A 60,948-nucleotide genomic window follows, 5' to 3' on the forward strand; every position below is an offset into this window, starting at 1 on the left:
TGCAACACATACAAAATGCAACTAATAGGCTCGACTACTAGCATGTCATGCGAATTAACTTGATAGCATGCAACTTTAAACACATTTTCAAAGAAGTATTTAAACGACAATGTTTGTTAGCATGATGAACCGAACTTCATGCATGCAAGACTAATGGATGCCTTATACATGGAAAATGTTAAAATAAACATGATGTACTACACTATCCACCATAAGCATTTAAATAAAAGGGAGAAAGACGTGGGGTTGGAAGACATACACATTATTACAAGTTTGCCCTCGAGCAGGAGGGTTCGAATGAACTAACTAGCCAGCTAATTATTACGAAATTAACTAATCTATTACAAACTAAATGAAATAAATTAACTACACTAGCTTATTATTACAAATTGGAATTAAACTAATTAATTACAACATAAATTTGAACTAATTAATTAATTACAATACGAAATCAACTAGCTAAGTAATTAATTATCTAAGACCTATATAGACTAATTAAACTTGAGCGGGGGTTAAGGAACCATGTGTGCCAACTCAAACATCCTTCCGGAAACACTTTTGTTCTGCTGCCAGGACTGTTCTGTCCGCATGAAAAGCTTTTTTTTACCTCTGCTTTTGCTCTTCCTTACAAGAAAACAACACTTCCTACTGACACAAAAGTGGTTAGCCGGCCACTAATGTAAATGTAGCCCTACTACAACAGAAAATGAATAGAGCAGAAATAGGGTGTTTCCAGAGGATATTCATCCTCTCTGGCTCTCCTTATCATGAAATGGCTCAAAGAATGGGTATAATCGATTCACAAATCATCAACAATTTCAAAGTTGTTGTATGATGATCTATGGCTCGATTGGACAAAAGCTCAATGAGGGAAAATAAAGGACTAACAAAACCTCTTCCCTATCATGAGATTGATCAAGGGAAATGGTTGACATTGACTCTCAAACTATTATCATCACTAACAAGTATGAAATGGCCTAAGACTCAATAGGTTCAATTTACATCTGATTGAACCCAAAACTTGATTTTAATACCTTGTTCCATTTTAGTCCAAATTTTATTACCTCTTTTAAATTACCTTTCCATTCATTAGTCATTTAGTCCAATAATGAGCATTAAGTCCACTAATGGAAAGAAGTATCAAACAAATGGTTGTTTTCGGCATGAGAGAGATGCCATGTCATTAGTGATGAACCCCAAAGGTATTAAACCATTAAGCACAATAATCTTAATCTTAAGCTTAAACAATCAATCGGTTAAAACAACTCTCAAAACAAATAAAAAATCAAGAAATGGAGGAGGTTGCAGAGATGATTAGAGGTGATCATAAGTATGGAATGTACGAAATAAATACTATCAACTCAAATAGGTTGGTGGCTAAAGCCTAAACTACCAAACCTATGGGGACCATTACACTACATGCATACTATACAAAGCATAAATGAAGTAATCACATTAAAACAGTCCTAAATGAAGCTAAAACAGTGCTGGAATTGAAGTGAAAATAGTTAAAAGAGTAAACTAAAATAATGGAGAATCTAAGCTAGTAAACAAGCATAAGGAGGGGTGGCTAACCCCTCCATTTTTGGGACCTCAAAACAATATTTTTAGCCTCTGAAAAACTCTAAAATTTAGTGGTAAAAAGCTCAAAAAAGTTGAGAAAAGAATGGAAAACACAAGGGCACAAGCTTATAGAACAAGGTTCAAAGAAGGATGGTTAACCCCCCCACCTTTGGTAGCTTTAAACCACAAGTTTCAACCCATAAAACCAGTGTAAAAATAATTCAAAAACAACAAGAAAATATAGGAAAGAAGTAGTGAAGAGATGCTCAAAATTATACCTCTTGAAGTAAGGCAACTCTTTTGTTCACAAACCAACAAGTTCTTACTCTTAAGGGCTGAAATTTGGACTCAATAATCTCAACAAGGAGAGCTCCAATATTGGTTTAGGAAGTGTTTGGGTAAGGTGTGTGTGCTTCAAGATAGAGATAAAGAGAGAATTTCAAGTTTTAGGGCTTTTGGAAATTTTTGTAACCTAAAATCAAGAGGGTTGGCCTTATATTTATAGAGAAACAGCCTCTCAGGTCGGAAATATCTATATGCATACAGCTGGTACCATGCATGAACTTGCGGGAGACAGCTGGCAGAAAATATCTGTTTTTGACACAAGTGGCCGCCAGGCCACTAAAAGTGGGCGGCCAGACAAAAAATCTGTTTTTAAGCCTGAATTCAAACGGGCATATCTCCCTCATCCGAACTCGGTTTTAGGTCATTCTTGAGTCTAAAGTGAAGCCCCGGAAGTCTACTTTCCAATGGAGGTGTCCACACATCTAAATTCCAAATCTGCAAAGAAACATGCCTACTTTAGTGAAGGCTGCTCATTTTTAACTCAATGGTTTGATGCCCAACTTTTCCCCCAAATAGTTTTCTTTCCTCCCCTCTTATTTCCTTCAAATCCAAACCTATAAATATGATGTTTTAAAGATTTTTCAAAGAGTTCACCTCAATTCCATTTATTTCCACATTGTCCTTACTCGGTTTGCCGAAAAGGTACAATATTTTAAACGAAATGTGAGCCTTGGAACATCATAAAAACATTTGGAAAAATATTTTGGAAAAGTGGATTTTAAGGTCTAAAATAGTTTTGGTAAAAAATGGGGTGTAAGGTTGGGATTTAGAAGCTTTTCTTGCTGAAGAAATTGAATATTTGTACAGCGTAACTTTCATTATCGAGTGATCAACTTGAGGCGCCTAAGTCTTATGGCAGTCAAAAATGGGGTGTCTACAAGGAATCTATGGACATTCTCATGGCTGAGAATCAAGTCTAGGCCCAAGTAGCAGAGGAAGGGCCATCTTTTCTGAAACAAGAATTTTTTTCTAAGCGAATCCGGATGAGTTTTTGGGTGATCCCAATGAGCTACTGAAGGCAGATGAGTGGCTAGAACAGATAGTGAAAACGTTCGAGATGCTTGGCATCGAGGACGACCAATTGAAAGTGACCTTGTCCTCCTTCCAACTGAAGGGAGATTCAAGTCAGTGGTGGAAGTATGCGCGTGGGCACACTAGAGTAACTTAAGAGGCCTTTGTCAACGCCTTCCAGGACAAGTGTTTTTCTTCCACTGTTAGGAAGAAGTTGAGGAACCAGTTTTCTCAGCTCAAGTAGTTGAACACATCGGTGGCCGAGTTTGATGCAGCCTTTATTAGCCTCTCTAGGTTTGCACTAGAGTTGGTGGCGACAGAGGAGCGCCGTTGCTTGGAGTTTGAGAAGAGATTGAGGATTGGGCTCTTGTTTAGAGTGACCGGGTCAACGATTAAGGACTATGGACGCCTTGTGGAGGTGGTGGCTTATCTTGAGATCGTGATGCAGACAGATGAGGAGAGGGTGAGGGGCTCCAAGATGTAGGCGATGAAATGGTATGATGTAATGGATGTGATGGATAGTGCAGTAGATGCATGCGATAGAAGTAATAGATAATAATGGATATGATGATGCAGCTAGGAAGTGATACCTTAGAAAGTACCTTACAGGGGCAATCGGCGATGACTCACCTTATGCTGCTGGGGATCTTCCTCTTCTTCTTGGTTTGAAGACTTCTTACTGCATATTGCGCTTCCAAACCACAGGTACTACTCTTCTCCCAAGCTATGTTTGCAACTTTTCCTATTCTCCAACAGGGTGACAGACTAGGTTGGTTCAATATCCAAAATTAAGGTGCATACAAGCTATCTCAACCTATGGGGCTGCCATACAAATTTCAAGCCAAGGATACTCCCCTGGGTACTTAAACCAGACTTTAGTCTCGAAAATTCCAAACCTTTGTGTTCTAGGCCTCAGCCATTTGAACTCTAATTTTCACCATCGCAGTTGATCTCATAGGAACTCACTACAAACACAGCCAGATGGCTATACCAGACCGCCTGAAGCCGTTCGAGCATGACAAACACCAAAGGAATTGCATCTTTAGAGGTTTTAAGATCTCTTAGACCCATGTGAGTGCACAAGACAGTGTGGGAGAGGTGCACAAAACAATGCGATACGGGTGAATGAATGCACAAAACAGTGCGATATAAGGTGAATGCACAAAATAGTGCAATGCAAGGTGCACAAAATAGTGCGAACTCAAAGTGCACAAAACAGTGCGATACAAAGTGCACAAAACAGTGTGAACAAGGTGAATGCACAAACCAGTGCAATGCAAGGTGCACAAAATAGTGTGAACTCAAGGTACACAAAACAGTACGATGTAGGTGCACAAGATAGTGCGATACAGGGTGCACAAAATAGTGCAATACAATGTGCATTGGATAGTGCGATAGAAGGTGTACAAAATAGTGCGATACAGGTGCACAAGATAGTGCAATACAAGGTGCACAAAATAGTGCGATGCAAGAAGAAACAGTGCCATGTGGATGCACAAGATAGTGCAATGAATGTGAATACACAAAACAGTGTAATCTCAAGTAGAATGCACAAAACAGTGCTACATGGGTGCACATAACCATGCGATGTAAGATAAATGCACAAAACAGTGATATGGAAGATGTATAAAACAGTGCTATGTAGGGTGCACAAAGCAGTGTGATGAAGGTGAATGCACAAAATAGTACGATCTCAAGTAGAATGCACAAAACAGTGCTACATGGGTGCACAAAACCGTGCAATGTAAGATGAATGCACAAAATAGTGCTATGCAAGGTGCACAAAATAGTGCGCATCATGTACCTTATGAAATGAGTGTAGAGCAACTTGCCATAATTCATTGAAATGTTATTGAAAAAACATTATGGAAGGTAACTCAGCAAAGCAAGAGCAATCAATCACGCAGTTCAAATCAACTAGAGTGTATGAGCATACATGCATAATCCAAAGCATTAATCTGAGGGAAGATGACAATCCCAAGAGAGTTTTGAAATGGCTGGAGACAACTTTCGCAAGTTGAATCATATTAGAATCATCATGGGGGTAAACCACCCTAATCCAGGGGAAAGTTTCCTATAAATGGCTCTAAGCGGATTGAGAGAAAGGTTGAGTTCATGCCCCTTATTCACTTGATGACCCAATTAGATGCACTGAAAATTGCCCTTAGTATCTAGTCACTGGCCATCGGTTGGGTTCATGCCCCTTGTTCGATGGATGGCCTGATCAGATGTATTGAAAATTGCCCCTGGTGTCTAGTCATTGGCCGCCGGTTTTCAATATTATGTCGGCACATGTAATGGGGATCATCAGATCCTGGAACGGTTGCCAACCAATCAGACTCATGCTTCTCTTCTGTCCCAGCATATTAAGAACTTAGTCTAGTCCCCTCCAAAGCAGTGATGGATTTCTCATGTACATTTTGCACTGATCATGAATGCAATGCCCCATGTATGGGCACTCTCAGTTTGTTTATGAATTCCACACATGGACTTATTTTTGAGTCTTGAGCAAACACTCGTGTATGGAATTTTGACCATACCACTCTATTGATCTTTGAGCGACAAACTCGTTAGGGTGCCTCGATGAACAGCGCTTTTTGAGTAACAAATACGCTATGATGACTTGAAGAAAAACGCAGACTGAGACAAACACCAGGCACAACACAACAAAACTCACAACTGCCCAAAAAGCAGAAAAGGACTCAAGGTAACTAATCATTCATAGTTCCCCCAGTATTACTTATGTTCCCTTTAGAACTCAATTTCGCAAAATCTGAGTTTTGATTCCTTTTTGTTGCTGAAGATTGAGATTCTACTGATAAGTTCAAGTATTGAAAATTGTTCCACTTGCTGATTCAAGCTAGTTTTTCCTTACACAACGCAAGTATGTGATATGCACAGTAGTCGGTGTAGCTCATGGATTGATGCGAAGCTGACGACGTGAATTAGGTAAGATGATTGGGTTGAGATAGATGAAATGGATATGGTCGAGACCAAACTTCAGGATGAAGTTGCCTACGTATCCCAAGAATAGGAATCAGATCAACGTAGTTCATGGATAAGGTTCACTCAGGTGTTGACATTCTCCTTTTGCGCTCAAACTTTTGCCAAAATTGCCCTCTTGGGTTTTCAACCTCGCGAGCTCTATTTATTTGATTTCTCATTTTTCATGTTCTAACTTTTGCTTAGGTCGCCTTTTCGGGTTTTCAGCCTAGCAAGCCTCTTAAGGATAGTGTTACAACATTTGCAGTGAATTTGATTAATAGTCATCCTTGCCCTAACACTGAAACTGGCTTTGCCTTGATTTGAGCTTGGTTCTCCATTCTCTTACGTATGTCTTCTCCCTTTCTTTCGCTCACTTCCTTGTATTGGCTTCCCCTGATTCAGACAAAAATTCCTTTTCTCACGGTTGATTAGATTTCATTCCAATAAATGCCCCTGGCATGATGGTTGACTTCTTCATTATTTCTTTTCTCTTTTTCTTTTTCTTCTTTTTTTTTTCTCTTTTTCCTCTTCTTCTTTTCTTTTTCTCTTTTTCCTCTTCTTTCTCTTTTTTCTTTTGGTTTCTTTTATCAATTTCTTCTTGAAGTAATGAAAACAATAGGGGGAGGAATTCTATGATGGTAAGGGCTGAAAGCCGTCTTGTGTTCGCCAAAATGATTGTATAATGGTGAAGAGAATCCCCAGTACAATGTAGAATACCACGCACAATTATATCTTCGCAAGTTTTGTAGAAGAAACAGCATAAAATTTTTGAAACCATGAATGACTTTGCGCCGATAAGTCAGAATTCACTCAAACCATTCGGGGGATCCTTCTCAACACTTGAGCATATTAACAGAATCTCATTAAAAAAACAAATTCAAAGCTTTTCTATTTTCAAAAAGGTCACACATGCATTACTATAGGCACAATAAAATGATCAAAAACTTGACTCCTACTTTTTTTATAAAGATGAAAACCTGAGGGTACGGGAGAGCGATTCAAAAGAAAAGACTCAACTGATGCAACAACACAAGAAAAGATAAAGAAAATAAAACTCACAACAACTATTTACATGACACAACTCAAAACAAAATCAATACCCTTGAAACGAAAAGGGTTTTCACTCTCTAAGTCCATTGGCAGATTTCAAAAACAACATCAAGTAGCCCATAGGAGAGTCCAAATCTGCCTTCAATTTAGCAATACAACATCAACGCCCCATAGGATCTCATAGATTGATCCTCAAAATTACGTTGTCCCCACACATCTTCTTGACCGAAACAATTGCTTTTTTACACCATGCCCTTAGTTCAGAAGGCCATTTGCAAATCCTTTCGATAATTCCCCTAGCTGAGACTGAGGTTCATCATTCTAACCATAAGTGCTGACATCTTTAGAGAGCCCATTGCTTCATCAAGCTTGAACTCACCAAGATCGAGTAAACTTTCCATCTCTTCAAAGATTTTGTTTCTTTTTCTCAGATCGGAATCGGAAGATTCAGGAATGAACACAATGGGTTTGGGCTCATTAACGGGTATGATGTGTTGGCTAGGGTAATGGTTAGTCGTTGGCAAACTGTGGGTGGGTTTTATGTTATGGCGTGGCAATCTATTGCAGTTAGGGAGAAGGTTATTGATAGCTTTGAGATTTTCAGGTGGGGTGATGACCTTATTGTCAATCAGGTCTTGAATTTCATGGCGAAGGCGAAAGCAATGGTCAGTATGATGACCATACTGCTGATGAAATGTGCAATACTGTGTAAGGTCATGTCTAGGTGGGAGAGGTTTCGAGGATTGAGCGGTTTGAGATACCTTTTCTCCATCAATACCTTCAATGCACAGGTTAGGCTCTTATGAAGTTAAGCGAAGGTTTATTTTTGGGAGCAAGGAGCACTAGGTTTAGAAACATTGGCAAATGTTTGGTGGGTGTTGGCCGGGTATTCATGGGCTTGGGACTGGAATTACGATGGGTGTTTCTGGTAGAGTATCCCTTTTCATTGTTTGCCCCCTGATTCGAAATACTCTCAACCTGAGCGACAAAAATGTCATCCACAGTCTTTGCAACAACTTCAAGCACTTGCTGCTTGTTCAACCTTTTGACTTTTAAAGTCTCAATAGACCACTAAAGATGTGCATAGAGATCACTACTTGTCCCGGCCTTGTTCTTACCACTTGCTTCTGCTTGGCCAAGGGATTGGGTGGCTATATTGAAACGAGGCCCATTTGTTATTGATCTGTCATCACCCAGACTTGAGATAGTTTTGGGTTGGCCCTTTTCAATTGCAGCTCGCCCCAAGATTAGGGAGTTTTTTAACGGGATTGAAACCCTAAATATTAAATCTGCCACCGTTTCTTGAAGGTCTTCAATCATCCCCAACATCTCAACAGTAGTGGGTTCGGCTATTTGGCACTTTTAGCGTACCCGAACCAGATTGGGTGTATCCATCATGCACAAATCGGTACTTTCAACAATGAAAACCTTTGGCTTGGACAGATGAACTAGGGTGATGTATATGTTGGGGTTAAAGGTAGGTGGTAGTGTATGGATAAGGTTAAGGTGAGGATGAGGTAATTGGTCGTGAATGGGAAGTGGGTTGGTAGTAACATTGGGTTCTTGCGGTAGAGCTATTGTCTGGTTGTCGATAAGATTTTGAACCTCATGATGAAGGTGGTAGCAACGATCAGTACCGTGACCGCGCTGCTGATGGTATGTACAGTATTTAGTGGGGTTATGTTTAGCAAGAAGTGGGTTAGGCAGAGGTTGGAGATAAAGGGGTTTGAGATATCCTCTTTCTATCAGGACTTTTAGTGCCCTGGTTAGGCTTATATAGAGGGGGGTAAAAGTTCTGTCTTGAGCTTGGGTTGGGCTGGCTGTTTGTGGACTAGTGTTAGCAAAAGGGGGTTGGCAATTTTGGAAGTGGCGACGATATTGATTTCAATGGGTTTGGGAATAGTGCTACTATTAGCATTGGTACTTTCAGAAAACACCCTCCTTGTTGGTTCGCTTGTTCTAGGAATAATCCCTCTGTTAAATGCACTCTCAATCTGAATCCCTAATTTATGCAAAATTTTGAAAGTGAACAGTGGAACGACTATTAACTTTTTTAACATATCAGGCTCAAGGTTCTGCACCATTATCCGCACTTGGTCCCACTCAGAAGGTCAACCTGTCATTTGTGATGCCTTTACTCTCCACCTTACAACAAATTCCACAAAAAGGTTCTTTAGGATTTTGGTAGGTTGTTTTAAGCTCTTGGGTGGTCATTTCAATTTGGGTATTGTAAGAGTACTGATTGACAAACGCCTCAGCCAAATCTTCCCAGCTCTGCTTCACTTTATCTTCCAACTTGGCGTACCAAATGGTTACTATACCCGACAGGGTTCTTCTATACAGAGAGAGTTTCTGAGGCTTAGTTAGTGTAATGACCCCGACCTCAGATTAATGCTAATTCATGATTAATTATGCTTACTAGTAATTTAGGAAGGATTTGAGATTTATTTACATGTGTATTGCATTATTTATGTGTTTCTATCTGTTCGCGATAAAATGATCTATTCATGTCTTTGACTTTAAATTGTGAATTGAAAGCCTTATCGGCGTCCGAATTAGAAATCGACTTGATTTATGTGCTAGTTAGGATTTATAGAATTTTATGGTAGGTTTAATTAAAATTCGGTTCGGAGCGATCGAATTAGATTAGATAACGTTAAATTACATTAGTTCAATTATTTATGACATTGCCATTAGTGGGCCACTTAGGTACCATTGCTTGGAACTCAATTGCATACACTTCATAACATTTCCTCAGCCATTTTTTGTGACAAAAAATGTAGGAAAGAGTGAGAGAAGAGAAAACTTACCTTTCATTGAGATTTGGCTTCGAGACTTGAGGAATTGGTAGAAGATTTGCAAAAATTGAGCTTCTTCACCTATAATTCAAGACTTAAGGTAGGAGACTCATCCTCTCACTTATGTATTTGAGTTGTTCTAGCATGGTCCATGGTGATATTAGTGATAGAAGTCTAGTTGTGGCTTAAAATGTTGAATTTAGAGCTAAATCATGCATGCACATGCATATCTTGAAGTTTAAAGTTGTTTCATGGAAATTCTTGCATGCATGTTTACATTTTGGTTGAAGTCCATGATTTCATCTTGTTTTTGAAAGAATTGGCTCTTAGGAGCATGAATTGGAAGCCTTGAGGTTGATTAAATTCATGCATGTTACATATTCTTTATGTTCTTGAAGTTTATTTGAAAATTGTGTTTAATTGAACTACCTTTGGGCTTTGATTTCTCAAATTGATCTTTAAAACATGTCATATTATGAGTTTACAAGTGTTTTCCCGAAAATTAGCCCAAAAGGATCGAATTTGATGCATTGTAGTTGAGTTTTGAGCTTGAGGTTCAAATCTAGAAATTCCAGATTTTGGACTCACGCTCGAGCGGAAAACTCCACGCTTAAGCGTACATACTGAGTTCATGCAGTACGCTCGAGCGGGGAAAATGACGCTTGAGCAGGAATTTCGTGTATCCAGTACTTGGCCTGTGTTTACAGTCCGCTCGAGCGGAGTAATGCACGCAGCGAGGACTTGTGTCTCATGCTCGAGCGGGTATCGAACGCCCATCGAGCGTGAATTTCTTGCATCCAGTACTTTTACTGTAGCTTGTAGTCCACTCGAGCGGATTCCTTTTGTCTGCATGTCCGCTCGAGTGTAGAAGGCCACGCTTGAGCGGGACCCCTGTTTCAGTAAAATTTTGAAAAGAGTTTTAAAGCGCATCTTTGCATCCTCATTCCATCCTAGGCATTCCTAGACCATGTTTTAGACTCTATAGTGAGGGTAAGAAATTAGAAACACACTAAAAGCCAATGAAATAAGTTTTGTACAATTAGAACGTGTGTTTCAAGTGTGTATCTGTTATGTGTCGTGTAGGTCACGTGCCACGTCTTGTTTGATCGATCTGCTCTGTCTGTTTGTCTCCAAGCCCACTGTGAGTAATAACTCTGTAAAGTTATGTTTAACCTAAGTATTTTCTGACTGGTATGGTATAATCTGTTTTCTGAAATGCTATCTTACTAATGATGAATGAATGTCCAATTTTTTGAAAAGTATTTGTGGCATCCTTAGTTCACGTGGCCCTCGCTCGGGGGTAACAATACCACGGCCAATCTGCATATGGCCCTCGCCCGGGGGTAACAATACCGTGGCCAATCTGCACGTGGCCCTTGCCTGGGGGTAACAATACCATGGCTACTTGCGCGCAAGTTATGGACCTTTGTGGTCGTTGGTACCAACTATGTATGTGGGTCTTTGGACCAATCTGTTTTGATAGCTAATGGGTGTACCACGTATGATCTTATGAAAAATCTGAATATGAAAGTGTATATGAATCTGTTTCTGTTTTGAAGTTTGATTATGCTCTGATTTAAATGCTGGATTCTAACTTGTGCTGGACATCATTCATATAACCCCTTTACTCTGTTATTATTCATTGGGCTTTCGCTCACAGTTTATATTATGTATGTAGGTGAGCCGGCACATGACCAGGGCCAGAGTTGACGGCCCTCTGTACTATTTTGTCAGCCAACCCTTGTGCCTCCCGAGGAGGTTCTGATCGAAGTTTAATGCCAAGGCTGTTTTTCTTTTCATGCTGGTATCTGTAACTGTTTGTAAAGTCAAATCTTGGGAAGTTCACTTCTATAAATATTCTGTAAATATTGTGTATCTGGACTGGCATGTTTATATATCTATAAATAAGTTTTAAAATGTTCCGTCCCATGTACGTTATCACAGCTCATTGGACCTTGTCTATTTTGTATTATTGCTTCCGCAGCCCCTTATTATTTGTTAATCTGTTCAGAGGCCTTTGGTAATCCATGGATTACTAGCCGGTTACGGTGCTAAACTCACAAGGGCGGGTTGGGGTCGTGACAGTTAGACCCATCGGTTTTAGGATGTCCAAAAAAAGTCAGATATGTACCATAGAATCTCCAGACCCATCGAAACGGTCAATGTGCGCCATTTTGAATCTGTCTGGAAGCCTTACGGCAGCCTCGGCGTACCCATCTTCAATATGGGGAATGGAGTTAAGTCCCTGTGCCTTTTTGAATTGCTTCTCAAGGTTAGCAATTTTTAACGAGATTAGGTCGAGCTCATTAATATCAAGGAGAAAAAGCCCTTCATTAGGCTGCACTAGGGGTTCGAAAACTCGAGCTTGAGCCAATCCTTCTCGAGGATCTAGACCTTACAACTTTTCAGCTGGCGGAGGTGGGTCAAAGTTCGGTTAGGGGCCCGGGACTGGATGTGTGATAGATGCCCCAGATGGGCATTGCATTTTAGCATTGGTCTCATCTTGCATGTCAATTCCCTGGTTTTGGGTCGTCATCATGGCCACAACTTCTTCTAGACTCAGTGCCATCACGAGTCTGCCGAGTTGGCAATCAGGGAAAGGGATGTGTGTAAACTGAGAGATGACTAACAAGGATTTTAACCTGGTTTACAATTGATGTATCTGGATTGGATTAGTCTAGACGGGTTTGATTGGATTAGGCTTTTTAGAATGGGTCTTTCGATATTTGATGAATCTTTTCTGAATTGGCTTTTTGGGGATCAGATGGACCAGACCTTTGTTGAGTGGGTTCTTTTTGGGATTGGATGGATTGTGCTGGGTTAAGACTTGCCGGGTTGGATTGGGCTTGGCTTTTGCTGAGTTGGGTATTGATCTTTCTCTAGCTCAGACAAACCTGGCATTAAAAACAAAATGCCCCATCAGATCAGGATACTGGGTATGCCAGGTAAAGCAAAGCAAGAACAATTTTTGGCCCTGGTTCTGGTTTATCGAACACAAGCCCTTAGATTTCGACCCAAATTATGATTCTGATATGACCCTCAATTTTGAAAAGAATCGGTTCAAGATTAAGACTCTCCCAGGATTGCATCACACATTTCCAAAGATTTCACATTTTGCACATAAGCACTCAAAACACCCCTATAAGAGGTTTGGGTTTCCCTGTCTTAGTTTTGGAGTGAACTAGGGTTTCACTACTTTAAGCAAGCAGTTTCACAAAATCCTGCACACGAGTGAGCATTCTGTCCTATATTGGAATAGTCACTATGGCTTTACTATATGCCGCTAGGCCGAGTGGTCAAATGGGGTACCTCAGCAAGACTACCTAATATACCTCTCACACCAAACACTGAGAAATGAAAGGTGGATCAGGCAGTACAACGGTAGTCTAGATCCAAGGGTTGTGTTTCCAACATGGCAAAGCCCACGACTGGTCAGCCTTTTGGTAAGCTTTTGGGTAAGCCTCCGACAAACTGTCCAGGAATAGCAGATGGCAAACATAGTGACTTAAGCACACTAATGCAAATGCAATGCAAAGAACATATAAGTGTAGATAAAAGTTCACATCATGAAGTCCGAATCAAGTTCTGTAAATTCCCCAGCAGAGTTGCTAGAAACTGTAGCTTGGCTTGTCGTGTTCCTTTTGGATACGACTTGCCTTACAGTTCGGACTCCCGTGGTTCTGAATCTGATTCCACAAGTGCAATGTGAATACTTGCTAGTGATGATAATGGTTTGAGAGTCAATTTCAACCACTTCCCTTGATCAAGCTCATGATAGGGAGGAGGTTTTGTTGGTCCTTTATTTTCCTTCATTGAACTTTTGTCTAATCAAGCCATAGATCATCATGCAACAACTTTACAATTGTTGATGATTTGTGAATTGATTCTACTCCTCCTTTGAGCCATTTCATGATAGGGAGAGGCAGAGATGATGAATAACCCCTAGAAACACCCTGTTTCTGCTCTGTTCATTTTCTGTTGTAGCAGGGCTACATTTACATTAGTGGCCGGCCGGCCACTATTTGTAGCCGGTCGGCCACTTTTGTGTTAGTAGGCAGTGTTGTTTTCTTGTAAGGCAGAGTAAAAGTAGAGGTAAGAAAAGCTTTTCCTGCGGGCAGAATAGTCCTGGCAGTAGAACAGAAGTGTTTCCGGGAAAATGTTTGAGTTGGCACGCATGGTTCCTTAACCCCCGCTCGAGTTTAATTATTCTATATAGCTCTTAGATAATTAATTACTTAGCTAGTTGATTTCATATTGTAATTAATTAATTAGTTCAAATTTGTGTTGTAATTAATTAGTTTAATTCCAATTTGTAATAATAAGCTAGTGTAGTTAATTTATTTCATTTGGTTTGTAATAGATTAGTTAATTTCGTTGTAATTAGCTAGGTAATTAGTTCATTCGGACCCTCTTGCGTAAGGGCAAACTTGTAGTAATGTGTATGTTTTCCAAGCCCACATCTTTCTCCTTTTTATTTAAATGCTTATGATAGTGTAGTACATCATGTTTATTTTAGCATTTTCCATGTATAAAGCATCCATTAGTCTTGCATGCATGAAATTCAGTTCATCATGCTAACAAACATTGTCGTTTAAATACTTCTTTGAAAATGTGTTTAAAGCTGCATGCTATCAAGTTAGTTCACATGACATGTTAGTAGTTGAGCCTGTTAGTTGCATTTTGTATGTGTTGCACTAGGCATATTTCATTAGTTAGGATCATGTATTTTTCCAACTATTTTTTCTCTTTTGGCTTGCCTCGGGAATTGGGGTAAGCTTTTATTTGTTTTAGCATATCGCATGTGTGTGATTGTTACCATGACAAACATGATTACCATGAGGCAAAGTGCTTAATTGATATATTTGTCTGAATGCCTGTGGATGAAGGCTAGTCGCTTGAATTGAGATATTTTGACTAACTGTACATATGAGGTCACTTTTTCAAGTGGTACATATTCAAAACAATTTTCAAACAAACATAAATCAAAGTGTTCTAATTTTTACAAATTAATCTATACTTATGTGCATTACATAGTAAGTTAGCCTAATAATTGGAATAAGAGCATATAATGTAAATAAAAATCACATCATGATTAGTAGAGGTTGATCTTTGATCAGGCGAGTGGGGTGCTCAATTCATGACCTTCCCCTCTCGTACCTAAGTTTTCGAGTCGAGACACTTTGGTGATGACAGATAAGTGGCCTTTGGTACGAGTCTTGGGTTTTCAAAATTTCCTAAAAATATTTAGATGGCGACTTTGTAATCTGGCAAAACAGTCCATTTTTGGCATTTTTTTATTCAAAATCGATTTTTTCAAAAGATTTTCCGAATTTGGACTCATTTGTGTTTATCTATTTCACATTGCACTTGTGGAATCAGATTCAAAATCACGGGAGTCTGAACTGTAGGGCTAGTCGTATCCGAAAGGAGCATGAAAGCCAAGCTACATTCCCACAATGCTCCGGCCATTTCACGGGCTAAGACGTTCATGGCCTGCTGACCTACTGGTTCGGTCACATTGGCCTGACCAACCCCTTCTTCCTGCGTTGGAATTTTATTCGGTAAAGGCACCTCATGCCTCCTAGGCCTACCACACCTACCACCACTGCGTTCACATCCACATTCACGTCTTGGCATCCTAATAAAGGTAACAAAAGAGATTAGCACATTTACAAATGTGCTGAAGCTAACTCACTCACATTCTAAAGTGATGGACAACCGTAATTCACTTCACATAAACACGTAGTCATATAAACACATATGAATTTCATTCCCGGATAACGACCGTTCTGCGGCGTTGCTATAGTTCTATTTAGAAACAACAGTGATCAAGTGCCTTTCTTATAGGACTCTTACAAACCTGTAGACTCGATCAACATCCTAGAAATTAAATTCCATACCCATATAATCACATAAACATGTTATCACATAGCATTACAAACATATAAACATTTCTTTCAAGCGAGATGGACCCATTGTGGTAAGAACCACTTCCCATGCACCCAAAGTATTCAAACCCTGCACGCTCTGATACCAAGTTGTAATGTCCCAAAATAAATGTGAAAAACCCATTTTGTTTGCGGAAATTAAATAGAAATGACATATTTTCATTCATTAGAGTTAATATACAAAAAGTGACACATGCGATATATATTTATAAGTGTCCTATCCTGAATCCACTACAGCATGCATCACTAATAATCAAAAGATGAACGTTGAACAAATATTTAAATGTCCTAACAGCTTACATCTTTCCAAGTCATTTCTTGGTTACAACAAAATGAGTCTAGCTCAATACAGTTTAAGCCCTTGGCTATACAAATTAAATACTACAAGAATGAGCTCTTGCTCTAAGTCTCTCCAAGCTACTGTCTTGGCGGAGGCATGTCACCAGCACCTGAAAATGGTTTTTCCCAATAGGGTGAGCCAAAACCTAGTAGAAACAATCTAACATAATATATGAGTCTTAACAAAGGTATAAGAATGGAGTGCATGAACGATGCTCGTTATACAATCGATCACATCTTACAAGATCATAATATGCCAAATTTCATATATCAATCCATTTTATCTCAATTCCATTCATGTCAATTCATTTCACCTCAATTCCTGAGTCATGTTCATTTTTATCTAATCAACCCAGCTGAGACTACAACTCAGTGGTTCTCAAACATACATAACCAATACATAAAATTTTAATTTTCCATTTTACAAAAATTTCATCTGCGGGAATTGGCACCCATGTATATGTGCGGTTTTTGGGACTTACACCCAGGACACACAGGTCAACTTAATTCAATAGAGTCCATTCTCTTTCTCCTCCTACATATGGAGTACATCCCCTTTCTTTTCCCAAATATCATACATATACAATGTATTAGAACAAGGTCATATTCAATGACAACCAACAAGAGATTAGTTTCAATTCGCCTAATCCTCGTACAATTTCTACAACAATCACGGCTATTCTCCACCAATAGCCTAAAACAGATATACAATCGTCAAAACAGATAAATTATCCAAATTTCCATAGGTGAGAGATAACACGTATAATCGTCCATCCAATTTCATGTCCTCAATATCAATTTTACTATTTGTACAAAATAATTATTTGAAACTTTTTAGGACAAACCCTATTTGCCTCAAATTCCAAACTTGTGTCACAATCAACAATTTAACACAACACATCTTCATTTCCACACCCATGACCATTTCCAATACTTTCATTCGAAAACCCTTTTTGAGATTTTAAACCAAAACCCTAGGTTTGTCTAAAATTTTCCCCAAATCTCAATATTGTTTACGCAACAACTAATAGCTAAGTTAAAAACCATATAAGAGTGTAGAAAATTCCTATCTCAAGTTTAGAAGACCAAGGGTGAAATGAAGAAACTTCAAAGATGCCGAAACCAAGATTTATTCGAATCAAAACGTAATTCTTGAGATGCTCTACCTTTTTAACAAAGGTACAAGGGTGGAGAAATCACTAGATCTAGATGAAAAAGTAGAGAGAGAGTAAGTTTTAGAGAGAGAGAGGGAGAGAGTCTCAACTTTAAGGTTTGGAGAGAAATGAATCTAAAAAAGTGATGTAAAATGACCTTTTTACAAATTGATATACGCACAATCCGCTCGAGCGCGAGAAGTGATGCTCAAGCGTCAAACACATTGTTTCGCTCGAGCGCAAGAAGTGACGCTCGAGCGCAGAATACATACCTCTAGAAGTTTTGCAGACGAAGAACATCGTTCGAGGGCAAGATTGGCCACTCGAGTGCACGCCCACTCGAGCGTAGGAAATGCGGCTTGAGCGTAGAATAAATTTTCCCAGTAGTTTTGCAGGCCTGCAAAAGTACTGAGAGTTTGCAAAGCTTGCTTGAGCACAAAATGTGCCGCTCGAGCGGAGGACCAAAAATCTGGGCAACTCAAGTTTGAAAACTAAACAACCAACCTATTTCAAACACAATCACTACAATTCAATAACCAAAATTAAGGGAGAATAAGGGGGTAAATACATGACCAACAATACCAAGCTATGAAATTCGAGTCCAAAATACAAATGGGTCGGGTCTAAACAAAAAATGTTATACATAACTCAAAACTCCACACTATTTTTAAAACTCCACACTCAAATCGTAACTAAACACATAACTAAAAAAATTAACATATTTAAAAGTATATTTATAAAATAAAATAAAAAAACTTTTAAAATTTTTTAATATTTAAAATATTTTTTAAAAAAATACAGAACACAAATGTATCAAATACAGTGCACATTAAAATAAATAAATAAATATTTAAAATATAAAATATTTATCCTAAAAAATAAAATAATTTTTTAAAAATATTTTTAAAAAATAAATCTAAAAAATTTCAAAATACAATTCAAAACTATTTTCAAAACTCATAACCAAACAAAATTTTTTTTATTAAAAACTCAACTCAAAACTTATAACTCAAAATATGACTCTACACTCAAATCTTGATTCTAAAAATAATTTTCAAAAACAAAATAAAAAATATATTTTTCAATTTGTTTTTTTTTAAATAGGGTTTTGAAAAGAGTTTGGTTTTGAGTTTTGAAAAGAGTTTTGAATTGTGTGTTTGGTTATAAGTTTTGAAAATAGTTTTTGAATTGAGTTTGATATGTTTTTGAATTGTGTATTTAGTTGTGAGTTTTGAAAATAATTTTATATGTTTTTGAATGGAATCACAATTCCAAAACAAAACTGAACGCCAGTGTAAATACTCAAGTCTCGTCATGCAAGAAAGCCTCTCATGTTGCTTTTTTTTATCCAACTTCTCATTCTTCTTTTTCTTTCTCTTCTTCAAAAAAGCAGATGAATTTGTCACATCCATAAATTTTCAAATATCGGAGGTTAGGGGTGCAAAAATGGCCTGTGGCCCGTGGGCGGTCTGAAACCCGCTCACAGCTTAGGGTGGGCCCAGGCCCGAGCCTAGTTCGGGACCTTGGGCTTGGGCCTAGGGCATCATTTTGAAGCCCAGCTCGATCGACCTGTGCCCTAACCCATCGGCTCGATCATGGCTTGGCCCACCCGGGCTGCCCAAGGCCCAATGTCATTTTTGGTAGAAAATAATAAAATTTTGGTAAAAAAAATAGAAAAAATAATAAAAAAATGTCCAGGCCCTTTGGCCCACCCTAAGGCCCGCCCAAGGGTAGGCCTATTTTTTTGCCCATGGGCTGACCCGGCTCGATTCTAATTTTGACGGGAGCTCGCGCAGTCTGATTATGGGTCAGACGGGGCCAAATTTACACCCTTACCAGAGGTATGGTAGATCGTGATGTAGTTTCACATTATTCTCCCACAACATCACGAATCCTTTACAGTTATTAATGTCCAATTTCTCGAGTCCCATTAAACCTTGAGTAAACCATGTCGGTAGAAACACCAAATTTTCAACCCAATAAATATCCAAAGCAGTTGTTGGAGTCAAATTCTTAGACATTGCATTATTTGGTAACACTTCATCAACTACTCTTGGATGGTAAAATGAGTCGAGAACTGTAACAAATCTAATATCCAAGGTGAAGGAACCGAAGTCAAGCCTGTTCTTCATCTCTAAGAGTGTTGGAAGCCTTGGGAGTGTAACATGACTCAAACAAGGACGTAAGTGGTGGAAAAACGAGTCTCGAAGCATCAATCAACAATTGTGAGCAATGACTAATCTCAAGAGATTTACTACAAGAAAGATCATTAGATAACCTTCTAACAAGTTCGGGAGAATCATCAATTTTAAGAGATTTTAAACAAGGAAGATCAATGGGTAATCTTCCTCTGAGTCTCGTACAGGATAGGATGTAAAGCTCACTAAGTTGACCAAAAAGCGGAACTCCCTCGATTTCGAATGCAGACCAATCCTCCTATTTTGGCATATTCACAAAGCTCAGTCTCTCTAGAGAGGGGAAAGGTTTGGCACCACATTGTTACCCATAAAACTCACAACCAAGGCGCTTTTTACACTCATTCCTTCAAGGTAAAGGTCTTTTAAGTGAGGGTAGTCGTCCAAGCAACTGCAAAGATGTACAATATTTATAATATTCTACTCGCATAGACACTATTTCAAAGAACGAAGCATCTCCACCTAATTAGATAATCTTGAATTGCCATACCCACGGATGAATGTTGAGCTTTGTTTGAAATTTTCTTCTGCTTGTTATCCGTTAAATTATTCTTCAACTGAAAATAGATATCCCCTGCCATTGCTTGAGCTAATTCATTATGGCTTGACGATTGAAAAACCCCTTAATTTCCCCTATTCAACACCACCATTGTCCTCAAACCATAGATTGTCCAAGTTTTTACCCGAATCAACGACTCTTTCTGCCTCTGTACAACCACCATTGAAGATCTAGTCTCGATGCCATTAGTGGCGTTGATTTGAGGTAGAGAGTCCTTCGTAGGGGTATAGAAGTCCTCATGGGACGCAATCTCATCTCTCAAACTCTCCGACGGAGACACTATGATGATCATGGTAGGAGAAGGGGCTCCGACGACGGCAATTCAACGAAGAAGATTGGTGATTTGGTGGAGAAAGGGGAATTAGGACATGGTTGGAGAAGATCTTCTTGGGACGACGTCGTGTGGCAAGATTGGAGATGGTGTAATCTGACTGTTGAAGGTAAATCTCGATATGACCTTTCACATCGTCGGTGCTGCCGTTAAAGTATTACTTTCTTGCAAGAGGTTGGAGATCTCTTGATGCCGCCCTGTCTATGCTGGTTGTGAAGTCTCTGTCGGAGAAGGAGAGAGCAGACACGCTCTTCAAGAAGGCAGAGCTGCGGCAGTCAACAGTCAGAGGAGGGTTGACTCAGTGCTGGAGGAGAAAGAAATAGAAACGAGAGAAGAGAGAAATGGAAGGGGTGATTTAGAGAGAGAGAGAGAATGGTGATTTAGAGAGAGATAGTGAGGGTTTGATTATACAGGAACAAATAGGCGTGAAACTCAAATAGGGACAGATTGGTCATTTCACAAATATACATCCGTATGATGATATTATTTTGGGTAATTTTATTTTGATATTATTTTGGGTAATTTTATTTTCATACATCATTTATTTTTTGTACACACATTTAATGAATTAAATATTTATTACAATTTTATCATTAAACAAAATGACCACTATAGATATCAATACACAACAAATCTTAAAACTAAATTTTCTCTGTACACATCTTTAGGAATAAAAATTCTCAGTGCACATTCTTTGAAAAAAAAAGTCATACTAGGGCCTATATTGTTCTTCTATTGTTTTTGTTGGAAAAAATAGTTTTATATAGGCATATTATTTAGCCCAATTTGGGTGGACCCCAAACGTCTTTTGGGGTGGGTTCGAAGAGGTGAAGTGTTCCTTGCCGCGTGGCAAGTCACATGGTGAAGATGGAACGTCAAAACCATTTATGAGTGAATGGGAAGTTGACGTCGTTTTCGAGTCTAACATTAATTTTTATTTGATAAAATTCATTTGGATTTTTTCAATTAAAAATTATTGTGGGAATTTAATTTAATTCTAAATTCTAATTTTGGGTTCCTGAGTGGTTTCCTAAAGTTTGTAATTGTGGGAATTTAATTTAATTCTAATTTCAAATTTTGAGTTTCTAAGTGGTTTCCTAAAATTTGTACCTCTTCCTTTATTTATTAAACTATTCAAATATATATTTATATATATATTCCAATAGTTTAAATTAATTAGTTCCCACAAGTTTTACTTTTCCACCAACGGTTCATTCTATTTCCAATTAGTTGAACATTTGTCCATTAACGGTCAATTTTTCAAATTGTTTTATATTGGTCTGCTTAACCGTCAGTGGAATGGTTTGAATTTAGAGGTGCACCCTTTCACTTTTTGTGGCACCTTTTTGGGTCTTTTTGATTTTGCCTATAAATATCCATATGTTCCAGCAGTTTAGAAAGTAGAAAAAAAAATATTTCATCCGAGAAAATTCAGTCTAGTTGTCTCTTTGTTGTCCAATATTTTCTACTTTTGCATTATTCTTCATTTTAGTTGTAGAATAAATTAAAGAGAGTATTAGAACACAGGTTTGGTTCGACGTACAAATTTGTTTGGTGTGCTACAATAATTTTGTGAAGATCATTGTATCCTGGGAGATAGACGCCACTCAACCGTAAGCACCGTAGCGGGGCGAATCTGTCTTAAGGACAGAGTGTCACACACTCGACTTGGTCTTAATTTATTTATTCAGTTTAATAAATAAATTCGGTACGTTATTTATTTATTTGTTTGGATTTATTTCTATTTATTTTATTTACACAGAAGATTGTTCCAACAATCTTAAGACAGATTCGAATTATTCTGTTTACAGAATTTTTCGTTTGTTTTCCGTTTTCATTCTTCGTAAATAATTTCGGAAGAAAAATTATTTTCTGTGAATTTACAAAATAATATTCTGGTTGGAAAAACAAATAGTGATTATATGCTATTTGACAGATAGTAGTAATATACTGTCTCTTTTCTTTGACAACAACTAGTAGTACGATACTGGTGTCATTAACAATTCAGAATATATTTTTGTGGAATTTTGTCAGAAAACTAATTTTGGTTTTTAGAAATTATTTTCTGAGTTTTCTTTAATTAAAATTCTGTTTCAGTATTTTAATTATTGAAGTGTTACAGAAATTTAATTTTCTGTGTGGAATTAATTTGGTTAAATAAAATTTTATTTTATTTCCAAATTAATTGAAAAATAAAAGTTATAGTTTTTCTTTCTTTTATTTTACAGAATTAATTTTCTTGTGTGGAATTAATTTGGTTAAATAAGATTTTATTTTATTTCCAAATTAATTGAAAAATAAAAGTTATAGTTTTTTATTTCTTTTATTTTTACAGAATTTATTTTCTTTTGTGGAATTAATTTGGTTAAATAAAATTTTATTTTATTTCCAAATTATTTGGAAAATAAAAGTTATAGTTTTTTTATTTCTTTTATTTTTACAGAATTTAATTTTCTGTGTGGAATTAATTTGTTTAAATAAAATTTTATTTTATTTTCAAATTAATTGGAAAATAAAAGTTACATTCTTGTCTCTTTTATTTTTACAGAATTTAATTCTGTGAATTTGGTTTAATTTTCTGTGTAGTGTAAATTCTAATTATACTTTTGTTTTATATATTAGAATTGATGGCTACTGAAACGAATGCCCAAACAAGTACTACTGTGGTGGCTGCAATGACGCCAACCCCCTCTCCTGTTGTAACAGTACCGGTAAATCACGGTGAAAAGCCAGAGAAGTTCTTAGGAACTGACTTTAAAAGATGGCAACAGAAAATGTTGTTCTATCTTACAACTCTAAACCTGGCTCGTGTCCTCCGTGAAGATGCTCCTATCCTGAAGAGGATGAAACCGATCGGCAAGTGGTTGCTGCGGTTGATGCCTGGAAACATGCCGATTTCCTTTGCCGGAATTACGTCTTGAACGGACTTGACAACACATTGTACAACGTCTACAGTCCAATCAAGACAGCAAAGGAACTTTGGGAATCGTTGGAGAAAAAGTACAAAACGGAAGATGCCGGCTCAAAGAAATTTGTGGTTGGCAGATTCTTAGATTTTGTAATGGTTGATTCAAAAACTGTGATCAGCCAAGCTCAAGATTTCCAACTCATTCTGCATGACATTCACGCAGAAGGTATGTCTCTCAGTGAATCCTTTCAAGTTGCAGCCTTAATTGAAAAATTACCAAAAGGCTGGAAGGAATTCAAGAACTACCTCAAACATAAGCGCAAAGAAATTTCTATGGACGAGTTGATTGTGCGTTTGAGGATTGAGGAGGACAACCGCAATTCTGAAAAGCGGGCTGGTAAGCTTCCTATGGAGTCTAAGGCAAATGTGGTGGAACATGCTTCAAAAACCAAGAAACGAAAGTCTTCTGGAGAAAGTTCATCACAAGGCTCTAAAGGGGGGGATAATAAAAAGTACAAGTTTAATGGCAAATGTTACATCTGTGACAAAGAGTGACATCGGGCCAAAGATTGCCGTAGCAAAGGCAAAAACAAAAGAAGAACAAGCAAGAAGCCTGCTCAAGCCCACATGACCGAAGTGGATAATATTTCCAATGGTGTCGATGACATCAATCTTTCTGTAGTTGTTTCCAAGGCAAATCTTGTCGGAAATCCTAAAGAATGGTGGGTGGACACTGGTGCTACTCGCCATATCTGTGCCGACAAAAAGATGTTCACATCTTATTCTTCAGTGGATAATGGTGAACAACTCTTTATGGGCAACTCCTCAACTTCCAAAGTTGAAGGACAAGGAAAGATTGTACTCAAGATGACATCTGGAAAGGAACTCACCCTCAACAATGTGCTGCATGTACCGGACATTCGCAAGAATCTTGTTTCCGGATCTTTGTTGAGTAAGAATGGGTTTAGGCTAGTATTTGAGAGTGATAAATTTGTACTTACTAAGAATGGGATGTATGTAGGAAAAGGTTACATGTCTGATGGCCTTTTCAAGTTAAATGTAATGACCGTTGTACCCTCAGTTATTAATAATACTACATCTTCTTCTTACTTGCTTGAGTCTTCAAATTTATGGCATGGTAGATTAGGACATGTTAATTATGGATCTTTGCGTAGATTAATTAATATGGAATGTTTACCTAAATTTAACATTGATTCAAATCATAAATGTGAAGTTTGCGTTGAGGCAAAATTATCTAAAACTCCTTTTCATTCAATTGAAAGAAGTACAGAACCACTTGAATTAATTCATAGTGACATTTGTGATTTTAAATCAATTCAAACTAGAGGTGGGAAAAAGTATTTTATCACTTTTATAGATGACTATACTAGATATAGTTATGTTTATTTAATTCTTACCAAGTTGATTTTCAACTTCATTCTTATATTGAATGAAAGTTTCCATGGTGAGTTTTGTAAAGAACATGGAATAATTCATCAAACCACCGCTCCTTACTCACCTCAGCAAAATGGTATTGCTGAAAGGAAAAATAGGACTTTAAAAGAAATGATGAATGCCATATTAATAAGTTCTGGATTACCTCAGAACTTGTGGGGGGAAGCAATACTTTCTGCTAATTATATACTTAATAAAGTACCCCGAAAGAAAGTGAATCAAACACCTTACGAATTGTGGCATGGAAGAATACCATCCTACAAATACTTAAAAGTGTGGGGGTGTTTGGCTAAAGTGGCTATTCCTAGTCCTAAAAAGACTAAGATAGGTCCTAAGACCATTGATTGCATTTTCATTGGTTATGCCAAGAATAGTAGTGCATATCGGTTTTTGATTCATAAATACGAACATTCCGAAATGCATGTAAATACTATTATTGAATCTCGGAATGCATCGTTCTTTGAACATGTATTTCCGAATAAGATTGGACAAGAGACTAGTAATAAGGAAAGATCTTTTGATGCTATTACTAGTAATGATCAAGAACATGATCAAGAACAAGAGTTAGATCAAAATGAAGAAGAGGAACCTAGGCGTAGTAAACGTGCTAGAACCTCAAAATCTTTTGGTCCAGATTTTCTAACATATATGGTAGAAAATGAGCCTTTAACTTTTAAAGAGGCTATGTCCAGTCCTGAAGCTCCTTTATGGAAAGAAGCTGTCAACAGTGAAGTTGAATCCATCTTGCAAAATCACACTTGGGAACTAGTGGACTTACCACCAGGTTGTAAACCTCTTGGATATAAGTGGATTTTCAAAAGGAAAATGAAAGCGGATGGATCAATTGACAAATACAAGGCAAGACTTGTAGTCAAAGGATTTAGACAAAAAGAAGGTCTAGATAGATTACTTTGACACATACTCACCGGTTACTAGAATCACATCCATTAGAATGCTAATTGCCATTGCATCTCTATACAATCTAGAAATTCATCAAATGGATGTTAAAACCGCTTTCTTAAATGGTGAGTTAAATGAAGAAATTTACATGGAACAACCAGAAGGGTTTTCTGTTCTAGGAAAAGAAAAGAAAGTGTGTAAATTGGTTAAATCATTATATGGTTTAAAACAAGCGCCAAAGCAATGGCATGAGAAATTTGACAAGGCAATGATGTCAAATGGATTTAAAATTAATGAGTGTGACAAATGTGTTTATATTAAAAACACAGATAAAGGTTATGTCATTGTATGTCTTTATGTAGATGATATGCTCATCATTGGTAGTAATAATGACATGATTAAAACTACCAAGAAAATGTTGAATAAACATTTTGACATGAAGGACATGGGCATTGCTGATGTAATACTTGGTATGAAAATTACCAAAACATCAGAAGGATATGCTTTGTCACAATCTCATTACATTGAGAAAATACTTGACAAATTCAGCAAAGATGATGATCATCTTGCTAGAACTCCTGTAGATGTTAATTTGTATCTTTCTAAAAATGTACAGGAAAGTATTTCTCAATTAGAGTATGCCCAAATTATTGGAAGCTTAATGTACTTGATGAACTGCACTCGCCCAGATATAGCTTATGCAGTAAGTAAATTAAGTAGATACACGAGTAATCCGGGAGTAGAACACTGGAAAGCAATGATAAGGGTTCTAAGATATCTTCGATTTACTCGTAACATTGGGCTTAACTATACTAGATATCCAGCAGTACTTGAAGGATACTGTGATGCAAATTGGATATCAGATACTAGAAACTCGAAGTCCACCAGTGGGTATGTCTTTACTCTTGGTGGGGCGGCTGTATCTTGGAAATCTTCCAAACAGACTTGTATTGCTAGGTCTACTATGGAATCTGAATTCATAGCTTTAGACAAAGCAGGGGAAGAGGCAGAATGGCTTCGCCACTTCCTTGAAGATATTCTTCGCCACTTCCTTGAAGATATTCCAATTTGGCCAAAACCGGTGCCTGCTATATGCATACATTGCGATAGTCAATCAGCAATAGGTAGAGCACAGAGTCATATGTATAACGGTAAGTCTCGACACATTCGTCGTCGACATAATACCGTAAGACAACTACTCTCTAATGGAATTATTTCCATAGAATATGTTAAGTCTAAAGACAACATAGCGGATCCACTAACCAAAGGGTTAGCAAGAGAGTTAGTTGAGAATTCATCGAGGGGAATGGGACTAAAGCCTATTAAATAAGAGTTACCACAACGGCAACCCAACCTAGTTGACTGGAGATCCCAAGATCTAGGTTCAAAGGGACAACCGAGTTGTGATTGACTTAGAAGGATCACTGTGGAGTCCAACTCCTACCCATTTCTATGATGAAATAAGTGATGTCTGCAGCGATTTAGGTTAAGTAATACTTTTAATGATTCTTATATCTAGGTAAACCTAGTGGAGTATGGCAGGATACTTTTCATAAGAATCACCTATGTGAGTGTGAACTGGGCCGGTTCTATAAGATTTGTGAAAGGCTACAAGTCTTTAGAGCACTCATGAAAGACCAGGTTGTTCAGGGCCAAAATGAACACAATAGTGAGAACTAAACTGTGTCTGGGAATATACTGTGTGAGTTCTATTGTTTTGGTTTACACAAACGGTTGAACAGTTCAAGATATCATGTTCACTGGTTAGCTAGTAAATCCGATAGTATCTCACAAGGGAAGGTTCAAAGCCAAAAGCTACCTATCCTTTGCAGAATATTTTCAATTTCTGTACTCTCTCTGATTAGATCATGTTGTTGCATTTTCTCTCCGTCAAATTCCTTTCATGTGGGGGATTGTTGGAAAAAATGGTTTTATATAGGCATATTATTTAGCCCAATTTGGGTGGACCCCAAACGTCTTTTGGGGTGGGTTCGAAGAGGTGAAGTGTTCCTTGCCGCGTGGCAAGTCACACGGTGAAGATGGAACGTCAAAACCATTTATGAGTGAATGGGAAGTTGACGTCGTTTTCGAGTCTAACATTAATTTTTATTTGATAAAATTCATTTGGATTTTTTCAATTAAAAATTATTGTGGGAATTTAATTTAATTCTAAATTCAAATTTTGGGTTCCTGAGTGGTTTCCTAAAGTTTGTAATTGTGGGAATTTAATTTAATTCTAATTTCAAATTTTGAGTTTCTAAGTGGTTTCCTAAAATTTGTACCTCTTCCTTTATTTATTAAACTATTCAAATATATATTTATATATATATTCCAATAGTTTAAATTAATTAGTTCCCACAAGTTTTACTTTTCCACCAACGGTTCATTCTATTTCCAATTAGTTGAACATTTGTCCATTAACGGTCAATTTTTCAAATTGTTTTATATTGGTCTGCTTAACTGTCAGTGGAATGGTTTGAATTTAGAGGTGCACCCTTTCACTTTTTTGTGGCACCTTTTTGGGTCTTTTTGATTTTGCCTATAAATATCCATATGTTCCAGCAGTTTAGAAAGTAGGAAAAAAAATATTTCATCCGAGAAAATTCAGTCTAGTTGTCTCTTTGTTGTCCAATATTTTCTACTTTTGCATTATTCTTCATTTTAGTTGTAGAATAAATTAAAGAGAGTATTAGAACACAGGTTTGGTTCGACGTACAAATTTGTTTGGTGTGCTACAACAATTTTGTGAAGATCATTGTATCCTGGGAGATAGACGCCACTCAACCGTAAGCACCGTAGCGGGGCGAATCTGTCTTAAGGACAGAGTGTCACACACTCGACTTGGTCTTAATTTATTTATTCAGTTTAATAAATAAATTCGGTACGTTATTTATTTATTTGTTTGGATTTATTTCTATTTATTTTATTTACACAGAAGATTGTTCCAACAGTTTTCACTATCATTATTTTGTAAATTTAACTTTCATAGGATTGCGAAAAAAAAAATCAATGATGAAAACTTTTCATATGATTTGTTTTTAGATTTTTTTGATCGCGATGAAAACTTACTATCATAGTTGATTGTGAACCCAAAAAAAAAGAAGTTTTCATCAACTTCCATCAATCTTTTTATCATTTCATTGTTGATTAGCTCTAAAGAATTGCCGAAAATGTGTTGGTGGATTGTTAGATATGTCAGAATTACTGTTGTGATGCGTGTAAATGTGTTTTGTGTATTTAAATTATGAGTTAGGAATATATTTAGAACATTTGATATGTAGAATGAAAAATTCATAATGTAACTAAATTAATAAGTGCGTAAATTAAAAAATAATGTGTACAAAATGTAAATGGTACGTGGAAATACAATTTTCTAACTATATTCATGCATAAACTTTTAGGTAAAAAGAATTTAAATTTGAATTTATGGTATGAGAGCCTAAACTAAACAAATGTGAGAAAAAAGTGTGGATTGTTTTAAAAAAATTGAAGAACAAAGGCTGTTTGGTGATAAGGATGCCATCTAGTCTATTATTTGATTGGTGGGTTACACCATATCATTATTGTGACATGAATTAGCCAAATTTTCCTTCTCAGATCCTACTCCAGTCTCGCTTCCCTCTGGTTTTATCTCTCTCTAAACCCTAAACCTTTGAATCTCTCTATCTTCGATCAAAGCCAGACTGGACACAAAATGGAAGTGATTTAGGGTTTTAAGGATTTCCACAACCAATATTTGCAGCGATGGAGGTAGATAAGGAGACTTCTCCCAGCTACTTTGACCCCGAAGATCTCAGCACCAGAGAGCGCAATCGTCGTTATGGGTATTCTATTTACCATACCATACGCTTTCCATTTCAGTACTAGTCACTTTTTTCCCTCTATTTCTGCTTCACTATCATAACAACCCCTTTGTAGTTTAGTTTGTATCTTTCATTTTTATTTAAAATGCCCAATTTCAGCCAGAATCATTTGGATTGTTCACATTGACTTCCATCAATTTGGTCTAACCACTTTTATATACAAATACCATGTATTCATCTGCTAGTGGAGTTACACCCATATAATTGGAGACTTTTCGTAACCAACACCGAATTGGGTTAGCCATTGCATAGTTATATTTCATATTTTACAACCACTGCAAAAATTCATTATTTACTTGAGTGTTTTGATGAGATGCGTATGTGTAGGCTTGATTATATATGGTTCCTATTGGTTTTTCTTTGAAATCATGCCAACTTTCAAATATTGTCGCTTTTTTGAATTTATGCTTCCTCGAGTTTCTAATACTTTGCATCACTTGCCAATATCTTTAAATTTGAAAACAATTATTTGTGGATAATATAACAAAGTGACCAACTAATCATATACCATTTAAACAAATCTTTTTATATAATTTTTCTTGTGCTTTACCAAATATTCACAATCATGATACTTGATAGTCATGATCAAAATGAAGTATGTGGTTGAATAAAATATATCTAAAAGTCAAAATCAAAAAACACTAGCGTTCCATTCCTAACATAAGCAATGCAATACAATCCTAAAGTGTATAATGATCATTTTCATTAAGCATACGACCATCATCATTGTAATCTAAAGGTGGAGCTAATAAATTATATATGTTAAAATATAAAAAAATGCTCGATGTAAGCTTATGAAATAGAATGTTTTTAGTGCAGTGTTGTAAATATGCTTTGTTTTACCTACTAAACGCTCTTCTGTTATTGCAAGTGCGTTTTTACCAACACTGCTTTAACGAATTACGGAATTTACTGTATTTCGCTTGTGCATACCTGCACTTATTGATTGTGCAATCTGTAGGAAAAGGTACTCAACTTCCAGTCACGACAATTCAGTTTCTTTCAGTGGAACCAGGATTTTGTATGATGGGCAGAGCATTGAAAGGTGGCCAAATGCTGCACTTTTTCTTGAAGATATCAAACAAGAGGTTGAGAGCTTTGATGCTGATCAATTAGAAGGAGCACCTTCAAAGACACAATCTGCTTTGTGGAGAAAATCATTGGTTGGCAGTCGTGGTGTATCTGAGGTAGATGTTGCTGCTGATTCGATACGTCGACCTGGAAGTTATTCATTAAAATCTTGCAAGCATGAGGATGCTGCATTGTCAGATGGTGGAGATACAACTTTTACTTTATTTGCTTCTCTACTTGATTTTGCTCTCCAAGGTGCTTGAAGTAAAATTTCTCAATTAAAATCACAATTTTCTCACTGTTTTTTGCATATGGATTGGTCTCTTGTGTCAATGGTTATAGATTTTGACCAGGTTCGAAGGATGTGTTTAAGTTGCATTTATTTGTCTAACCTATGCCAGTTTCTGTAGGTGTGAGATCACAAGATGTTTTATTGAATCTAATTAATGTTTATCAATTTTGGAGCTGAGTGGTGTGAATCATTTGAAAAAAAAATTGAACTTTAATTATTGTGGATTCATTGACATCAAAGAGGGCAATTCATCAAGTGCCTTAATCTTTTGGAGTTTCAAGAACTATTTGATTATGCTTTTGTATATGTGATGCCACTATGTTTTTGTGTTTATGTGTAAATCCAAGTTCACCCCTTTTAAATATATATATATATATATGTGGAGTTTTTCTGTTTGTGTCATACATTATGGTATATATCCATTTAGGATTGCATGATGATGAAATAGTTGAATGCTACTTGGTTTTTTGTTGTTTTTGGGATAGACATTTAATTACTTGCTAAAACTGGCATGGAAACTTTTCAAATTGCTTGATGCTTATGATCTTCTGTAGAAATGAAATGTGGTTTTGACCTCAAATCTTTGAAGTTCATTTTGAGTCAACTTTTCTATCCTCTAGTTAAATTTTTATTTTACATATTACTAAATCTTTAAATTTTTGATGTGCTTATGTTATTCTGAGCCATGTTGGATGCTGATCTAGTAACTATTTTGTGCTAACCCAATAAATATTTCCATTCCATAACTCCTAGAGAATGTTTTGGAGGATTTTGGACCTAAGATGGTAGACTTGAGAAGCTTACAAAGATTATTGATTTGCTTCTTTGAAAGTTGAATGGATGCTTTATCTTGTTGCACATTTTAAATTACTACATTGGTGTTCAGAATTTCCTTTCTGTGCTCAAGTTTCTTCTGCCACAAAACTTATTATGAATAACATTTATGATTCCCTTGTGTATCTTACAGTTGACATTCTGTGTATCACAGGGTTGATGCCTATCCCTGATCTGATATTGCAATTTGAGAGATCTTGCCGCAATGTATCAGAGCCAATAAGGTGGCTCTCACACTTCTCATATATTTGTATTTCTATTGAAGAGTCTTCTTTTGGAATGTGCACACATGTACCACTGTAGCATGTTGAGTATTGTGAATATTATTGTAGTATTTTACTGAGCATGCACGAGAAACATATCTTTATTAGGATGAAAATAGGAGTGGGTAGATAAGGGAGGAGGAAGTCTCATTTCTAGTTTATAGAGAAAGAAACAATGAGAAAGGTCTTTGCCTAAAATATTTTGTACAATGCACCCCTTTTTTTTTTTTTCGTTGTGTAAATACTGGCTCTGAATTGTGTTGAATGAGGTTCTTAGGATGTAGTTATCATGAATATTTTGTTTTGATTTTTTCATATTAAATTTGGTGATGCTCAGCATCTGGGTTGGTTGTTTTACTGTGTCCCTGTGCTCTACTTCCGTAGGTATGGATCCAATGAAAGACATAGAATTGTGGAGGATAAGTTGATGAGGCAGAAGGCTTGACTCTTACTTGATGAGGCTGCTTCTTGGTTTCTTTTGTGGTACCTGTATGGGAAAGGAAATAAATCCCTACCTTTAATGTTCCTATCAAATTATAGGTAAAGTGGGTTCTACAGTGTCACCACAACAATATTGAACTTCTTGAATGCATGCTCATTGAAGTTGGGAAGTTTATACTTCATGATTTATGTATTGAGGAGTGAAGTATCTGTGTAATTTATCCATTCTCTGTTGGTATCAAATTATTTAGTTGTGCTTAAGAAGAAATAGCGTTGTGACATTCAAAAATTATTTTAAAGTAGTTCCATGTTATTAGATTAAAGCACACTTGAAGTTTATATTTGTCTGTTACATCCCTGCTGAATATATTAGCGTATAAGTGATCTGACCGTTCTCTTAGACATTTATAATTAATTCGTCTCTCTTGGTCAATGTAATATTTGACCACTCCACTCTGCACCTCACCTTTTAATCCATTGCTTCAATTCGGCTAGTTATGTGGACTTCTGAGTATCTTGCTGGTTCGTGGTGTAACGATATTTGAGACAACATTGGTATATGTTACAATATCGGATCGTGAATCAGTTAGTATTAGAAATCTTGGAAGATTTTTATTCCTGATTGTTGGTGCATGTCGTACTTGATACCATGTCTAATTTAATTCTTAGAAAGCTTTACGAAGTGTTATCATTTGCCTTATTAAACAAATTTCTATTTGATGGTGAAATTGGTCATTCTTTTATGTACATTTCTCATCTCGTAACTTCCCCCAAATTGAATTCTTAAATTAGATGATTTGTTATCCCAACATTCATCTTAGAATGTTCAAACTTTAGTTACATAGTTGCTCACATAGTTTCCTAGTTAGGAATAATGATGCATATTGAAGTTACTTAGTGTAATTGAATGTTTATACGAGGTAATCTTGTTGGCTCCTGCATGTTTATGTTGGCTTGTTTGTGAAAATTATTTTTTTCATCTTCTTGCAGGAAATGAAGAACTTCCAGAAGATCTGATACTGGTGATGCATCTTCTATTGTTAGCTCTTAAGTTTTCCATTATGTTTTCTTGCTCTTATATTGTGAGTTTCATCTAATGCCTTATGTCAGTCCCCAACAACTTCGCATTTGGAGGCTTGCCAGTTTGTTGTTGCAGATCATACAGCACAATAAGGCCTCTGGATTGTTCAGTGGCTTGAAGGACTAGCCTCCAAAGTCCTTGATTTGGATAATGAGGTGATTGAGTCTGCTACTTTCTCCTATTTTGACAGTCTAATGCTTATCCATGGTTTGTTGTTTCTTTACTTTTTAAAATTTAATTTTGATTTTGAATGCCTTTCTTGTTGCATTTCAAAAGATAGTCTGAAGTTGCCAACTATTGTGAATTGATACCATAATCCACCATATACTTGAATTATTTTTTCCTTTTTCGATTAGAGAAATTATCATAGTTGAAGGTGGCTATTTTCAGCCATTGTTATTGTTTAGTTTATTTGAGATCTATTTTAGTAAACAAATGATTTAGGTAGTGAAAATTAACATCTTTTTTCTTTAACATGCACATCAATGATGTGTAAGGCTTGGAGTGCCTTCTTTCCAAATTAGCAGACAATTTAGTGATCAGAGACTTTTTTCCTGGAGAGATTTCAGTGCATGATAATAAATCAAATATAATATCAAGATATTGGATGGCAAAGAAGATAAAATATGCAATAGGTTTTATGTGCTGAAATTTGAAAGCAAAATATTTAAAGCTTTTATTCAGTATTAGTAAAAGGAGAATGTGATTTGGTAGAAGAATCAGTGACTTGCAAAATAAGTTGCCTGGTTGCGTTAGGAGAGTAGTGATGATGGGCCCTTGGAGGGTTGAATAGGAGCAATTGTAAATTGTATTCTGAAAGCAAAATTTTGTTTTAATACATTGTAGTTCAGGAGGCGTTTGGTGGGAAGGTTACAAAGCATGATATGGTCCTGGAAAAGGGAGAACTTCAGTAGATAATTATATTTAAATGGAGACTAGTAAGTCTAAGATATATATAAATTCACATGACTATCCATATTGTAAGTTTACAACTATGGTGTGTGGTGATCAAGACACGCATGTACTTACTAGAATAAGTCATCTAGAAACTAGAGATGGATTACATTACATGCATCATGGGTGAGGATCAAATGCTTGTGTCATGAAGAAATTAAAGGTTGTGGAACAGTAACAACTTTACATTCATAGGGGAACACATTATGGCAGAAATTATAGCACAAATTATTAACTTCCCTGTTTTTAGGAACCATATCTGGTTTTTATTTTATTTTATTTTTGGGAGCAATTTACAGATATGGGAAAGGCATTGGGTTTTTAATTGAGGGCTTTGAAGGTAAGAAAAGTCTCATTGTAGGATGAAGCGTAACAAAACTGAGGTTTTCACCTGTTACAGTGGAATAAATTATATTCAACTAGGGAGTATTTATTTAATTTTTTTTGATAAGTAAAGTATTTATTTTATTTTATTCATTTTTTTTTTTTTTTTTTTTTTTGGGACATAGTGTCACTTTGTGTACTATGTCAAAGGTTAGGTGTGTACCCAATCTTTCCCCTCCCAAACACACATTAATGTGTACTATTTGGGTGTTGTTTTTTTTTGAAAGTATTGATGATATCTTCATGTGGAATAGAGGAGGTATTTTATATGATGAGAGAAAAGAGAAGGAATAAAGAGGGATATAAATGCTGCATCAACTACTAAGCGAAAAATTTATTAGGTGTGCTGTGAAACTAAGAGGGTGACTGAGCAAAGGTCAAGAAATGAGACAAGAATAGTAGTATATTATTTGGTTTAGTATAATGTTGGTTTTCCATGGAAGTTATTGTTATGTTATGCAACTGAAGGAAAGATGAGCATCTTCATATTACATGGGGGCCAAGAAGTCCACCGAAGTGATTCTTAATTACAAATAGGCTAAGGTTGCATTGGGAAGGTCTTCTTTTGGATTGATTATGGTTGGATTGGTCAGGCACTTCAGGGAAGAAATCCCATGTTGTATGCCAGATGTGATCACTAGTTTGACTAGTACAGACTGTGATAGTTTAGAGCTTGATTTCCTTGATTTTAGTTGAGATGCTTTAGAGTTCAATGGGTATATATGAGAAGCAAGACTTGAGTTGGTAAAAGGATTTTGTAGAAACTGGGTGCAGGTGGTGATGGTGTAATGATAATGGATAGCCACTGTCCAACAAATTACTAAGACTGCTGATTTTATCTATCAATTGTTAGATAAAAAAAGCGCAGATGTAAGGAAATATCCATAAATTAATTTCATGATGAAAGTAGAAACATTGTTGTGTGGGATCAAGCATATGTATCAAATTGGAAAGAAAGCCAAGTAGGACAATGGGTGTGCTTTATTGATGGACAAGATCCAGGAAGTGACGGAATAACACACTCATAAGGGCGAGCTTTAATTAAAACAGAGGAGGCTGAAATGGACGATTGATTCGTATGGATGGATGCTGGAGGTTTCATTAATACCACCAGTTGTGGGAGGGGTAAGCAAATGTTGACTAAGCTTTTTGGTCATGCAAAATGAAAATGGAGACGTCTTAATGAAAACATAGATCATGGGATGACAATTTTGTGGCTCTCATTCACATTGTTTTTTTTAGCCCGGTTGACTTCCAGTTTTCATATTTGAACATGCGGTTGGCCTGAAGCAGAAGGATCAAACCATGATTAAGCTATTTTGGGTCCTATTATCAATATCTAGACAGAATACCAAAGAACCATTCGGCAGCCATTTAGTCATTTATCTTCTTTGAAGAAGATTGTATTTAAAAATAATTGTTTGATGTCCTTGGTTCTTCCCTGACAGTTTAAACTTCATAATAATTTGACTGAAATTGTATAAGTTCTGTGGTATGGTTGGCATAACTGTTGGTTGTGTTTGCTGTTGAGAGGTTCTCATGTTGGTACTTATCTCCCCAGCTCGGGGGTCTGGCGTCGCACCCAAGGTGCTCTAAAGAAAGGTGTCTCAAAACCAAAAACTGTTCATAACTTGGATTTTGATGCTCCAACGCATGAACATCCTGAAACTAGTAGATCTAGAAGATTTTTAACATTTTTTGAAATATATTATTTGTTTAGAATTATGTTGACTTTTTTTTTTTTTTTTTTCATCAACAGAAACAAGATGAATCTCTTCTGGAAGATGTCTGGACTTTGTTTAGGGCTGGCAGACTAGAGGAGGCATGTGATCTTTGCCGGTCTGCTGGACAGGTATGCAAATATTTTTGAGGTTGTAAACTTCCTGTCCATTGTGATATTAAATTCCCTTTGGGCAGCCATGGAGAGCTGAACTCTATGCCCATTGGGAGGGTTGGACCTATCTCCATCAGTTGAAGCCCTGGTAAAAAATGGAAACAGTAGAACCTGCAAGCTATTGAACTTGAAAGTGGCATTGGTCACCAATGGCACCTTTGGAAATGGGCTACCTATCGAACTTTCTTATGCAGTTACAATGATTTCTATAAATGTCACACACATATTCCTTGTGCTCCCTTTTTCTCAATATTTTGTGGTTCTAATTTTTCTCTTCAGCAACTCCCATTGATTGATAAATCAAATCTTGTTCACTTTCTCTTGTAAGATTGGTAGACAATTGACGTTATTGTAAATTGTTTTCTGCTATTGTTGTTTGGAGTTTCTCAATATTTGTAGCTTAATAAGATGCTGCCATTTCTCCATTAAAACATGGTCGATCAATTAAGTGATTTCTTTCCTCTATGCCTTCTTATATTGAAGAGAATTGCAGAGCAAGATGGTGGGAAATATGAAATGGCAGTATATGCACCCCAGTGTAGTAACTTGAAGCGTATTCTTCCTATTTGTACAGACTGGGAGGTAAGTTTTTGCTTCTTAATGATGCTACCTCCTAATTTTTGGTCATAATTGATTTACTTGGTCTAATCTTCAAGAGAATCGTGTTTGCTATAGGTTGGATAGATTTCGTCATACTTTGGGTTGGGAGGAGTTGTTTCCTGATTTAAGGCAAGAGGTAGTGCCAAGAGTGGTTTCGGACCATAGCCCGGTGATTTTTGAGAGTTGTCCCTTCAAATTGGGTCCAACTCCCTTTAGATTCGAGAACATATGGCTGGAAAATAACTCTTTTAAAGCTTATTTCAAGGAGTGGTGGGAGAATGCAAGAGCCCATGGGTGGGGAGGGTTTCAAGTTTATGCAAAAGTTGAGAGGGGTCAAGGAGAATTTAAAGGTTTGGAAGTGTTAAGTTTTTGGTGATCTTTTTTTTTTTGATCTGCAACAACAAAGATATATAAGGCATAAGGCCAAAAAGAAGCGAGGATAAGGCATCCTCTACAGGAAAGATGACATAACGAAGAAAAAACCAAAAGAAACAAATCAAAATACAAAAAGACAAAACATATACTTCTACGCAATACAAACTGACACCCAATCTGTAGCAAGCATAAAAAGCGGAATCCCTCAAACACTGGACTGTTGGGGCCCAAAAAGACGTCAAGTATCTCACCCTATCCCATAAATAATCTATATCCCGGGCAACTCCTTCGAAGACACGTGCATTTCTTTCCAACCAAATGATCCAGAAAATTGCGAAAACAACACAACTCCAAAGCACTTTAGCTCTCTTCAACCTTCCAGAAGCTTGAAAATCAAATAATAGTATTTGAGCACTTCCTTTTGGGGCCACCCACATCACATTGCCCAATCCAAACACTCTATGCCACAAACGTCACGCCACCAAGTAGTGCAAAAATAGATGATCCGGAGATTCTCCACTTTTGCAACACATAATGCACCATTGAGGATTAAGGTACTGTGAAGGTCTCCTCTTTTGCAATGAATCATTTATCAAAGTACCCCCATGAACCAAGATCCACATGAACACTTTCACCTTAAGAGGAGCACTTGCCTTCCAAATCTTTTTATGAAATAGGAACTGAGAATTATCAATGATTTTGTCAAGAAAAGATATACAAGTAAAAGAACCCGACGAATGAATATTTCAAACCCAGCTATCCTCCAAATTTGGAAGCAAAGAAACATTTTTGAGCCTTGACAATAGAGATACCAATTTCGGAACTTCCCTCTCATGAAGATTCTGGAGGAAGTTAAAATTCCAAGAAAAAGGAGCAAACGAAGAACCTGTCACAGACACAACATAACAATTATGAGACTGAAAAACTCTATACAAAAGTGGATAGGACGCAGCAAAGGACGAAGAACCTACCCAAACATCCTCCCAAAATTTGACCTTTTTCCCATTACCCACCCTCATAGAAATGAATCGGGACGAAACTGGATAAATTTGAGAAGTGGACTTCCAAGGAGCATGCCTGTTACCCCTAGTGACCACCTGAGAGTCCCTACCATTAACATGAGTCCCATATTTACTTTTAATAATCGCATGCCATAATGAACCACATTCCATTGGGAATCTCCATAACCACTTGCCCAGTAGAGCCATGTTTCTAGCCACTGGATTACCAATGGCTAAACCTCCCTTCTTCTTAGGTAAGGACAATATTTCCCATTTCACCAAATGATCCTTGCTTCCTTCATCCTTTCCTTCCCAAAGAAAGTCCCTCATCAACTTTTCTAGAGATTTTGCTACCTTGACCGGAATCTTGAACAAAAACATGAAATAAATTGGAATTCTACTTAGCACTATCTTAACCAAAGTGTACCTACCCCCACGGGATTGTAAAGCCTTACTTCACCCTTCTAACCTCTTACTTATCTTTTCCACAACTGGATTCCAAAACACTTCACCCCTTGGGTTACCTCCCAGTGGGAGTCCCAAATACTTCATTGGAAATGTCTCTATGGCTCTGTTTGGTAGAGCTGTGGGAAAGTGCTTATAGCTTATGCCTAAACAACTTATAGCTTATAACTATGAACATAAGCTGATTTCTGACTTATAAATTAAGCATCTCCTGCCCCACTCAAAGAATAAGTTGATTTCTGACTTCCAAAAAGTTATAAGCTATAAACTAAACCAAACACATCAAAATAACTTAAATTAAGCTGAAAGCTGAAATAAGCAGCTTTTAAGCTGCACCAAACAGGCACTATACCGCATCTAAGTAACTCAACCACTCGCTGAATCAGACTTGAATTAGCATTAATACCCGCTACCCTACTCTTCTCTAAATTTACCCTGAGACCTGAGAGCACCCCGAAAAGCCTCACCACTAAAAAGAGGTTAACCATCTGGCTCTCGTCCCCTATAGAGAAGAAAGTAGTGTCATCCGCAAATTGCAAATGTGTCACACTAATCCTATCTCTACCGACCTGTAAGCCTTCAAACAGACCTACCTCTTTAGCCCTATCCACCATCCTTCCTAACACATCCGCTACTATTATGAAGAGAAAAGGAGATAAAGGATCTCTCTGTCTCAACCCTCGAGATGCCTTAAAACTCTTCCCTGGTTACCATTGACTATCACCGACATATTGCAAGATGCTAAACATCCCCTAATCCAGGATCTCCATCTCTCACCATACCCTTTCCTGTCCATTACAAAATCCAAAAAATGCCAATCTACATGATCGTACGCTTTCTCAAAATCTGCCTTAAACACAAGGCCTACCTTTCCTGACTTCCTACACTCCTCTACCACCTCATTTGCCACCAGAACTACATCTAAAATCTGTCTACCTTTCACAAAAGCCCTCCATGTCTGAGAAATTGTATCACTTAAAGAAGACCTCAACCTTTTTGACAATACCTTTCCCAAAATCTTGTAGAGTGATGTAACCAAACTAATGAGTCTAAAATCTCCAATTCTGATGGCTCCATCCCTCTTAGGAATCAAACAGATAAATGTGGCAGTTGAACATAAATTAACAACCCCTATCTCATAAAATTCTATGAAAACTCTTACCAAATCCCCCTTCACCACCTCCCAACAATCTTGAAAAATAGCCATGGAAAACACATTCGGACCTGGAGCCTTGTCCCTTTCGCACTCAAAAACTGCATCCCTAATCTACATTTCCTCAAAAGTCTTTCTAACCAAGTCGCACTTTCCTGATCAATAGGCTGCCACTCAAGCCCTTCTAGCCCAGGCTTGACTAACTCATCATTCGAAAACAATTTTGAATAAAAATCAAAAATCCCTTGGACTATTTGCTCCTTTGTGTCCACCACTTCTCTTGGCCTTACTTCCAACCGCTTAATGAACTTCTTCCTTTTCCCATTCTGCAATCCTATGAAAAAATTTTGAACTAACATCCCCCTCCTTTAGCCACTTCACTTTTGTTTTTTGTACCCAAAAAACCTGCTATCTAAGAGTCAACTCTTCCAACCTCACACCTAGCTCCCTTCTCTCTCTCCTCAATGCCTCAACCTAATTCTCTTGCATCTCCAAAGTGTCTATCTCCTCAATCCTATGCATAATCTGAAATTTTGATGATTCCAAGTTCCCAAAAACCTCCATATTCCAAAGCTTTACGTTCTCTTCAATCACCTTCAACTTTCTCATGAATCTAAAACCCTCCCACCCGTGACATCTAGCATTATTCCACCACCCCGCAAAGTTCTCTTTGAACAAAAGATGTTCCAACCACATATTCTCAAATCTAAATGGAGCCGAACGCCACCTAAAAGGACAACTCTCAATCATAACGGGACAATGATCGGATACCAATCTTGGTAACGCCTGTCTCACATTGGGGAAAACCCCCTCTCAATCCAAAGAAAATAAAAATCTATCCAGATTACAACATACCCGACTTTCCCGGAGATTAGACCATGTGAATCTGGCATCAAGTAAAGGAGGATCCACTAACTCGCACCTTCTAATAAACCCATCAAAATCTCTCATACTTTTATTGATTCTACTCTCATCAAGCTTTTTCGAAATCTTCCTAACCACATTGAAATCCCCCCTTAAACACCAGTTGGGAGAGCATAACCCATATAACCCATATAACTCCTCCCACCAATCCTTCCTCTTAGAGGGATAGTTTGGGCCATATACCCCCGACAACCACCACTCACTATTATCTAGATTCCTGAACCTAATTGATAATGAAAACTCTCCAACTAAGGATTCGCACTCTGGCACAACCCTCTCATCCCAAATACTTAAAATACTTCCAGACCTTTCCACTGATGGAACAAAAGCCCACTTTTATGCCTAAATCCCCAAATACTTTTAATAAAATTCTGGTCACAAACTTCCGCTTTAGTTTCGTGAAAAATGACAATATCAGGTTGATGTTTCCTCAAAAAATCCCTAATGACCCCCCTCTTCTTCTGGCAGCCCAAACCGCTCACGTTCCAACTAACAATCTTCATTGAGAAACATTGTCACCCCTAACCTCCTCATGTCGCCTATCATAATTAATTGTGCTCACCAAATTCCTTAACTCCCTGGGCCCCCTTCTAACCGTGGCCCCTCCCCTTCTAGCACTCTCCCCCCTTAGTGACACTATTATCCTTTCCACTAACACTATCCCTCCCATTTAATCTTACTAGCGAAAGCCCCATAACTTGAAGCAAATGCTTGAAATGAGGTACTTTGTTTTCCTCAATTGGACATGACGCATACTTGCTTAACTCCGTCAACCAACGCTCTGTCTCTACCTCACTATCCCTCAAACCACTAAAACCACAGCCTCTTCTGTTCATATGATTAACAGAATCTCCCTCTTGAGCATCATTTACTAGGCCTACAGTAATATTAGCATTATGGTTCCGTTTGTTTGGGGTTATAGGGAGGGGATTGGGATTGATAGTGAGGTGGGACTACTATATGGGGTGTTTGTTTTGAGAGATGGGGAGGAGACTTCTAATCCCTTGGTATTAGTAAAGGCCTCGGAAGGGGGATTGGTATGGAGGAGGTAGAGATGGTATTAGAAAAATAGTGAGGGGATTAGAAATTTTTTATTTTTTTTATTTTTTATATATTGGGAATTTTTTTTTAAAATATTAATGTTTAATTTTTTATATTTTTTTATTTGTTTTATTATTTTATATAAAAATAATTTAACAATTCCTCACTATTAATCCCCTCACTAGCAATCCCCTCACTAACAATCCCCTCACTATTAATCCCCTCACTATGAATTCTCTCAATTCTATCTTTGAAAACAAACGGGGCCTATAAGACATAGGATTAATGGTAAAAGCATCCATCATGGCTTTCAAGATATTCGGAATGGCTCCTTGATCATCCTTTCCCCTTACAGAACTCTCAATACCAAGACACTGAGAACCCCCTATCCCATCCCCAAGAGAAGAAGAAACTTGAATAGCAATGTTACCCCTCTCAGATGCTGGATCTGTGGTATCTTGAATAATAGAATCACTGACACATTCCATTATTTTAGAGACGCCCTCAGTCTCCTCCTCAACAGTGCCCTTTTCATTAACGAGATTAATAAGCTCAAGATGAGACTCTTCTTGATCACCTCCATCGCCTCCTGAACCAGAATCGTACTCTGAGCTCTCCTCAGACCTATAAATTTTCAGACCTTGCAGCACTTCGTTAGGCTCAAAACACCCTTCGTCCACCTTGTGACTCTACAATTCAGCATCATTCACATCCACTATCCTATCATCGACCCACTCCTCCATTTCCACCTCTGTTCTCTGCAAATCCTCAACAGATCCATCCACCATGTCAGCTAATCCTAGTTGAATCTCGTCCCTCGCTAGTCGAATCTGATTATTCCTCTGAAAATTCATCTCGCATTCAACATTGTCACCCTTTCGCACCCCAGACAACTGCCGAAACTGAACCTCTCTCTCTCCAAGTGATCGCCTTTCATCGTCAAGCAATTCAGGTTGATTTTCATCTCGGACCCTCTGTTCCAGGCTATGTACCCCATTCATTTGACCCACTGGGCCCAATTCATTGGAATACAGCTCGTCCAGTCTTTGAGGCCCAACAGAATAATCCGTTTGTTGCTTAGAGACTGGCCCATCTCTTGGAGAAGATAAACTGGGTCTCTGATTAATAAACTTCTGGCCCTTACTATATAAACCAGTTGGGCCCAAATTAAAACTTGGCCCACTATGCCCCATTCAAGACCTCCCTAAACCCCCTAGCCCTTGATCTTCCCACCACCTTATCAACAACAAGGGATCTGTTCCCTAACCCTTCAACTTCTGCACACCTTTGGCTTCCTCTTTCCATGCCTCCCCGTGATCTCCCTGGCCTTCCAACCCCTTTGCCTTCCCTATTGTCGGTGAAAGGTTTGCCTGAAGACTCTTGCCAGAAAACCTTTGGCTAAACTTCCACTTGCCGTCGCACTGGCTTGGACAATGGCTTTAGGCGCACCATGGAAGATTGTCCTCCCACCTTGACCTCTATGAAAGTTGGCAGAAAACCACAATCAAAGCCTCTGACTTTCAATCTTTCCTCAAACAGATTATCCAAAGAGACGGTTCTTCTATCAACTTCCAACAAACCACCACATCTCCCTCCTATGTGCTGGAATATCTGTGCATTCCAAAGGGTAAATGGCAGATCGCACACTGCAATCCACCCTTCATAAGAGACAATAACCTTTGGTTTAACGTGCTTCTCCTTAGACCACTTCTCCAATCTGATCGCCACACCTTTGTCGAAGAACCTCAATCCCTTGTCTCCTAGAAAACTCGCCTCCTCTCTATTACTAGCCCAGAATAGAGCGCGATTGATTTGAAATGGCCGGAGAGCAATAAACTTCTTTAAATATTTACTCAACTCCTTTTTAATTTGAGCCTAGCTGCTTGAAAAATCACATCTTGCACAGACCACAGCCCGCTCCAAATCAATCTTTAAATTACACAATTGATTCTCATTGAACAAGTCGACAAACTTCCTTCCTCTGTTTGCCCCTGTTTTCCCATCCATAGTCATCTCCTTTGTCCCCCTACTCTATACTCCTCTAACTTTAGCCTTGGCTTCCATGCCTATAGTTTTTTCCCTGGGTTCATTGCAAATGACTTAACGAAGCATTATAGCTGTATCGAGCCACCCGCGACCATTATTCCCTGCCGGAATAATAATATTGCCTCTTTTGACACCTCCCTCTCATTTTGACAAGTCAAACAAAAACACCCTGCCAGTGTTATACTTCTGTAAACAAAACACAACGGAGCTGCTATGGTACTTACTAAAAAAAGCCTCCTTTGAAATGCTTCCTCACTTGCTGAAGTGCTAGCACTGCCCAACTTACACCGCCCAAATCAATCTTTAGAGAGAAGCTTTGCAGTCGATTCCTCTCTATAATCTCCACTATACTCCCTCTAGATCTTTCGTCAATCTGGATGATAATTATCTTCTGTTCGATCCTCAATTCTGAGGATAGCTCCCTATACTCTCATTTCTCCCTCTCAGGCTTTTTTGATTGACCTTTTCCTTATTCTCGTCAAACTTATTTTGGTGATCTAAATGAGTTGAAAGTAGAATTAGTTCGGGGTATTGAAGATTTGGATGCAAAGGAGATTGGGGAGAGTTTATCTAGGACTTCAAGGGATGAGAGATCATTGGTCAAATTTAAAGTTGGAAGAGCTTGTTCTTAGGGAGCAGATTTTTTGGGGACAAAGAGCTTAGTTGAAATGGACAAAAGAGGGCGAGATCAATTCAAGATTTTTTCATAGGGTTGCATTAGGGAAAAGGAAGAAGAATTTCATTAAAAATTTGGAAATTGGGCAAGGATTGGTGGTGAATAAGGAGGAGCAAATCGCTAATGAGATTTTCAATTTTTACTCAATTCTCTATTCTGATGGAGGAGTGGACTGTCCAAGGATCGAAGGTACTTTTTGGGGTCCTGTGGATACCTTGAAAGCTAGTTGGCTCGAGAGACCATTTGAAGAATGTGAGGTGCAACAGGTCGTGTTTGAATGTGAGAGAGATAAGGCTCTAGGCCTAGATGGTTTCTCAATGGCAGTGTTTCAAGACTGTGGGGAGATCGTGAAAGGGGATCTTATGAAAGTGTTTGGTGAGTTTTTTGAGAGTGGAGAGGTTAACTTATGCACCAATGCATCCTTCATTTGTCTCATTCCCAAGAAAGAGAAGTTGGTCAAGATTGGAGATTTCAGACCCATTACTTTGGTTACACCACTTCACAAATTTTTGGGAAAGGTGCTCTCCATAAGAATTAGGTCTGTCCTTGGGGAAACCATTCTCCCTCACAAGGGGCCTTTGTGCATGGACGACAAATCCTGGATGTGGTCCTAGTAGCCAATGAGGTTGTTGACACTTTCGAGGACTTGCGAACACGACGGAGACACGTACGGGACACACCGCATGGCGTGTCCCTTATTTAATTAATTTATTTTTAAGGGACACACCGGGAACACTTTGGGGACACACTACATGCCAAGTTGTCTTTTTTCCCATTTTATTTAGTGTTTTTGATGAATGTTAAATGTTTATTATTTTTTTTTTAGATTTGAATACTTAATAGATCATCTATAAAAAAAGATGTGTTAATTTAAAAGTGTTTTTATTTATTTTTTGTAAAAACAAATTATAGAATTAGAGTTACTTTATGTTAATATTGATTGTTTGTGGATATAATATTAATCTAGATAGCAAATACAAATATATGAAAACATATTTTATTGCTGTGTCCCCGCTGTGTTCGTGTCCTTGTCCCAATTTTTTGAAAATCGCCATGTCCCTTGTCCTTGCCAGCATTTGTTTTCGTTTTCATGTCCGCGCTTCTCAGTTGAGGAGTATAGGGGATTGCATAAAAAGGGCGTTGTTTTTAAGGTGGATTTCAAGAAAGCATATGATCATGTGGATTGGGGCTTTTTGGATTTTGTGTTGAAGAGGAAGGGCTTTGGGTCTAGGTGGAGGAGGTGGATTTGGGGGTGTGTGTCATCATGCAATATGTCGGTCATTGTGAATGGTAAGGCTGGAAATTCTTTTATGTCATTGTGAATGTTGTCATGTAATATGTCACCATTTTTGTTTATTTTTGTAGTTGATGTGTTTGGTAGAGTAATCGATCTAGATAAAGAAAATGATGTTATCGAAGAATTGTGGTGGCGGTGGGTGGGGATAGGATTGGAGTCACCCATTTACAGTTTGTGAATGACACTATCTTTTTTTCATCAAAGGAGGAGGGTAAGGTTGGCAATTTGCTAATGCTTTTGAGAATCCTTGAAATTGTGTCGAGGCTCAAGGTTATTCTTAGTAACAATAGTGTTGTGGGTATTAATTTGGAGTCTCCTATGTGCAAAGGATGGTGAATATGTTGGGATGTCCTATTGAACAGTTTCCTCTCAAATATTTGGGTCTTCCGTTGGGGGGTAATCCTAGGAGTGAAGCTTTTTGAAATCCAGTTGTGGAAAAGATTGGCAAGAGATTGGAAGGGTGGAGTAAGGCTTTATTATCACGTGGGGAAAGATACACTTTGGTTAAGATTGTTTTGAGTGGTATTTCTATCTATTATTTATCTTTGTTCAAGGTTCCTGTTAAGGTGGTAAGGTCAGTAGAAAAGTTGATGAGGGATTTTGTTTGGGAAGGCAAGGATGAGGGGAAAAAAGGATCACTTGGTGAATTGGGAGTTAGTGTGGCTACCTAAAGAGAAAGAGGGTTTGGCTATCGGTGATATTTTGGCTAGGAACATGGCCTTTCTTGGCAAGTGGTTATGGAGATTTCCACTTGAAACTGATTCACTATGGCATTTGCTTATAAGAAGCAAATATGGGACTCATGAAAATGGTAGGGATTCACTGGTGGTTTTCAGGGGTAACTGTTTTGCTCCTTGGAAGTCAATTTCTCAAATTTTCACATGTTGGTCTCGTCATCTTTCTGTAAGGGGTGAGCAATGGGAAACTTGTTTGATTTTGGAAGGATGTTTGGATGGATCAATCTTCTTTTGCTGATGGTTTCCAACATCTATATATAGTGGCTCGATCTCATACTCCTCTAACTAATGAAATGGCCTTTGATAGGGCCGCGTGGAGAAGAAGGATTCATGTAGCCGACCCCATTTGATGGGATTTAAGGCTTGGTTTGGTTTGGTTATTAAATATATAATTAGCCATGACTCAGCTGTGGTTGTATCCTAAGTATTTGGAACTTGTTGTGTTGTCTTTATCCTTACTTCTTGGGTTTCATACCACAACCAAAGTATTAAAAGGCTTTACTGAGGCTCGCCCTAATATTCACCTTGCCTGGAGGCTAAGATAAAACGTATCAAGGCTTTGATTTTTAGACTAAGTTTTCCAAAGGGTTGCGCATCAGTCTGTGGCATGCACCTTAGGTGAGCCATGTACATCATAAGCATACGAGGGCATATGAAGAAGTTTCCCTAGGCTCTTGTTAAACTTATGCTAGTAGATGAAACAAACATAAAGAAAGAAATAAATAAAAATAAAAAGAACTATTTTTGCAACTCTATTCTGTAAGAGGAAATGATCAATCAAGAAAAAACATAGTTAATGTTCAAGTGAGAAGTTCAATCACTAAAGCTAAGAATGTTAATTTCACTTTTAATGAAGGCAAGTTTCCTTCTCTACAGTGAAATGTTTAATGCCCAAAGGAGAAAAGTATTTACATTTTTATATTTTAATAATTTCATTTATTTATTTAGTAATTTGAAATATATTTTAATAACTAAATATTAAAATTTAAATTTTGAATGCTTACGCCTCAATGCCTTAAGCCTTACGCCTCCCCTTGAGTTAAATCTCAAGGGGTTGGCCTAGTGGCAAGGCCTTGGGTCTTGGGGGTGTGCTCCCTCCAAGGTCAAGGATCGAAACCTCTTAGGTGCTAACAATTCCTTGGAGCCAGTGTTATTAAAGGCGATAGGCGCACCAAGGTGCCAAGGTCTCCTAGGGCCTAGGCTCAAGGTGCAAGGCGAGACGTAAGCTTCACCGAAGTGAGGTGCATCTTGTACATAAAAAAATATAGAATTTAATATAAGTAAATAATTTAGGGTTCAACATAAGCAAAATGAAATATCAAACATTTAAAAATATCTATACCAACAAATACTACTATTTTAACATAGGCAAATGAGCAATATTTCAAAATTTAACATAAAACATGAATAAAATGAGAGGGGAGAAGAAGAATAAAGGGGGAGGGGGGGAATAGAACGGTCTAAAGAGGGGAGGGGGAATAGAACGGTCTAAAGAATGATGAGAAAGAAAAGAAGACCGGAGAATAAGCATAAGAAGATGGAAGAAGAAGAAGGCAATATCATTACAGCCATGTGAAGAAGAAGATAGCAACGTAGAGGCGAAAAGTAGAGAAGACAATAACGTAGACAACAAGAAGAGAAGAGAAGAGAATGAGACAAAAATGTAAGAAGAGAACCAAAAAAAAGAACGTGAAGAAGAATTTTTGAATTTGCTGGACTGGATAATGAAGGCATGCAGTATAGTAAAGTGTTCTTTGGAGATTAGGAATCAGGGCTAATTTTTTTTTTATCATTGGTTTATGGTTGAATGCCCAATGTATTGGCATGTGTAATAAGAGTAGGGATCTTTTGTAGTTGCATCATCTTAAATCAATTGTCAAATTTAAACAAAACCAATTAAAACAACAATAAAAAAAGCCCTCAAGACATGGGCCTTATTGTGCCTTGGACCAGTCATGTGCCTTATCTAAGTCGCCTGGCCTGGAACCCTACAAAGCGCAAACCTTAAGTCTGGATGGGACTTGGGCCTAGGCGTGCCGTATTCAAGTCGCCTGGCCTGGAACACTGCAAGGCGCAAACCTTGGGCCTGGATGGGACTTGGGCCTAGGCGCACTTTTAATAACACTGCTTGGGGCCATCGAATTGGAGGAAAACCCTTGAATTAACCGTGGTCCACTTGTGGAAAACTCCTTGCCGAGGGCTTGTGCACCCCTGGGAATTAGTCTGGCTTTGATCCGGACCCCGGCTGCCAATAAAAAAAAAAAAAAAAACCCTCGAGTTATGCATTCGCCTTTACAAACTTTGACCACAAAAAAACCCTCTATACACATCTTTTGTCCCGTTCATTTTTCCTTGATGGGAAGATGAGTGTCTCTATCTCGTCAACAGACAATTACTGCATTGAGGTTGTTCTTCGCTGCTTGGCAACAAACAGTGATGGACTTGGTCCACATGAACTTAATGATGGTGGTATTCTTGCTACAGTGATTGCTGCTGGCTTTAAAGGTACGGAATGGTTGTAACTGCATTATCGTTTCAAAATTCATTATTTTGGAACTTAAATCTGATAACTGGAATTGGTTGAAGACTCCTATTTTATTTGATGGCTCAATTTTTTGGGTGATCAACTTTTACTTCAGATTCCACATGATGTGCAATAGAAATAATCAAATTTCAGGGGACATCCAAATACACCTTGAAAAAATAAAAGCTTGTTATATGTATATATTAACATGTATACAGAGTTGCAAGCTTGTGGCTTTAATTAGATACTTTTTTGTTTCCAAAAAAATCATGCCATGTTTATGTGTTGAATAGAATTTACAAGTAACTAAAATACAAAGGATGGCAGGAGACATATTAGAACATGCTAATTTGAAAGTCTACAAAAGTTTTTTGGCCCTTTCTGCACGTTGCTTGACAAAAGGATATTGGCAGTTGGATTGTTGGCTCTTCTGTCAAAAATTGGCCAATACCTTCAGGTCCTTGTCTAAATTTGCTGAAATACAATTTGGTTCTATATGTCGGATTGGGTAAAGTCTAATACAAGGCATCCAACATGAATTACTTGGAGCTGTTTGACATCATATGTCCTGTCCTACATGGTATTTAGTAAATGGAGATGTAAACACAATGCAAAACCTGGACGTGAGCAGCTAGTTATAGGTTGTGTATTGTTTAAAACAACATTGACTTTCTTCTTGGTTATATAATGTATGAATGCAGAAGAACTTGTTCGATTTCAAGCTGGTGTAACAATGGAGATCTCATGATTAGATGCCTGGTATTCAAGCAAAGATGGTTCTCTGGAAGGCCCAGCTACATACATTGTGTGGGGCCTTTGTCGAAGGTGTTGCATTCCAGAAGTTATTCTTAGATATATGTAGGTGAAGTTGTTTTCTGGAAGCTGGAAGTCCTTTTGTGTTTCTTCAAAGCAGTTGGTTCACCATGTAACATTCTACCTAGGGGTGTTCGAGCAACCGCATCATCCGACAAATCCGACCCGAACCGACTGACCCGAATGCATCACGGATGGTTTCGAGCTTAATTTCGGTCGAAGGCGGGCCTGGTTTCAAAATTAATTTTGGTTTTCGGTCAGATTTCGGTTCTACATAATAAAAAATAATTAAAACCGAACCGACCGTATATTATTAATAAATTAATGATACAGAATTCTGATGATGGTTCTATATGTATTTCTCTAATTGATTTGACAAATCACACACACAACTTCCAACACCCTTATCTTTTCCCCTTCTTCATATTTATAGATATTTATAAATATATAGACATCTCTCTCTATCTCATCAAAGAACTCAAAAGACAGACCATGATGATGATCTCACCAACCCCCCTTTCCCCTCTCTGTTTCTCTTTGTTTCACAGTGACAGATTTCAAACCATCATCTTGTATCTCAAAAAATCAAACGGCAGATGATGATGGTCTCTCTCACAGTCACAAATTTCAAACCATATTGTATCTCAAAAAACTCAGACAGCAGGTGGATGATGATGAGCACCCACCTACCCTTTCCTCTCTCTCTCTCTCTCTATATATATATACAAGCTCTGACTTTCTTCAGAAATTTCCCAAGTTCTGTCTCTCTCTCTCTCACGAATTCTCTCCGTATTTCTCTTGGAAAACCTAATGCATCCATAGTTTCTCTAATGGTCTCACCCATAAATCTGAACTAAATCTTTAATTTCAAACCCTAAATACTCTATATATTAAAGATCAACTGTGAAAACCCTCTTTGATTCAAGGCTATTGATGAAGAAAGCCCTGTAACTTCAAAGTATTGAAGTTTCAAAGTTCTCTACTTAACGATCAACCAAACCCTAGGTACAATTTTATGAAAATTTTGTAATTTTTTTTGTTAATGGTTCATCGCTGTTTTAATAATGTTTACTCAAACCTTCCAACCCATTCTCTCTCTCTCTCTCTCTCTCTCTCTCTCTCTCTCTCTCAAAAGTAAAAAAACACATGTATTACATACATACACCTACTCACTCTCTGTTTTTGTTTTCTCACTGTCTCATTGCATGAACTCGGATTTTCAATTCGGATTTTCAGCCCTGGAAACAGAAAGATTTTTCAAATGGGTACTATTTTTTTTTCATTATTTTTTTCTTTGAGATTTTGTTTTTTTTTAGTGCTAAAATATGGTAGATATCATATACGTATTTGATTATCGTTTCATGAGAACTGAATATGATAGTGCTAAATTTTTCAGTTTTCATTAACAATTTATTTGAACTGTTTCTGTTCATTATTTTTCAATTTAAAATGTTAAAATTTTTCAGTACATATCAATAACAATTTATTTTTCAGTTTAAAATATTTCTGTTGATATTGATTGTTCTGTTGTTTAATATGTTCTTTATTCAAATTAATAATCCTTGAGTTTTTCAAAGGTTTATGTGTTCATATTGATTATTAAAGGTTTACTGTGTTCTGTTTGAAAATGTGTGTTCATATTGATTATTCAAGGTTTAATGTGTTCTGTTTGAACATATTGATTGATATGTTCTGTTTAATGTGTTCATATTGATTTTTAAAGGTATTGATTATTAAAGGTTTAATGTGTTCTGTTTAAAAAAATAGACTTTGAGCTTTTTGTTTTTTCAGTTTTCTCAGGAATTGGTTTTAAAGTAGCTTCAAAATGTCTATTATTTTTTAAATGCTGTTATGATTTTTGTTTAAGTTTATCATGTTTTTGTATCATTGCTTTTAAATTGTTCATGCAATCTTTCACGAGGTTCTTTCTTCTTTTCTTTTTTCTTTTTATTTTTAATTTGTAATAGATAATGGATCATCCAAATCAACCTATTGCCCAGGATGCTACTGTTGTTCGCCCTTCTACTATCCAAGACCCTATTGATAATCCTTCAAAACCACCTAAGGTGCGTGCAAAAGGTACTGGGAGAAAACCTTCAAGGGCATGGGATCATTTTGATAAAATCAAGGCTGAAGATGGGGTAACTAGGGCTGTTTGTAAATATTGTCAAAAGGAGTATTTGGCTGATTCGAAGGGGAATGGGACAAGCAACTTGTTAAGTCACTTGACTTCTTGTCGAAAATATCCTCACAGAGATGTGGATAATAATGGACAACAAACTTTGTCTTTTCAGTCCAAAAAAGATGGAGACGAGGGTATTAATCTTGTGGCAATGAGCTTTAGTGTAGACGCTGCAAGAAGAGCTCTTGCTGAGATGATGGTGCTTGATGAATTACCTTTTAGGTTTGTAGAAGGTGAAGGGTTTAAGAGATTTTGCACCGTTTTGCAACCAAAGTTTAAGAACATTCCATCTCGTGTTACCATTGCTAGAGACATTGTAGGGATTTTCAACAATGAGAGGGATAGGTTGAGGAAAGTATTGAAAGGGCGTAGGATTTGCCTTACCACTGACATGTGGACCTCAATTTAAAACTTAAACTATATGTGTCTCACAGCCCACTTTATAGATGATGATTGGAAATTGCAACAAAAAATCATAAACTTTGGTCAAGTGGAAGATCATAAGGGAGAGACAATTCGTAAAAAACTTGAAATGTGCTTACTTGAATGGAACATTGGTAGCATATTTACATTGACTGTAGACAATGCTAGTTCCAACCGCACCACAATTAAGTTTTTAAAGCGGAAAACAAGGGACTGGAAAGGGACTATTTTGGGGCGTGAGTTCTTACACATGCGCTGTTGTGCGCATATTCTGAACCTTATAGTGGGAAATGGTTTGAAAGAGCTTCATACATCCATTGCTAGAGTTTGTGAAGCTGTGAGGTATGTAAGGTCCTCTCCCAATAGATATGAAGTTTTTAAGAAGTGTGTTGAGAAACAAAAAGTTGTGTCGAAAAGTCTTGTGTCTTGATGTGCCAACTAGGTGGAACTCCACTTACCTAATGTTGGAAGCTGCTGAAAAGGCTTTTGAGAGATTAGAGGATGAGGACTCTAATTACCGAGCTTACTTCAAGGTTTGTGTTAGATTTGCATAAAAGAAAGAAAAGGAAGAGAACTGTATATTATTCACACTCATAAACTTATTAGGGTTACACATACTTATAATAAAAGACTAAAGGAACAAAAGACATAACTATCCTTAACTACCCTTATACAATAATACTTAACACTCCCCCTCAAGTTGGTGCAAAGATATCTCTCATGCCCAACTTGCAGCAAATAGGATGGAAAACTTTACTACTAAGACCCTTAGTAAAGACATCAGCCAATTGATTTGCAGACTTCACAAAAGGCATACATATGAAACCCTTATTTAATTTCTCCTTGATGAAATGTCTGTCAATCTCAATATGCTTGGTTCTATCATGCTGAACAGGATTGTGAGCAATACTAATGGCAGCTTTGTTGTCACAGTACAGTGTCAATGGTTCACTACAAACAAACCCAATATCATTCAACAAGGACTGGAGCCACATCAATTCACATGTACCATGCGCCATAGCCCTGTATTCTGCCTCTGCACTAGATCTGGACACCACTGTTTGTTTCTTACTACGCCATGTCACTAAATTTCCCCCCACAAATGCACAATAACCGGAGGTAGATCGCCGGTCATCTATAGAACCAGCCCAATCAGCATCTGTGAATGCCTCCAATCTCAAGTGACCATGATTGGAAAATAAAATCCCTTTTCCAGGAGCAGATTTAAGATATCTCAAAATACGATACACTGCATCCAAATGAGGGGCACGAGGCTCATGCATAAATTGACTCACTATCCCAACCGCATAGGCAATATCTGGACGAGTGTGGGATAAATATATAAGTCTTCCAACAAGTCGCTGGTACCTTTCCTTCTCCACAAGATCACCAACACCACTACAAAGATGGTGAACACCCATTTACACCCTACAGGCTTTTTTCCACTAGGAAGAGAAACCAACTCCCAAGTGTTATTCTTGCTTAGAGCTTGCATCTCTTCTACCATAGCTACTTTCCACTTAGGATCATTGATAGCTTCTGTCCAACCCTGGGGAATACATGCAGAAGACAAAGACGAAACAAAAGCACGATATGTAGAAGACAATGAATCGTATGACACAAATTTAGAAATGGGGTGTTGAGTACATGCCCTAACCCCCTTTCTAAGAGCAATAGGAAGACTCGAATCATTGACAACAGGACTCTCAACTGCAGGTAGAGGGATAGACTGAGATGCATTACCTGGAACTGGCATGAGGGATGATGATGGGTTTGGTGGCACAAGAGATGCTTGCTCTTTCGGACGTCGAGAATAAGTCTTAAAATCAGCCCTGTCCAAACGACCACTAATGTCAGGCTCCACATCAAGAGAACTATTAGGCTCCCCCTCACCACAAATAATAGTCCGCTGACTAGGAAGGAAAAAAGACAACTCGTGTTGATAGGCCATCTCCTCATCCGCAATCTCATCCATACCACTACTCTCCCCCGGAGGAGATGGCGGAGGAGAAGGAAAGAAGGACACAGCTTCACGGAAAGTGACATCCATACTGACATACACTTTGCGAGTGTGAGGATCATAACATTTGTAACCCTTCTGAGTAGCAGAATAACCAATAAAGACACAACGCACAGCCTTAGGATCGAGTTTCCCACGAGTACGAGGTTGCAAATGAACAAAACAGACACACCCAAACACCCGAGGAGGAAGAGACGAGGTGGGATATGCGACAGGAAGCAGTTGAAGAGGAATCTGGAATTGGAGGACACTGGAAGGCATACGGTTGATAAGGTAAGCAGCGGTAAGAACAGCATCACTCCAAAAAGACTTAGGGACATTCATGGTAAACAAGAGAGAGCGAGCAACTTCAAGAAGATGGCCATTCTTGCGTTCGGCAACCCCATTCTGTTGAGGAGTACCAACACAACTAGTCTGATAAAGAATGCCATGCTCCTCTAAGTATGCCCGAAAAACTCCATCAACATACTCAGTCCCATTATCACTACGAAGAATTTTGATTTGAGCATTAAAAAGATTGGTCACCATTTTATGAAAAGTTTGGAAACAAGAAAAAACTTCACTCTTAGTTCGAAGCAAGTAAATCCAAGTCACACGGGAAAAACAATCAATAAAAGTAACAAACCATCGATACCCAGAAGTAGAAACCACAGGGGAAGGGCCCCACACATCAGTATGAATAAGCATAAAAGGAAAAGTACTTCTTTTATTAATTGAAGGGTAACAAGTACGTTTATGCTTTGCAAGTTCACAAGCATCACAACCAAAAATACTCCTAGGACAATCACGAACTAAAGAAGGAAAAAGTTTCTCTAAAACATTAAAGGAAGGATGACCCAAACGGCGATGCCACTGATGAAGGAGAGAAAGAGAGGAGCCAATAGTGCACTTGAGAGCTTGAGATGGGACGACAGGAGGAACGGCATCCAGAAAGTACAGCCCACCTTGTGCTCTACCATTGCCAATCGTTTTCCCCGTAGCCAGGTCCTGAAAGACACAATGAGTAGGAAAAAATGTCACTGAGCAATTTAGAGAAGTAGTAAGACTACTAACAGAAAGCAGATTAGTGGAAAAAGTAGGAACATGAAGCACAGAGGAAAGAGAAAGCAAAGATGAACAATGAACTGAACCCTTGCCAGAGACAGAGGATAAAGTGCCATCAGCCACTCGAACCTTGTCTCGGCCGGAACAAGGAGAATAAGAATAGAAAAGACTAGAGGCACCTGTCATGTGATCGGTGGCACCGGAATCAATAATCCAAGAAGGCGATGATAAGGTACTAAGAGCACTAGCAGGAATACCTGTGTTGGCAAAATTGGAAGAAGCAGAAGTAGAAGAAACTGTGGTAGAAGGAGAGTCAAGTCGAGCCATCAAACGTCTGAGAGTGTGTAACTCATCCTGGGAAAGAGTGTTGGGCTCAGAAGGACTCACAGCAATCTCGGACACATGTGCTTGGGGTCGAGCTGTACTACCACGACCTCGACCCCGAGTAGGGCGACCATTCAGTTTCCAACAATGCTCTCGATCATGTCTGTCTTTCCCACAATAATCACACTTCAAGCGATCTCGATCAACCAGTGTACCCTGACTCCCAGACTGAACTGGACTAGGCCGAGGAGCCCGAGAAGGAGGAGCAACAGCTAAAGCAGAACGATCCTGAATAGAGGAATGTACCATAGCACTACGGCGACTCTCCTCTTGCTGGACAAGGGCATAAGCCTCGCGTAGGGTGGGAAAAGGTGAACGACCCAACACCTGGACGCGAATCTGATCATACTCCAAGTTCAAGCCAGCAAGGAAGTCATACACACGCTCTTTCTCAACGGTTTGTTGAAACAACGTGGCATCCTGAGAACAAACAGCCTGGAAGCTTTGGTAATAGTCTAGTTCCTGCCACAAACTACTCAACTCAGCATAGTAGACTGCGAGTGATCTATCTTTCTGATCTAAGCTCCGAAGCTTCTTCCTCAACTCATACGCCTGTGCATCATTACCTTGTTGGGAGTACATTTGGGCTGCAGCTGTCCAAATCTTATGAGCAGTATCTAATAAAAGGAAACTCCGACTAATAGTGGGCTGCATAGAGTTGATGAGCCAAGTCATAACAAGAGCATTTTCAGAAATCCATTGAGTATGGAGTGAGGCATCACCATCCGGTAGGGGAAGAGAACCAGTAATGTAGCCAGTCAAACGGCGAGCAGCAATAGCAAGACCACATGAGCGGGACCAAATCAAATAGTTGGAACCATCCAATTTAACAGGACTAATTTGAAGAGAGGGATTGTCGGTAAGAGTCATAACACGACGGAGGCCACCCTCATCACTAATTGTATCCTTAGTCTCACCCTCAGCCATTGAAAATTAAATGCCCACAATAGGAAAAAAGCAAATACCAGTCGAAAAACAGCAAAAACCAACAGAGGCAATCCACCAACTCAACTTAGGGACAATAGTTACCTCTAGAGACAAAAACAGAGCCGAAACAGGGGCTGGAGAGACCAAAACCAGTCAGAAACTGAGAGAAAACGTGCTGAAACTGAGGAAAATTGACAAAAATAGAGTGAAAGCTTGCCAAATCATCAAAACCAGTCCTCCCAACCCTAGATCAGTCCCAGTCGGCTCCCAAGGTAGAGGGAGGAAGGGAAAAAACAGCCAAAAACAGGCCGCAGCAGGGGCTTCCAAAAAAATCAATCGTTTTTTCCAAAAATCAACAAAAATTGGAAAAACACTCAAAAACTCATCAAAAAATTAAAATAAAAATCTAGGGTGAAAACCCATCAAATTTTGACCATAAAGGATTTTTTTTTTTTTTTTTTTTTTTTTTTTTCGATTTTTTTTTTTTTTTTTTTTTTTCTGATTTTTTCTGTGTACAAGGAAGAACGAAAGAAACAAGAAAAAGAAACGAATCTTCAAGAAGGAAGATGATGCTCTGATACCATGTTAGATTTGCATAAAAGAAAGAAAAGGAAGAGAACTGTATATTATTCACACTCATAAACCTATTAGGGTTACACATACTTATAATAAAAGACTAAAGGAACAAAAGACATAACTATCCTTAACTACCCTTATACAATAATACTTAACAGTTTGCGAGGGTGAGGATGGAGATGGGCAGGTGTTTGGGGATGAAGATGAGAATGAGGATGGGGATGGGGAAAATGGGCGGAAGAAGTCAAGGAGATCTCCAACAGCAAGAGATTGGAATAATTGCAGAATTTTTTTAAAGTTCTTAAAACTTTTTTACAATGCAACCAAACGATTTTCAGGTTCTCTTTTTGTTACTTCCAATTACTTCTTTGATGAGATGTTTGTCATCCAAACCAAGATAGAGCAATTAATCAAAAAGGATGACAAACTTTTGTCCACAATGGCACAAAACATGAAAGAAAAATTTGAAAAGTATTGGGGTAATGGGGAGAAAATCAACTTACTTGTGTATGTTGCTGTTTTACTTGATCCTTGGAAGCAACTGAGGTACTTGAAATTCTGTTTTGCACAATTGCTTGTTGAAAGAGTGGTGAATGAGATGACAGGACGAGTAAAGGATTGTTTGTCTCGTTTGTACGAGCATTATGCTTCTCATGATTCGGTAACTGTAGAAATGTTTAATGTGTGCGAAGGATCAGCGATGAAGGTTGATGATGATTGTGATGATCCACATCTATAATTGCTTCTCAATTTAATACTTATTTGGAAGAAGAATGCTCTAGTCTGTGTAAATCTGAGGTTGATAGGTACTTGGCAGACAGGTGTGATGCTTCCAATGAAGAAAAGTTTGATATATTGGGATGGTGGAAGGTCAATTCTTCCAAGTATAGAGTGTTGTCTCAAGTTGCATGTGATGTCTTGGCAATACCCATCTCTACAGTTGCTTGCGAATCAGCCTTTAGTATAGGAGGACGCATTTTAGACCCATTTCGTAGTTCATTATCTCCAATGATGGTGGAGGCTCTGATATGTACACAGAATTGGCTTCAAAGCACAATTCCTATTTCTCTTCGGAAGGCAATGGATGATGTGGAGGAACTTGAACAATATGACCCTGTAGGTAATTTTTTGATTTATTTTTATATTTATGTTTTGTACTAAACACAACATAACATTGTTTTAAATTTGAATTAATTGTTCTACTACTTGTAGCTCTTTCTGAATTGGCATCAACCTCAAACCCAAGTCCAAATATTATCACACTCTAGTATGGCTTGGTAAAGTTACTCAATTCTATATCTTTAATTTTTACTTCTTACTTAATTAATAAAATCTATTTGCAACATGTTCTCATCTTCTATGTTTTTTAGATTTGCAGGCTTCGATCTTTTTGGTTTCATGGGGAGTTAACTGACTTTCTTGATTTTTGGTTTTATACCATTAACATAGATCAGTACTCTTCTTTTTGACTTTATGAACAAATATTTTTGCACATGGATAGTGATTGGGATAACTATACTTCTGAATGTTTTGATGGATTACTGTTTGTAATTATGATAGACTGAAAATGGATGGTGACAAACTAAGTAGTTAGCTTATTTTGTTAGTTTTAATGTGGATGGTGGCCATAGGTGGAATTTTTTTGGCAATAGTGTTTATTGCATTCGATGTATTTTGGACAGATTCTATTTCTATTGCTTCAGATTATTTGATGCATTTGATGTATTTTGGACAAATTCTATTTTGGACAGATCTATTCCTAGTGCTTCGGATTATTTATTTAGTATTTATTATGTTAATGCTTCAGATTATTCATTTGGACAGATTCTATTCCCAGTGCTTCAGATTATTCATTTATTATTTATTTAGTTAGCTTACTTTGATGTATTTTTTTGGCAACAGGTTTGTTTTTGGATTGATTTTACACAGGTTATTCATTTAGTATGCCAAACAATTTTTTTTTATTCTTGGATGAATGAAATATTTTAGTTTGGACTGTTTATGCTTGGATTTATTTTACAAGTTATTTATTTTATTCATAATGGGCTGTTTGGCTTGATTTTAAATAAATTATTAAGTTTTTTTTTTTTTAATGGGCTTATCTGTAGAAAGGGCTGTTTGGATCATTTTCCAAAGCGAAACATAACTAAATTATAAAATTGGGTTGTTTGAATGTTAAATGGGTTAAAAATAATATTTACTCATAAAGGCCCAAAATTGAAGGCCCAACGTGCCCAACCGAGCCGAACTCGACCATTAAATCGAAAATCATCTGGGGCGGTTTTGCCAACTAAACCGGTCGAAATCAGTTGATATTTAATCCACCTGCACTATTCCGGTTCGGTAGTAGAGAGAGGTTCAACCTGCCCTGCCCGTGTGCACCCCTAATTCTACCATTTTGCCAATTTCTTCATTTTAAAAACAATACATTTTTCCCTTCTCAAGGAAATTTGTAAGAGAAACAAAGGATCTATAGTAAAGAATAGTAGTTTTTAGTTTTTGTTTCTTGCTAAATTCACAGGTTTCTGTTTCGCTCATGGAGTTGGGCAATCCACCCAAAAGCCATGATGAGCTAATTGAACCAGGTGCATTGCCTAAAACTGGGTTTCTCTATTTATTTCGTCAGCAGCAATTGCAGGTAATCTAATTATCTGGATAATAAGTCTTTACTTGCTTGGGGTGGCTATTATCGCATTTTCTTTTTTCATTCTTCTCAGTCATCGTTGACCTTCCCTAATAGGAGAATTAACTTGGATGGCAGTTTTGTCAATTCAACATAATTTTTGCCTTGGCAATAGTGTCGCTGGGAGTTTCTATTTACACATCCACCTTCTCCTCTTTGCACACACTTCATAAAAATTATTTTTATTATAAATTTTTTTTCAAGTGAAATTACTATTATAGACATCAAATAAACACATTCGGAAGTTGAATGTCGAAAAAATAATAAAAATTCGAAAGTCTACTTCCGAACCAATTGTTTATTTTCGGAAAACAATTTCCGAACCAATTACTTATTTTCGGAAATCTACTTCCGAACCAATTATTTATTGAAAAAGATATGTAAAGAGGGGAATAGGTGTGTGTAAATAGAAGCTCCCAGTGTCGCCCTCCTAAATTTT

At 37.6% G+C, this 60,948-nt stretch overlaps 1 protein-coding gene and 1 pseudogene across 4 annotated transcripts; both read left to right on the forward strand.

Annotated features, from left to right (window-relative positions):
* The first annotated feature begins 28,990 nt into the window (after positions 1-28,990).
* On the forward strand, positions 28,991-60,623 carry LOC114314879 (nuclear pore complex protein NUP107-like; annotated as a pseudogene). Its single transcript, XR_014360225.1, has 17 exons — positions 28,991-29,365; positions 30,366-30,730; positions 31,756-31,825; positions 32,249-32,362; positions 33,294-33,327; positions 33,416-33,685; positions 34,238-34,296; positions 34,640-34,680; positions 36,258-36,389; positions 36,476-36,576; positions 36,642-36,794; positions 37,089-37,200; positions 46,401-46,466; positions 46,751-46,849; positions 49,192-49,438; positions 50,159-50,319; positions 60,348-60,623. The product of XR_014360225.1 is annotated as a nuclear pore complex protein NUP107-like (transcript).
* On the forward strand, positions 52,241-59,619 carry LOC114314859 (zinc finger BED domain-containing protein RICESLEEPER 4). 3 transcript variants are annotated; one of them, XM_082916506.1, is made up of 3 exons: positions 52,241-58,946; positions 59,039-59,103; positions 59,197-59,619. In XM_082916506.1, the coding sequence occupies exon 1, from the start codon at positions 52,241-52,243 to the stop codon at positions 52,859-52,861; it is 621 nt and encodes a 206-aa protein (XP_082772632.1). In that variant the 3' UTR covers positions 52,862-58,946; positions 59,039-59,103; positions 59,197-59,619. The 3 variants fall into 3 exon arrangements, with proteins under 3 accessions (XP_082772632.1, XP_082772631.1, XP_082772633.1); XM_082916505.1 differs by having other exon boundaries at positions 59,205-59,619; XM_082916507.1 differs by having other exon boundaries at positions 52,241-58,942.
* Positions 60,624-60,948: the final 325 nt, after the last annotated feature.

This window comes from Camellia sinensis, chromosome 2, assembly GCF_055761805.1.
Source record: "Camellia sinensis isolate YWXY chromosome 2, ASM5576180v1, whole genome shotgun sequence".
Taxonomy (NCBI): domain Eukaryota; kingdom Viridiplantae; phylum Streptophyta; class Magnoliopsida; order Ericales; family Theaceae; genus Camellia; species Camellia sinensis.

Bases quoted from the DNA above. Each gene is read 5' to 3' on its own strand.
- LOC114314859 (XM_082916506.1), top strand. From the start codon at position 52,241: ATGGATCATCCAAATCAACCTATTGCCCAGGATGCTACTGTTGTTCGC.